Source organism: Spinacia oleracea, chromosome 1, assembly GCF_020520425.1.
Source record: "Spinacia oleracea cultivar Varoflay chromosome 1, BTI_SOV_V1, whole genome shotgun sequence".
Classification (NCBI taxonomy): Eukaryota; Viridiplantae; Streptophyta; class Magnoliopsida; order Caryophyllales; family Amaranthaceae; genus Spinacia; species Spinacia oleracea.
In genome coordinates, this window is record NC_079487.1 from 98510389 (window position 1) to 98582477 (window position 72089).

General features: G+C 35.8%; 4 protein-coding genes, 1 long non-coding RNA gene and 2 other non-coding genes across 11 annotated transcripts; 5 read left to right on the forward strand and 2 right to left on the reverse strand.

Annotated features, from left to right (window-relative positions):
- The first annotated feature begins 1665 nt into the window (after nt 1-1665).
- On the forward strand, nt 1666-4144 carry LOC130466056 (uncharacterized). Its single transcript, XR_008926075.1, has 4 exons — nt 1666-1809; nt 1926-1988; nt 2075-2193; nt 2833-4144. It is a non-coding gene; the product is annotated as an uncharacterized lncRNA (long non-coding RNA).
- A 3855-nt stretch (nt 4145-7999) lies between these two features.
- Nucleotides 8000-20892, forward strand: LOC110805008 (uncharacterized). Of its 2 annotated transcripts, none has more exons than XM_022010602.2 (16): nt 8000-8291; nt 8390-8650; nt 9025-9122; nt 13484-13646; nt 13734-13844; nt 14964-15893; nt 15987-16139; nt 16228-16327; nt 16421-16515; nt 17276-17467; nt 18941-18997; nt 19086-19157; nt 19309-19407; nt 19665-19796; nt 19893-20066; nt 20300-20892. In XM_022010602.2, the coding sequence occupies exons 1-16, from the start codon at nt 8160-8162 to the stop codon at nt 20462-20464; spliced, it is 2934 nt and encodes a 977-aa protein (XP_021866294.2). In that variant the 5' UTR covers nt 8000-8159; the 3' UTR covers nt 20465-20892. The 2 variants fall into 2 exon arrangements, with proteins under 2 accessions (XP_021866294.2, XP_056693277.1); XM_056837299.1 differs by having other exon boundaries at nt 8001-8291; nt 13495-13646.
- A 485-nt stretch (nt 20893-21377) lies between these two features.
- LOC110805006 (26S proteasome non-ATPase regulatory subunit 12 homolog A) lies at nt 21378-27060 on the reverse strand. The gene is made up of 12 exons (XM_056837305.1): nt 26907-27060; nt 26773-26833; nt 26471-26659; nt 24399-24506; nt 24210-24314; nt 24023-24079; nt 23715-23911; nt 23052-23151; nt 22858-22970; nt 22603-22756; nt 22444-22521; nt 21378-21800 (listed from the first exon to the last, which is right to left on the reverse strand). Exons 2-12 carry the CDS (start codon nt 26776-26778, stop codon nt 21582-21584), a joined length of 1326 nt encoding a protein of 441 aa, XP_056693283.1. The 5' UTR covers nt 26779-26833; nt 26907-27060; the 3' UTR covers nt 21378-21581.
- A 9779-nt stretch (nt 27061-36839) lies between these two features.
- Nucleotides 36840-36911, forward strand: TRNAH-GUG (transfer RNA histidin (anticodon GUG)). The gene has a single exon. It is a non-coding gene; the product is annotated as a tRNA-His (tRNA).
- Nucleotides 36912-37451: 540 nt separating this feature from the next.
- TRNAR-CCG (transfer RNA arginine (anticodon CCG)) lies at nt 37452-37524 on the forward strand. The gene has a single exon. It is a non-coding gene; the product is annotated as a tRNA-Arg (tRNA).
- Nucleotides 37525-39538: 2014 nt separating this feature from the next.
- Nucleotides 39539-39911, forward strand: LOC110805013 (dolichyl-diphosphooligosaccharide--protein glycosyltransferase subunit 4A). Its single transcript, XM_022010609.2, has one exon. The coding sequence runs from the start codon at nt 39539-39541 to the stop codon at nt 39650-39652; it is 114 nt and encodes a 37-aa protein (XP_021866301.1). The 3' UTR covers nt 39653-39911.
- A 5698-nt stretch (nt 39912-45609) lies between these two features.
- Nucleotides 45610-52968, reverse strand: LOC110805009 (sec14 cytosolic factor). Of its 4 annotated transcripts, XM_022010605.2 has the most exons (8): nt 52606-52873; nt 51357-51535; nt 50978-51120; nt 50056-50204; nt 49239-49322; nt 48455-48711; nt 47331-47551; nt 45610-46141 (listed from the first exon to the last, which is right to left on the reverse strand). In XM_022010605.2, exons 3-8 carry the CDS (start codon nt 50981-50983, stop codon nt 45773-45775), a joined length of 1086 nt encoding a protein of 361 aa, XP_021866297.1. In that variant the 5' UTR covers nt 50984-51120; nt 51357-51535; nt 52606-52873; the 3' UTR covers nt 45610-45772. The 4 variants fall into 4 exon arrangements, with proteins under 4 accessions (XP_021866297.1, XP_021866296.1, XP_021866295.1 ...); XM_022010604.2 differs by having other exon boundaries at nt 50978-51535; nt 52821-52968; XM_022010603.2 differs by having other exon boundaries at nt 50978-51535; nt 52606-52876.
- Between the last annotated feature and the right edge of the window lie 19121 nt (nt 52969-72089).

Below are 72089 nucleotides of genomic sequence, written 5' to 3' on the forward strand. Positions count from 1 at the left end.
ATGCAAGGAATGAGAAAGAGCATGACAAACACTTGACGATTAATTGGAGACGCTTAGGAAGAATCTAGTTTTATTAGATGAAGCATACAAATCTTGAAGTCATATGTGTATAAGTGACACCGACGGAAAAGTGAAGGACTAAATTGATTGAGAACTATGTTACGTAAGGGAATAAATCTAAGAGACGATTTGAGTGGTCCAGGATCGTTAGAAATCATTGTTGTCTGGAAAAGATGAAAAGAAATACATGAATTGATGCAAGAGCTAAGAGTTAAGCCCAAAAGTTATACACTCATGAAAAGTGTAATGAGGTTCGGTAACAAGGAAAAGTTGAACAGAAGGAGGTTCTGTAGATCATGCTAAGATTCAAGCTGTGAGTGGGTGACCTACTCCAAAGAACGTGTCCGATACTTGAAGTTTTCTAAGCCTAGATGACCATTATAAGAGGTTGTGAAAGACTTTTCGAAGAGAGAAAAACCAGTGACCAACTTGATGAAAAAGGAATCGAATTTCAAGTGAAGTGAGAAATGTGAGGAAGCTTTCTAGATTTAGCTGTTGTCGCGTCAATTGAAACCTTATAAGGCTAATTACCAAACCCATGACCTAGAGTTAACTGTTATGGTGTTATCTACGAATATTTGGAGACATTATCTTTATAGGGCAACATGTAAGATCCTTACCGAGAACAAAAGTCTGAAATTTTGGCAATACGGTCCAGTTGAAACTTGGGGACAACATTGAAAATGAATATTGCTTTCCACCCTGCAACCGATAGACAGATTGAGATTACTAACGAAATATATGTTGAAAACCTGTGTTATTGACTTTAAGGGTAATTAGGAACCTAGAGTCGATTGAAATTCTTGCAACAATAGTTACTATGCGAGCTTTAAGATGAAACTGTTGAGGCATTGTGTGGGAAGAAGTGTAGAAATCCCACTTGCTACGATTTTAGTGAAAATATAGCTTTGGGGGCATGATTCGTTGAAGTATAAATATCCAAAGTCATTCCCTGGGATGAGTTACGAGGGCGTAACTCGTTTTCTTTAAGAGGGGTAGAATGCGATAGAAATTCGCGCTTTTTACCTATTTTTATGGTATTTTTATGCATTTTATGCTTATTTTAACAAATTTTACAAGTTTAGGCAAAGCAAATAGACTCTCCGCATAAGAAAAGGTGTTCATGAGTAACACAAACAGCTTTGAGTTGACAAAAGAGTGCACATAGGTGGCACAAGTACTTCTCTAGTAAGAATAAAAAAAAAAAAAACTTTTGGGGAAAATGTGGGAAATTTCGTGTCAAGTTTCGGGACGAAACTTCTTTTAAGAGGGGTAGATTGTAATCCCCCGTAAATTTATAAATTTTATTAATATATTTTAACGTATATTATTTATATTTAAATAGAATTTATGAACTTTAGTAATAAATATATAATTAACGTATATTTATTTATTACATTTTAATATTTTCAACGATTTACGAAATCGAAAATGATTTTAGAATTTTAAGTTAAAACGCATTTGAATTACGAAATTCCGTTCGATTGAAATTAGGAAACAATCCTAAACAGTGTTGAATTCAAATTCTAAAACTAAATACTACTCCTAGCCCAATTGGGCAAAGCCCAAGCCAATAAACCCAACAAAACACCCCCTTCTCTTCTCTATTTTTCACGTGAAACCAAAGAAAGAAAAAGAAACCCTCCATCCTTCTTCCAATCTCACGCACGACAACACAGCTGTGCCCTCCTCTCCACCTTGCTCTTCGCGGCGCCGTCCCAGCCGCCACAGCCACCGGCGATAACGCCGGTAATACTTCGTTCCCCTTCTTTTGTTCGTTCTTGATTTTCGTTCCTCCTTCATATTGTTTTTGTTTTTTTTTCGGTTCTTGCAAATCCCCTTACTCGTGTGTTTGTGCGAACCAGCCACCGTGAGCTCGCCGCCGTCGATACTCCGCCGCCGCCAGCACATCCCTGACCACCGTCCCGGTAGTCACTCTTTCTCCCTCCTGTTTCTTTTATTTTCGTACTTGTCCTCTTCCCTTTTCGTGGCTGACCTCTGTTCACCCGCGCAGCCACCACCACCGCGTGCCGCCACCGCACGCAACTTCTTGCTCAGCCTTGCCGCGAACCACCGTCCGTCCGCCGGCCAACTCTTCTCTCTCCTCCTTAATTCTTGGTTATTTCTTAAACCGTAAGTAACTAATTATTTTAAATAAAAGTTGTTAATTTAAATTATGTTCTTGATATTAAATTTATAATTTTTATGGCTTGAACATGATTTTCAGTTTTGGGTTGCTAATTATAAACGAATTATTTTCAGTTTTGGTTAATTAAAAATTGAGTTAGGGTTTATTCATGATTTATTAGTTTGAATTAAGTTTTCTTGAATTAAGTTATGAGTTTTGTGATTTAAGTTATAAATTTCAGATTTTGCAAATTATATAATAAAGTTATTAATTTTCAGATTATCAAATTACTTTGAAATATTAATTTTGATTGTTTAAAGTATGAAATTCAAGGTTTTTATGATTATTAATCATGGTAGGTTGAGTATGGATTGTTGAATTTGTTGTTTTGAGATACTAGGAACGTAGATTGACCTTGGTGAAGCTTTCAAATGAATTTATATTGCTGAAAATTTAAAGTACGATGGTTGCAAAAAGTTTTCAACGAATTTCAATCACTAGTTCAATAACTATGATGCTAGGAAAGCAAATGTTTAAGTTTTGATATTGGGGAAAGTTCTAAATATGTTTAGGATGCATTTAGAATGCTTTATTATGGTTGCCAATGATTAGAAATTGATTGAGATTACTTGTTGGTTGTTTAGGCGGAGAATTCTCTTTAGGCGACTTTTGAAAGTGTTAAAGTGGCCTATCAGTTTGTTTACACAAGGTACGTACATACCTGTGTGCTTGGAATGTGTGTTAATTGTTGAAACCATGTTGAATTGTTGATAAACTTGGTTATGTTGATGTTGTTGATGAACTTAGTCAGGTTGAAATTGCATGTTTAATACTGTTGGATGAACATATTGAACTTATATTGCATTTTGAGGATTATAACATGTTAGTATGGATGATTGATGCAAACATGTTTGATTGGGAACACTAGATTACTTAGTATATAATTCAGATCAGTTGATTGTTGTTCCCTTTTAGCTTTTCACTACTTTATGAGGGCGGAGGACCTTGTTTAGTAAGTTGAAACCTTATACCCATATACAGGGGTTGATCAGTATTAAAGGAAAGATTGGAGTTAATTGGAATGAGTCTTGTTCGATGCCTTTGTTAGCACTTACTTAATTCCAAGATAAAAACAGTTGTAAATAAAAGTGAGTTGTATGCCTTATGTGATTGTTGAGTCATAACAGGGTGTCAATTTGTAAATCATGTAAAGTGAAACTGAGTAGCAATAGCTTTAGACTGTGCATGTCTAAAGTGACGGACAAACAGGAGTTGGGGTTCATGGTGGTAGCCCATGGCCTTTCATTCGGACCGGATTGATCACCGCGTCCTATTTTTAGTCAAACGTTCCTCGATATCGCAGGTCACTGAGGTTACGGAGTCGCGCCCGTACCTCGTCTTCCTTAGTGAAGACTTCTAGCTAGAAAACTCGGTCCATTGTCATTTTAAATTAAAATAATATTATTGTTATAAAGGTCTAGTCCAGTCAAGTATAGCTTTCAAGTCAGTATGTTTTGGTTTTCCTTGCTTATGTTTTATTTAGTATCATGTTAGGATTGTTCGGTTAATATAATCATGTTAGGATTATCATTTATTTAGTATGTAGTACTCAGCTTTGCTGATTACGTGCTTTTGCTTGTGCATGTTGATCATGGCTATGCCTTATTGATCCTGTGATGACCCAATCTTTGGTGAGCAATCTCTAAGGATCAATAACTATTGTCCATCTGCAGGTTTGAAGATGTTGCATCATTGGGATCGGGAATAGAGAGCTTGTATTTAGTTTTGATTTGCTAAGTTGACTTGGGTTTGTTTAATTGGACTTTAAACTTGTTAGTTGATCTTATTTTTGTTGATTGGTTTTTGGATTAACTATGTAATCGATTATTTATAAACCTAAGGTTATTTATTATGTTTTCTGCTGCAAAATTCTGAATAAGCCGTTACGTTTTCACACGGGCGATAATGCCTTGATAATTCTCTACGTTTTATATAAAAAGGTTAGTTTAGAAAAGAGAGAATTGTCGGGGTGTTACAACTTGCCCCCGTCCTCATAACATTTCTGGACCTGCCATTGTCTTCATAACACAATGCTTCCGTCTTCATAAAACTTGTTCAACAACCAAAAATATAGAAATCAACTCAGAGTATTTCTTAAAACCCCTTAAACGGCATTGTTCCAATACAATGTTGTTGGCATAAAAATTTTAGAGGATTTTCTCATTTGCTCTTCAGTGAAAACATTTCAACAATGATACAATTGTAAACAATATGGAATTTTAATCACAACAGTTTAAATTCTGGAAACTTATATTGATCAAATCATGTTGCGCCTAAGAAAGAAGCATTATTTATGGAGTCATATCTTTATTTAAGGCAATCCCATAATTCTCTGAGATGTTCCACCGCAAGCATTTAGTTTTCTAAATTGTCGTGTAGATGATGTCTTAAGAGAACTGTGACTTTGTTTTTTTCTTACTAAGTGGAAATAACGATTTCCACAGGAAATCTTATTTTTTTGTCAAAAACAATTATGCATTTGATTGTATGTTCCAATTCTCGGGCTTTTAATTTCATAAGGGCATCAACTGTTCGTTTTAGAAAATTATGCCCGGATAAGTCTAACACGTTGATTTTCGTTTTCGTCAAACCATCCATCTTAACTACAACCAAATAATTTTTAAGCTTAGTAAATGACCGTTATATATATCAACCATATACATAGTAATTAAATATTAGTAAAATATTATATTTTATTCACTGTTAATTTATCTATATTCTTCAAACGAGAAATTTTGAATATGATTATGATGTCGTTCATTTGTTTGTTTTTTTCGTGTGTAAATATCGTCATGCATTTTTTCTCTCTCTTTTCATCTTTATCTATCTTCTCCTAGATAATTATTTTCATATTTCAAACTCAATTCAATGATCCCACTTTAAATACATCTCTCTTTTGTTGCTACAAAATTTTCATATCTTCTCCTATATTACCTAGACAATATCACCATAATTTTAAATTAAGAAACCCGTACATCGTACAGGCCAAAAGTTAGTTATTATTATTTACGCATAAATAAGCAAATAAATCATGATAACAATAACGTTAATGAAAAATAAAACAGAAAAATAAGATAATAATGATATCATACTATAACAAACTAAAATATTAAAAGTGTACTTCTAATGCACCAAGATGACAAAATTGAAGTACAACGAAAATCACAAACATTTTGTTCTTACTCATCATGGATAAGCACATGGAGATCGACCCTGTGCGCCGGGGATGCGAAAGCTCACTTGTAAAAATTTATCATTGCCATTAAAAAGACTACCATAATTGTTTAGAAGTAAATATTGTTTTACTTTTCTTATATCTTTCTTAAAGGTGAAAGAAGGAGGAGAATTTGCTTGTCAACTGGGGATATGGTGATAAAAAAAATGAAGAAAAAATTTGTATGTAAAGCATTAATGTTTATAGTATATATAATCACTGGCAGAGTTAGGGGGGTGGGATTCCCCAACAAGAGAGTCATAAGCTCATATATATATATGGAAAAATTGATTAAGGCAGTCTCAACTATAGACGTTCATCTTTAAAAGGTCTCAACTACGGATTATTACTGACTGATCCCAACTAAGGGGGGTGTTGACTTTGCGTGGGCCTTTTTACTAGTGACCGGTTGTGTATGTCATGGCTTTTCCATTTATTTTTTTATTTTTTTACCCAAAATGTTTTATTTTTGTGTAAAAGTAAATAAATATTCACTTAACTTTTTTCTCTTTTCACCAAATTCCCTCCCCCACCTCCACCGCCGGCCACCACTTTCCTCTCCTCCCTCCTCGTCTCTCGCCTTCACTCTTCGCCGCAAACCCGACCACCACTTTCCTCTTCTCCCTCCCCGCCTCTTACCTTCACGCTTCGCCGCCGCCGCTAATTTAGTGGGCTTATTTGGTCGCCGCTGCGGTGCTTGCTAAGGGTGGGGTTTGCTTGCGTGAGGGGGTTAAGTTTTTGGGTTGTTACGATGGGGCAAGGGGAGGGCTGCGAATAGCTGGGGTTGGGGTCAGTGGTGAGGCGGTTCAGGTTGAGGTCGAAGGAGGAGCGGCTGGGGTCATGGTTGGCGGCTAGGTTGGGGTCGACGACTGGGGTTAGGGTTGGCGGCTAGGTTGGAGTCGACGGTTGGGGTTGGTAGGGTGGTGGAAGGTTGTTGCAGTTGGTGTTGCTGAGGGAGGAAGGAGGTCCAAAAAAAAAAAAATCAAACACCAAAATAACTGAGTGGGTATTTTAGGTGGTTGGGTTTTTATTTAGTGGGTGGGATTTTAGTTAAATGGGTGGGCTTTTTATTAAATGAGTGGATTTTTTTTAAAAGTGGCACGTGATTTTTGTAAGTTACCTGACACGCCATCGTCTTCAACTTAGTGAACCGGTCATTTTGGCCCACGCAAAGTCAACACCCCCCTTAGTTGGGACAGCCAGTAATAATTTGTAATTGGGACCTTTTAAAGATGAACGTCCATAGTTGGGATTGCTTTTAGCAATTTTTCCTATATATATTACAAAGTTGACAAAATTGATAGAAAGCATGAAGTGCTCTAGTGGTTAAAATGCTGCGGCAATGTCTTTATCCTTAATTGTGGGACATCTAGGGCTGCAACCGAGCCGAGCTAATATGAGTTTTACCTTGTTCGGTCTAAGCTTGATAATGATTTTCACTGTTCGAGCTTGTCTCGATCTTAGTCGAGCTCCGCAATTTGTTGTTCGAGTTTTGTTCGCTAAGCATTATGATGCCTCGAGCTTGAACCCGAGTCCGAGCTCCAGCTAAACGATCTTTATTCGAGCTTAATAAACGAGCTTTGAGAAATCTGTCAAATCGATTTAAATTATACAATCAAGGAGAAACTTCACAAAATATATGTATGAATGGAATATTCTATACGGGGTATTACAACAACATCTTGAAGTATGAATTTCGGGGGTTTTCATTTACGGAGTACAAATGAAAGAAAAAAGACAATGTGGTATGCCGCGAATTGTCTTGCCGAAAAACACTTCGATCCGTCGATAAATCAAACATCCCATCTATTGATATGAAGAAGTAGATGCGAGTAACGATTTTGAGAAGGGACAATATGAAGGAATTGCTGTTAACTTAACGAAAGAGAAATATTGTCGGAGAAGACCCGATTTCCCAAAAACCAAAGCTTCAAAACCACTTTTTTTGTTTCCTTGTTTATGTTATAAATTTGTAAAATCCACCTAAAAGTTGTTTTTACAAAGGTGAAGCAAAACAAGTTTTGTTTATTTTTTTGGAAAAGAAAAACAGAGAAACCAAAAACTGCAATGATGCCGAACAACGAAAGCATCATAAATTACAAATATTTAGACGTTCAGATATATCAATTCATATAGTTAGATCAAATTGGTGCTCATCTAGTTTTAGCTTATCTATATGCTTTTTAACTTTTCTCATCTCTATCCTACAAGAGACTCTTGAAGTTATAAATGCAAGTGACTTTTTGGGGTTTCTCTACAGAATAGTCTAAAATGCTCATAATAATAACACATAATATGGACAAATTCGACATAGTTGACATCTTAAATTACTATCGACAAATCAAACACAACAAAAATATGAAAAGTTTCTTAATCACTCTATGATTTACATCCAAAAACCAATCATCTATCTATTTAATTACTTTTTGATGTATTTTTTTTTTGTTTTTGCACGCATCTCGTATATAAAAGACCATAAATCATGAATGAAATACCGGGCATGTAATAAAATTATGCATGCATCTATTTAATTCAATTTTTTTTGCAAATTGTGCATTGCACATTTGCACGGGATAATCGAGTATTTTTTTTTTCAAAAAAAGTAAAGCCTTTAGCGGGAGAACTGCCACTGCGCGAGGCGGCCACGGCCTCACTTCTGCCACACTCCTTTCTCTCTCTCCTGACTCACTTCATGCAATGCTCATCTTCAGTGAAGCAAAGATGGAAACCGGGCCCACCAGTTTGATTAGCAGGATCCATAATTCGTTACCCGATGGAATATATTTCGCAACATCAATTACTTCCCACAAAACCAGCGAATTCGAATTGGTAATTCTCATTTTCAATTTTAGCATAAAACCTAGGTTTATTAATTTTGATTTGTGCGCATTTGAATTTTTTTTGATTTTTGATTTTTGATTTCACAGGTTCAAGGTATATTGCATATATTGCAGGGTAATTCTAGTACCTTGTTTGTTTGGGATGAAATTCAATGTCGATTTTATGCCAAAATTGGGATGTATGTAGCTCACCTCTCCCAAACGAGTTTACATGATATTCTCAATCAGTTTTTGTATGCTGCTACTTGTTTAAGGCTGGTGGAGCTTGTTATTGAACGGATTGAGAAAGAGGGGAAATGGTTTCCTACATTGAGGGCGTTTGGGAGCTCGGTTTCAGCTTGGCTCAAGGTCGATTTCTTGTTTTGTTTAGTGGCATTGTATTTTCTTTGTTGAAATAATATTGTTAAAGATTAAAATAAGGCCATGATTTTAATCACCTGTGTTGCATAATGCATAATAAACTAATTGACCGTGTCACTAATTGGTCCCATACAACCTTGTTATGAATTGTTGGTCATGATACGAATTGGTAGTTTTGGTTGGTAATCATGTGCGTGAATATCCAATTATGTCGGAAATGTATTTTAAAAACTGTTATCACCATTTTTTGGGGACGAACCAAAATACTCAGTAGAAACTTTGAGAGATGAAAACAGTAGAGAGTTCTATTTTGGTGCTTACTATAGTGGCTAAGGCGCTAAGCTAGCTTGTGTTTGGAATAGAGGTTGCGAGACATTGCGTTGGAGGAGGAAGTAAAGATAAATGACCCTGATCCAAGGACTGTTCCAACGCTTTTGGGGATGGCAAACTCTTTGTCCAGGTTGGCATTCTATCTCCCCCCCCCCACCCCCTTCTATGTAAAATGCCATTTCAGTTATGCGGTAAAATTCATCCTGCTCCCACCTTTGTGCATTCCCCTTGGTTGTGCTTGGTATTGTATATCTACTAACTAGACAAAAAGCTATTCCGTACTGAACAAGAAACTTCTGTAGCTCTTGTTTGTGGATTTAGTGCCTCCAAAGACGAGTCTTAGCTGTAAATGGGAGTGGAGATGATGTTTCGTTGTGCGAGGGTGGTTTTGTAGCCGTACTTAAATTCTCAGTGGTCTCTTCCAACAAGAAAAATGCAAATCTTCCTGGGAAGTAGCCAAATTTCCATTGTTTGGTTGACAAAAATGCAAAAAACATAATTTTTTAGGAGGTATACATCCTACAATATGGAAAAAGTCCCTTAAATAGCCCATTGAAGTGAGTGAAACCTCCGACTAGGAGTCACAGTTTGACAGTTTTCATGAAATTGCCTTGCGTAGCTTGTAAAATTTGTTGCCTCTACCAAATGATCACTTCTTTTTTCTACGGTGGTTGGATTTCTTGAGCGGTGAAGGCCAATTTTCTAGCGATCAATAACCGTGCCAATGAACAACTGGTATGATGAGAAACTGAAATGAAAATTAACCTGTGCTAAAGTAGATACTGACATTCTTAGTTTTAGAAGTTCAGTGGAACACTTAACTTGACTTGATCGGCCTTTGTTTTTGGTGGTGTTGCACTTGTTATTCATGGAAATTGTTTCTATCTGCAATGCAAACTTAAAAGCATGTTAAAATTATCATGTCATGGCTATGTATCCAGACAGATTGGAGGCTTAAGCTTCAATTTTGTATCTCAATCTTAGGTGTTAGTAGGCATCCCTTGTTGAAGATTTGGGATAAGGTTGTCCTTTCGTTGGGCTCTATCCCTGTTTTGAAGTGTTCCATCTCTTCTCAGTAGAGTGATGGGAAGCCAAATATATGCTACTCCTGTTTAATTTGTGTACATAAATTACTCAATCAAACTTTAGGAAACATAGTTCGTAAAACTTCAGCATTTATTTTGGTGGGTATTCATATTGTGGTTTTAGCTGCAGCTCAAGCATGAAGAAATGCATTTAATCTAATTTGTAGTTGGTAACTCCCCTCATTCAGCTTGGTTGTAGACAGGTTTTGACACTGAACTTCATGGAATGCATATGTAGAGTGGCAAGGATATCATATTCAATAGATCTGATTATATTCAAAAGTATGTGGCAAGGTTTTTAGGTATTTTGTAAATGGTAATATGTCTGCAGGCCTAATGAAAGATCAAATTGTTGCTAGTTGTGTTATAGTTTGTTGATATGGGTTTTTAAAAAGTTTTTTTCACTGTGGTAGTTTCCTTTCTTACATTCAACTTAAAGAGCCATTGGAAAGAGTTTTGATAAGGGATAGGTTTTGAAAGTTGTCTTTCTTGTGGAATGTGGATGGGTACAAGTCTCTTAGGCTAATGAGGACCTTTTGCTAATTTTTGGTAATTAAAAGTTTTGTTTCTATGGTAATTTCATTTATCATGTTCAACTTAGAGGCCGTTGGAAAGACTTTTGATAAAGGATAGGTTTGGATAGTGGTCCTTTTTGTGGAATGTGAATGGGAACAAGTCTCTTAATCTAATGAGACTAATGAGGATCTTTTGCTAATATTTGTTATATTCGTTTGATGTGGATGAAGCCTATGTTATCCAAGAGGTAGTCAAATGATTCAAATCTTGGATGGTAAGTTAATGGATAATAAAGCGGTGGTAAGGCTTGTAGGGGAAGGGAGTAAGGAACACAAATGCGCTTTTTTAGCATGATCTTAGAAAGCCTGGAATTGGTTGAATGAGATTTCTTATTCAAGTTTTATTGAGAAAAGGGTTTGTTATTGGTGGGACAAAGGGTTAGTATGCATTTCTCTTATTTTTCACTGTTGGCTCTCGTAAAACAGAGCTACTTAGGGTTGCACATCTATGAAAGGTTCAACAGAAGGTGACCTTTTGTCTTTGTTGTCGTCCTATGTAGATCTTTAACAAAAGTGTTGTCTATAGAGTTGCAAATGTGGGGAGGGTTTGTTATTCTATACTTCCACCATCCCATAATAGTTGTCACGTTTCTTTTTGGCCCAACCAGCCACCAGGGCCCACCACCACTCACCGCCGTCTACTCATGTATTTGTATTGAGATCAACAAGAGACCTAGCAGCAAACATAACAATTGTTAAGAAAAATGATTGAAATGATTTCCCTATACATTAAAAAGATTATACGCCGTATTTATATTGCTAGATGATTTTTAAAGTGCTGCGACTGTTATTATTGTTGCTTCGCTGCTCAATTTTCTTTTTCCTCTGTCCATGGTAGCAGCACCTGTTTATTCCATTAACGCGCCGCCTCTGCTGGTGTTCCACTCGTCAGAATACGCAGCCATGAGACTTGGAAATGAGTACCTTCGCGGACAGCTGAACATCACTATTGGAGGGTGGAAGAGGAGGAAGGAGAAGATAGGAAGGAGTAAGATGCGATAGTGGCTTGTGATTTTGTAGGCGATTTTTCAGATTAGAAAGGTGTTGGCGGCCTGACGGTTAGGTGGTGGAGGAATTGGGTCAGCTGTGAGGAAGGGAGGAAGTTATAGGGAGAGAGAAGAGGTCAGCTATGGGGTAGGGAGAAGAGAGAGGAGAGGATGAAATTGACATTTTGATAAATAAAACATACCCAAAATAGAATTGGTCAACTAAAATGAAACTTCCAAAAAAGGAAAACGTGTCCACTAATTTGTAATGGAGGAAGTGTGCCATAATACAATATTTTGTTTACTTCATACTTCCTCCGTATTTTTTACTTGCACCATTTGGGTTGGGCACAAAGATTAAGAAAATTTGTAATATCAAAATTGCCCATATGATACCAAACAGAAGAGAATGAAAAGGTTATGTAACAATGGTAATGTGAAGTGTGACTAAGGGTAAGTGGGTATTTAGTGCGTGAAGTGTGAACACACCAAAAAGCATGTGAAAATATACCATAAAAGGAAATGGTGCAACTAATATGCAACTTCCATAAAATGAAAATGGTGCAAGTAAATAGAAATGGAGGAAATATATCAAATCCTTGTAATCTTTCCGGTCATCGTGTGATGAATCCTTCTTATGTTTCAAACTTGTCTCTTGGGGGGAAGATTACTTGTACGGATCATATTTCTTTGTTGTTTATGAAGATTGTGGTTAATTTGCTTATGTGGAAAGATGTGAAATTCTTGGCTTACTTTAGAATGTTTTTTCCCTTATTTAAGTTTAAATAAAATTTAGTGGCCCTCAATTTAACCTTTATTTGAACATATTGGAATATGTTGGACCTTGTTTAAATCCGTAGTTGAATTTTTTGAGCCCTCGCTAAACCCGTATTTGAACACTTCGGAATTGATTGGCCCTTATTTAAACCCGTGCTTGAATTTGTTGGAATTGATTGGCCCTTATCTAAACATTTCACAACTGTTTTTGAAACTTATTTTCGTAAGGTAAAAAGAACAAAGTTAGACTACGGCGAGGGGAAACTTTCACGTCCGGCTTTGAAGGGGGGAGATCCTATAGGATAGGATCCTATCCCAATTTTTCATTTGCTAGGCCTATAGCGAAAAAACCTATTTTTTTACGATTACGCGGTTTATTCGAATATGAAATCCAATCCTGGAAATACAGCATCCCCCTGTTTTTTACTACCCAAGGTTTTGATACATTTCGAAATAGAGAAATATCTACTGGAGCAGGTGCTATTCGAGAACAATTAGCCGATTTAGATTTGCGTACTATTATAGATTATTCATTCGCAGAATGGAAAGAGTTAGGGGAAGAAGGGTCTACAGGAAATGAATGGGAAGACCGAAAAGTTGGAAGAAGAAAGGATTTTTTAGTTAGACGCATGGAATTACTTAAGCATTTTATTCGAACAAATATAGAACCAGAATGGATGGTTTTGTGTCTATTACCTGGGTATGTTTTCCCTCATTTTGATATAAAGATACCAAAGTAGTATATTATGTATATTTTGATCATAGCTTGGTGGAGAAATATTGTAGTTTACTTCTAGAGTTTGTTGTTTTTTTTTTCTCTTGCAAACATTGTTTTTTGTATAATGATGGGCTTTATGCCTTTATTGACTTGCACACCCTTTCAGCCGTTAGTTTATGGTGTTCATGTATTTGGGAGTAGATTTTCATGCTTCATTGTTATAAGAATCAAAGGATCATGGATGTCCTGTAGAGATCTTTCTTTTCCTTGTATAAGTTGATGCGCTTGTGGACTTCTCTAGATTTGGGCTTTTGCATGAAAAATATCTGATTATGCTTAATTTGTTTTAGCCTTTGTTCAGGGGCCGAATTTTTGTTACAAGTAGTTCGTGAAGCAGTGCCGAATTTCTGGCTTGATTCTCTGCATTCTGCTCCTGCTGCTGAAGTGGCTGTCCATATCCTTGATCATCTTTACAAGAAGCTAAATGAAACTTGTCTTGTCCAGGGTGGTGAGGTTGTTAAAAAGTAATTAGCCCTTTTGTTTTAATGCTGGTATTTTAATATTTTTGTTAATTCAGTGAAAAACGATGCAATTTTTCAGGAGGAGTCCTACAGGATGCTCCTTTATTTATTTCTTGGAAGTCTATTGCCATATATTGAGATCCTTGATAACTGGATATTTGAAGGAATTCTTGGCGATCCGTATAATGAGGTAATTCCATGAGAGGGCAGGGTCCATAATTATTAATCTAATGTTTCTTAGGATCTTTATCTCATTAGGTCTATGATAATTCTCTGAGAATTGCTTCTAGGATGTAGTTTGGGATGTATGGGAGGATGTATCCAGGGGTCATAGAAAGGAAGAATACATTGGTGGATGTCAACCTTGTAATCTTGTCTGAGTTTAAGGTGAAAATATTTGAGTTTCAGTGGCGAACGTGTATTCTGGGATGATGAGATTCATGGAATCATAACAAGGGCCATTCTGTTATGTAAAGGTTGTTCTATAATAGATTTTCAACTTGAAATTCCACAAAATGTTTTTAAGTCACATGTATATTTAAGTCATGTTATATCTTATTATGGACCGTTATTTTTCTGTATCACCTGTTATAATCCGTCATCAAAATCATAAAGCATATTGATACAATTGAATTCACTATATAAGGATAGTAAGATAAGATTTCACTCAGACATTTGGTCAAAAATAAAAATAAAATTACACTCATATTTTTAGTCTCTATACCTCTTATTAGTAAACAACATAACAATATCAGGTTATGTGAAGTATATATTCTCAATTTCCTTCAAACAAAGTATGTATTATCACACATAATCTAAAAGTATGTTATAATTATTTAACTTTAAAAAGTCGGTGATAAATACTTAGAACCTCTTTTTGTTGTAAAGTTCCCGAAAAAGTGTGAATTTTTTTTACACAACATTTAGTTCAGGAGCGAAAACAGATTCATGCTGAGAATTTGTTTGGTAATTCTGTACTTTGCTACGTTTTCTTGTTATTGTTGTTCAGCAAACTTAGATGTTTATTGTCAAAACATAATTAGGTGCTTATAATAGTGTGTCACCGTCAGAACATTAAGAAAGTTCCTGTTTGCCCTTTCAATTGGTAGACATCTTCACGTCTCCACATACGGGAGCTATATTTCCCAATCTTGTAGGGTTTATAAACCTGCATTTCACATTCTAGAAACACAGTTGCAGCTTAGTGAGGATGAAATGTTTGCCTTCCATTTTCTCCTCTTTATTTGTTCATTTTTTTTTCTTCTTTCTGTTGATATTCATTCCTTTGTTTTTTTATTGTTCTTTACAGTTGTTCTTCTATGAAAATAAATCTGTATCAATTAATGACACTGAATTTTGGGAGAAGAGCTACCTCTGGAGATTCCTGACACATCAAAAGGTTGATGCTGAGATCTCAAGCATGGCTCTTAAGAATAAAGCATGCCCATTGTTTATTAAGGACATAGCTAAGGAAATTGTTTCAGCTGGAAAGTCTCTGCAGCTGATCAGGCATGTTCCAATGACTTCAAATATGACATCAGCTTCAGAAGGAAGACATAAGGACCTGCGTGGTTTTAGAAGTTTTTGTGTTGTTAATGATCAAAGTGAATTATGTAGAGGGTCCAATACCGCAGGGTTGACATTGGTAGAGGTATTTTTTGTGTCTGTCGCAGGTATTATAGGCCATGGTGATCATGTGTATAATTACTTTATGCAAAAAGATTTTACCTCTATGATTCCTCGTTTATTGCAATGTGAAGTGGAAAGGCACAAACTTGGAAGAGAAAGAGAGAGTGGTGCTATAAAAAGCCCAAGAAAGACTTGGGTTGAGTTTTTGGATAGTACATTACAAGAAAGAGAAAAATCTCATCAAGTTGAAACCTTGTTGTCCCATGGTAAAGGAGATGCTGAGACCAGTCTGGTGAATGAACTCCAACTTCTGAAATCTTTCTGTCCCGAAAATCCAGTTATTACTGTTTGTCAAAAGTTATTGAACAAGAATAGAGATTCGTTGAGATCTTTGACTTTGTCAAAGAATGCCAATCTTCCTCCATTGAATGATGAGGATTTGCGGACGGCTATTTTCAATATTGAAAATGAAAAAGGAGCTTTATCAACCAAGCAAACCAATTTCAGTTTTGGTTTTCAGTTTAGTGAATCTCAATATCTTCGTTCAACAGGAGAATCAAAAGTTTTAGAAGCCATGTTTCCTTTTCCAACAGTTCTCCCTTCTTATCAGGTGGGTTATTCAAATACTTGTTTAATGAATCATATTTGCTACAATCTAGGATCATCTCTCCACGGTTGATTTTTTTTGTTTTGTTGATGTTAGGAGGACCTTCAGATGTCAGAACTGTTGCCTCTTCAGAAAAATAGCACTTTGTCCTCCAGAATTCTTCGCTGGATTCAAAGTGCCGAACCTAAGGGAACCCTCCTTCCTACGGTTATACTGCAAGAATGTCTGAAAGTCTACATTAATAAACAGGTTTTTGCTTCAAATTTAGTTATGAAATGAAATCATCTGCAGTAAGTGTGCATATTCATAATCAAATATCTTATTTTTCTTACTTAAGGTGGATATCATTGGAAGTTGCATGCTGTCAAAGTTACTCCAGGAATGGAGATTGATGGATGAGCTTGAAGTGCTGCGTGCTATTTACTTGTTAGGTTCAGGTACTTTTCTGCCATTTCAAGTCATTTACTTAAGTCTTGTGGCCATGCTGATTAGGATTTGATTTCTTGGATGATTGTGACTTCTTATCTCAGGGGATCTTCTCCAACACTTCTTGTTAATGATTTTCAAAAAGATGGATAAAGGAGAATCATGGGATGATGATTTTGAATTGAATATGGTACTGCAGGTGAGGGTTCCGAATATCCTAGTGACAACTGTCCCCAAATTTTTTGATTGTGAAATTATACATTTTATTCTAATCTAGGACAGCTGGCTATTACTTTTTAGAGAACCACAAAGACAGGAAAGAAGGATATGTATTGAAATCACTATTGGGTTATCCAATTTGAAACATGGTTCTCTCTAGGCGAATTGCATACAGAGGGAAAACCCTTGTTCCTCGTAGATCAAGCTGCTCCAATCCTTTTCAAATTTACCACGTGTTGAATATAAGTAATGGAATTTTTGGGAGAAGTTGAAATGGTGTATGATTTATTAGAATTATTTTGTCTGATTGAGCAACTATCATGAAACTTGAAGTTCCTGTTAGTTCCTAAGAAACTATGGAAGCCACTTGACTTGGGGATGGGGGTGTTCAGTAAGTTGCATTTCCGTCATTCGTCTATTACAAGTACATTTTTTTCCTTTGTATTGATTTTTTAAGTTGGGGCAGATGATTTTGTCTTTGACATTTTTTTATGTAGGAGCTTTTCACTAACCATTTAAAAGAGTCAGTTCCATGGAAATATTGATGGAACTGTTATTAATGGGACTTTTCTAAAGCTCTTTATTCCGTGAAAATCACCACACAATGCCATGATTTATTTCCATATTTATGGAAAATTGGTCTTGTTTCTTGGCGATTGAGATTAAAGTGTTTACCTTTGCTTACTAAATTTGTTTGCTTTCTATGCTTTCTCTTATCATCTTTTTGATGTCTGTTTTAGGAATCAATCAGGAATTCTGCAGATGCCATGCTATTGACTGCGCCAGACTCATTGGTTGTCTCAATCATTAAACCTCATGGTCTTGATGGTAGTGATCAGCAGAATGCAACTGGTATTCCATCTATTCCTCGCAAAGGCCATGAGCATATCTTGGGTGTTAATGGTCTTGATGTACTCAACTTCACCTATAAGGTCCGTCTCCTGAATTTTTTGTTGCTTTGAGAACGGACTGTCCATTTCAACTAAGTTTGAACTTATAAGTCTTTTATGGAAATATATCAAGTATATAATGAACTAAATTAAAATTTAAGATTCTTACTGTAGTTAAACACTGAGCCAGTTAGTTGCCTTTTAGGTCAAGGGTGAGTAACTACTTCATTGTAATTAGGGCTACCGCTAAATTGTAAATTCAAACAAGATTCACTAAATTATAAAACAACGTCCTCCTTGATCAATGGGTCTGATTGCCAGCTTCTTAAGTTTAAGTGTAACTATCCTTTGCAACTCCAATTTTTCGTCCAAGCCAAACCTTAATTGATTTGTTGATGGAAATGCGTATTATAAGGTTAGGCTACGTAGAGGGTTTAGGGAGAAGGTGAAGAGAGAATTAAAGGATCTACAGTATGAAAAAGTGGAAAACTGCCCTCTTTAATGGGACGTAAAGTTTCTTGGTGTTTGGAGAACTCAAACTCTTCTTCTACCACTTATCTCTACAAAAACTTCTGCGCAGTATAAGTTGAAGAGAGTAGTGGTCTGTCCTAGTTTAAAACCACCAGCCTTTACTCGGAACATTGTTGCCAGACACCCTACAACTATTAGATGTTTATAGAGCTCCAAAAACATGTCCTTGATAAAAGTCAAGTGGTCTTATTGTCTCCTCAAAATTCCCTCCTATCCATTCTCAATTGATTTGCTATTGGTAATATGTATTATATGGTTTAGTTACAGAGAAGGGTTCCTTCAAAAAAAAAAAGAAGTTACAGAGAAGGTAGACAGAAAATAGGAGGGTATACTTAGAATGAATAATAGAATAGGCAATACGTTTCCCTTATTTATGAGACATAACGTTTGTTAGTGTTTGGAAAACTCACCTCTACCACTATCCGTTACAAAAAAAAATCTGCCTATGGAAAATTGGAGAGGGTAGTGGTCTAACCTAATTTCACCACTAGCTTTACTCAAAACATTGTTGTCCGACACTCTACAACTAATAGATAATTCCTAGAGCTTCACATAATTGTGTGTTTAAGTGGTAACAGCTACGAGTTCTTAGAGTGGGAAATGTTTGTTTGCCTGGAGGTTAGAAATAAATATTTTGATGGTTTTTATTCCCAAATATAGGGTACTTCAAAGATTGGGTTTTGATTGTTCAACAAGGAGCCTTAAAAGTTTTTTAATCATCAAAATTACCTGCCTTACCTTACCTTACCTTACCTTTTCCATGAATGTTTCCTTAGTGCCTGTAATTAGATTCCTTATGAGGCTCAGACTGAGGTGGGGTGTGGCAATGTGGACTGGGAGTGAATATATGTTTCCCTACACCTCCGACTGTAATGAGCTTGTTTACTTTTATACGACATGATTACCTGTGGTGTTTGATAACTTTGCAGGATGTTCACTTTATTTACAATGAATTTATGAAGTGTGCGTATTTCAATGTCATAGGTTTCTTGGCCACTTGAACTTATTGCTAATACCGAGGCAGTTAGAAAGTATAACCAGGTAAAAATCTGTGCAGAAAGTTACATTCGTATTAATTAATGTAAATTGACATCATTACTTGCTAATTTCCGAAACATATTTTACGTAGGTGATGCATTTCTTATTGAAAGTTAAGCGTGCGAAGTTTGTACTTGACAAAGTTCGGAGATGGATATGGAAGGTTAAACTTTTTTTTCATCTTATTTTACCCAGTGTTGTGATTTGGCATGTAAACATGTGCCATGCAAAATATTAAAACGGACTATTTTTATTTTAGTATTTACCTTCATGCTTATTAGCAACACTGCGTCCTTCTCATTACAATCTTACAGAAAAAAGGTGCGGTAACAGTCAACTTCAAGCACCATTGGTTAGTGGAACAGAAACTTCTGCATTTTGTGGATGCTTTTCACCAGTACGTGATGGATAGAGTAAGATATTCTCCTTGTTAAAGCTTGCATTAAGTAGATTTTGATTTTAATTTTATGTTCAGACCGAACTACATTCTTTGCTGGCCTAATCATACAACATCCCACCTTATACCTAACTGTGCCAAGTGCCTCAACTTTTTATGCAGAGGAAAAGACTAGCTGTTCTTGTCTAATGGTAGTGAATAATGTAATCAACTAGTCAGGGTTTCCATAAGTTTTCACAGAATGTCTTATCTCATATGCATTTGCTAATCCAGGTCTATCATAGTGCATGGCGTGAGATGTGCCAAGGTATTGCAGCAGCATGTTCTTTAGATGAAGTAATTGAAGTACATGAAGCCTACTTGCTATCTATCCAAAGGCAATGCTTTGTTGTTCCTGATAAGCTGGTATTTGTTTTCTCATTTGTTTGGGTGTTTACCAATATTTAGTGTCCACCTGCTGCCTCTTAATTCGTAATATGATGCATATTGGGTTAATTACAGGGGGCACTGATAGCCAGCAGGATAAACACTATCCTTGGATTGGCTCTGGACTTCTACTCAATACAGCAGACACTTAATAGTGGCGGGGCAGTTTCTGCCATTAAGGCCAGATGTGAAATGGAAGTGGATCGCATTGAGAAGCAGTTTGATGATTGCATTGCCTTTCTTCTCAGAGTACTTCTTCTCTCCATATCTTGCTTGTTTTAGAGATTTATCTCAAATTGCTCCTCATTATTAGGCAAAAGCCGCAAATATGAAAATATGGAAATAAGGGACTTGTCTTTGTCTTTTGTAATGAGAAAATGCTGTGAATTTCTCTGACTAGCTTTACCACATATGGCAACAATAACAGGCTTGTAGGTAACAAGGACTTTATATTATATTTGAACCAATTTGTGGTATTACAGGTATTGTCCTTCAAGATCAACGTGGGACACTTTCCACATTTGGCAGATTTGGTGACCCGAATAAATTACAACCACTACTACATGTCCGATAATGGAAACATGATCACAGCTCCTGGATCTGAATCAGTGAAGTCAGGAAAGGCCTTTCCCAGCAGACCTGGGTGATTGGTATTCTACCTTACTTTTCCCTTTGTATCAGAAGATTCAGAACAACAGAAACTATCTGTGTGACTTTATGCTAGTCACGGGTAAATGTTGTGTAACGTGCTAACCTTTCTCTTCCACAAGTTTCGATGTCCAAAGATTGCCTGAAATTTAGGTGCTGATGCTGATATTATTTACCATACTAGCTAAAGCGGGCAGCTTGGTGGTGTTCAAAGTTGTTCCGTGTAGCTACAGCTTGTATATAATCCCTAGTTGGGTGTAATTATATGGTTTTGTGTGCCAAAACACACAAGTAAATGCATGTAATTTATTCTTTAGGGGTCTGCGTTTGAAGGAGGTGTTCTTGCAATTAGTTTTATGTACTCATTTTTGTAATAGTTTTTTACTTGTATATAATGCTAGTGATTATTAGTCCTTGTCAAGCAGAATGGCAAACTCCAAACTAAAAGCAAAGTGCTCTTTATGCATTGAAAAAAGAAAGACAATTCTTCTCTGATAGAGATATCCATAAGTTAAACTAAAAAACAGGAGATTAAAAAGTTGCACAAATTTGGAGTTTCAACATTGCGCCAATTAGGCATTGTTCTTCTCAGCGCTTTTCGGTCCGTTCCCTACAGAAAAAACTTGCTTTAATCCCACTTAACACTCCTTGCAATGCTCAAATGTCAACAACAAAGTTCAAAATCTAAAATCCCTGATCCTAAATCATGACTGAGGACAGAAACAAGCCTACGTGTTAACCGCATTTCAAGCAGCTCGATGGGTATTAGAGACGACCACCATGATTAAGGCATTATAAGTTCAACCGATTTATGACAGCCAATCTGATTGATATGTTGTTGCATATCGCCATACCATTCTTTCGCGCAATGTAAAAACTGTCAAAAACAACTTGTAACTTGAAGATATCAAATAAAGATATCAAACAAGAGCTGCTCAAACTCTGAATGTTTCTAAACAATGAATTATTAAATAAGAAAAATTAAGCTAATACCAGGTTTCTTGGGAGCACATTTCAAGTATGCAAAATGACTATTTCCAAAAAAGAATAAAGAAGGATCATTCTCCACAGCCCTAGTGAGTAGTGAGTAGTGAGTAGTGAGTAGTGACTAAAGATTCAAACTTTTAGGGCAGCTTTGTGAATCATCGTCTCCTTGTGTATTTGATGGCAACTCTTCTCAACAAGGCCAAGCAGTTTCTCCAAGTTGATTGACCATGAATTCAGAATGTCGTTGCTGTCCTTGACTACCTGGAAACATACAATCCCCATTGGTCTGTCTATCTTTGCTACTATAGCCTTGGAGACAACCATATCAGATAGATGCTTCTCCGTTTCCTGAAACCACAATACGTAAGAAGTCAGACCAGAATAGGAAAGTATGGAGTTAGAGTAAGCTTAAATAGTAAAGTATGGAATATATTTATAGCAGAAAAGGGTCAAATAGGTGATAGATCATCAACGTCAATGCGTTAAAAAGGGATTGAGAATTATAGAAAATTAAAGTGGACAAGTGCCCAAATGTAAAAACCTTGAGGTAACACTATGGTCATTTTGCACTGAAAAGAACAGGGAGGGAATGTACATTTCCAAAATCCAAGAATCATTTTGAGAAAGATGCAAACCTTGAGGTTAACATATATAGATAGTTTCTCAATTTTATTTAACCTATTCATCTATTTTACAAAATAGCTGCTATAACACCATACTTGCTGTCAAGGAGCAAGCTTGGCCAATTGAGTGGACATCTTCTAGCTCAACCAACCTAAATCAGTGTACATCTAACACAAGGAAATAAATGCTCATGCATATTCAACATACTAGATATAATTGCCATCAGAATTAATGAGAATTGCTAGCTGGAATGATGATTTAGGCAAGGATTTCCAGAAGATACATCCAATAAGTTGCCTACTGTGTTTGGAAACTGTTCAACATAGAAAAGATAGTGCAAGTACTCTAGTTCGTGAAGGCAGCAAACCTGAATACTGAGGCATAATAAGTCCGACAGTCTCTTCAAGGTGATCTTTGAGTTGTACTTTGAAATAACAAGTATGTTCTGCCAAGAGAGCAAACAAATAAATTAAAAAACTAGTATCATTATTTTCTGAAGGATTGAAGAAAATATAGATAAGCTTACATGTTCAATAACTCTTTGTTTAAGATCTTCAGCAGCTTTCTCGCCTAACGAACCTCCAAGCAAATTCTTCTCATTATCAAATTCACCCTCAAATTCATTCCAAAGATCTGTCCAAAGGATAACCTTTATTGTCACCAGCTGTTTCAATAGTGACCTGTGGCAGCGCATCAAAAGAACCCATAACACAATATCACACACATAATCAGAAACATAACTCCAAATCGAAGAGAACTTCATATTCAGTAAATGACATACTTAAACTTTGGGATTTCATAAAGGTTCTTATCCTCCAGAGTAGAGTTCATAAGGCTTGACTGCATCGGATCATGTGGGGCAAGCGCCAAGTACCAGCAAATTTTCCTCAAAATCTGCACAAGAAAAAACACATATTAGTATCCTTTTAAGGTTCACATGAAAGTGCAACATATTAATAGTGAGGCATTGTTTACCGGTGTCCACTGCTCAGGGTCTTCCTTGACAGATGAGATCTCATAGATAGCCTTATAGCATCGACATATTTCAAGGTAGTCATTGTGGTGCTTGTAGTATCTGAACAAAAGAAAACTCACTAAGGCCCCAAAATACAACCTTCCAAATACTATGTCAAACAACAATAAGAATAACAACCCATTTAAAGGAAGGTGGTAGAAGTGATTTTGAATTGCAGAAAGGATGACAGTTGACGTATTGCGTAAATTTGACAGTAGAAGAAGACCAAGAGAAACAACAGAAAAAAAATAAGGAACCAGACATGAATCGTGTCGTTTAGTTAAGATGCAAATGTGGTTGACGCTAGGGGTGATGAGGTGAAAGAATGTGAAGAGGGAGTAAAGATTATCTATGGCATAGCAACAAGTTTGCAGAAAAAGGAGAAAATTGACCCCTTAGATGATTAGCCTAAAAACATCATGTTTATTTTGGTTCCTAACTTCCAAGCATGCCATTATTCTATTCCTCTCTAGTTTCTAACTTTTCTACACAAGTGTAAGAGAATTCCCAACAATCAATGAAAGAAATCAGGGGATGCACGGAAAACTTTTTCAAGGGCAAGAAGTAAAGTATTACCTCCATATATTCTATGAAGAAGCCAATAATAGATATTCCAAACTCACCGAATCATCAACTCGTAATAGATACGCTTCAACTCTGTCAACGACGGAATATCAGCAGGGGCCTCTTCTACAATATTATCACCTTCCTTAGGTTTCTCCTTTTCTTTTGAAGGATCAATATCAAAAACCCTGGGACTGATTTTTCTGGAAAGGATTTGAGCCCGAATATAGTCTTTACGATCTAAACAAAGACGAACCTGAAAAATGGAATGATTTTTCAAATATCAATTCAACTAGAAGTATAAGCAACAATTACTGCCAGGGGAAAAGGATAAAAGAACCAACTAAGCTGGAAGAACAGAACATACTTGCTCAAGAATAAATGCTATCTTTTCAGTTTTTGCCATAGCACCAAAGGTTTCAACCTACAGTATCACAAATATATGTAATAATAACCAATTATTCAGACTCTTTCTGAAATTAAAGTGGGATAATCCCGAAACATATTTGATGAAGTACAAGGAATCAAACATGTAAGCAACAACACTAGCTTACCGCTATCTCTTGCATCAGCTCAGCAGCTTCATCGATAAGCCCTTGTTGCTCTTTAATCTTAGCAAGTATCTTGATCAACCGTGACCTTTCTACTTCAACATATATCTGTAACAATAAAAAAAGATGACAATGAGACATGAAAGAGCAGAACCTAACTATAAATAAGCTAATTCAGTAATATCTGGTTACCTTCCCAGCAGATACACGATTTAGTGTTTTAATGAGGTCTACACGAGTATGAAGATCAGGTGTTTGATCAATGTAACCCATGGCTTGCTGCACCATCGAGGTCACAGCCTGTGTAGAAAGGGACCTTGTTGTTAGATGCTTAATGAAGGAATGATGACACTGAGACTATAAGGGAGATAACTAACAAAAGGACACTGCAATAAACAACTATGCCATTCAATTCTTCTCTGGTGAATTGAACAACTAAATATTATCCAAATGAATTACTCAAATTTCCTTACAATGCCCACAAAAATCAACAGAATAAACCCAATAGTAAGAATTGAAGTCATTACACAAACAAAGTGCATATCTACTGGAGAATTAAGTTAGGCTCAAAATGCAAACATACTGTGGTCCAAAATGTGACAAGGGATATATATGCCAGCGCAGGACTTGAAAACATTACAACACATAAGGCTCCGTTTGGTAGGGTGTAAAACGTTTTTATGGAAAACGATTTTTCCCTTTTCAATCATTTTAAGTTGTTTGGTTGGGTAAGGGATGGAAAAAAAAAATTCATGACTCCCTCAAAGATGGAAAACCCTTTTCCATTTGAAAGGGAGGGAAACCATTTTTCCTTTTTTCCTCCTTACCTCCCTCTCCTTTCTTCCCCTCAATCTTCACCATCTTCTCTCACTTTCCTTTAAGGTACCAAACAAATGAAAACTAGTTTGAAATTGTATTTTCTCTTAAAATATATTTTTCATGGAAAATCATTTTACAATGAAAATATTTTACGCCCTACCAAACAGGAGCCTAAAAGCAAAAGACAATCTTAGCTGCAACTACAATGAAGACATAAACTAAAAAGGCAACAAACTTTGCAAAAGAATTAAATACTCTAGGCTTCTACTTCCCCTACATGAACCACAATCGCTATTAGCCATACTTGCTCATCTATACTTTTATTAAATCTCCAAGGCAAATCATATCACGCCGCCATGTGTCACATTCTCTAAACATGACAAGGCGCCACATCTACAATGACATGGAGGAAATGCTTTTGCTATATTGATACACAAAATGTTTTTGTTAGGGTTAATTTGAACATGGAACCAACAAGAAATATAGTAGGAAGCTTACCATCTTAGGCTCTTAGCTATACTATTATTTATGCCTTTTAACTCTATTTAAATTTATTTACGTGGAATAGGATTAGTGTAAGTGTATTTATACTATTTTCACATGGTTTATGTTATTAATTTTCTATTTCAACACATGGTGATCGCAAGAAAATTTAATTTGTTACCATTATTGAAAATGGTTTTGAATAATGACTGCATTTTTAATTTGTCCATTTTCTACAAATAATAGAACACATATTTTCGTTAATTAGTCATGAATTGTGTTAGCATATGTGGATCATAGTATCATACCATATACACAAAAAATTTATTAGATATTAGACATGACTTACAAATTTTAACAACTCAAAAAGGGAAGAACACTATTACTTAAAATTGATACGTACTACATACAATACATCACATCCAAATAAAATAAACGATCTCCAGAAAGTTATTAAAAAAAGGTCAAACTCGCATTCGCAACACATGTAAACAATGCGTAAATATTTCGTATATTATCTAACATTGTAACCAGGGCATCGCGCGGGATACACACTAGTTTGAACTTAAAATCGCTGAACCCTAAATATTCAGATTAAGGACGCATGCGCATCCATATGCAAAATTACAAAATTGTGGCACTATAATAATCAGTACTTACATAACCTTCAACGAGGCATCATCCTTTTAGTGATAAAATCATGATATCATCGACTAGAGTAGTAGAGTACAATCTAAGCTAGGCTAACAACTACAAAAAAGATCAAGATTATGAACTCAGCAACCAATAAGATAACCATGGTATGGTGTTATTTTTCAACATAAACACGTTATTTCTGCTTTACATTCTAATAGAAAGCCCTTGCTTCTTTAGGTTTGAATAAAATACATCATACATATGGTTTCGAAACCCTTGGTACTTCATACATGAACTATCTAACAGCAAAAAATATGGATGTATACCTGCTCAAAGCGCTTGGAGAGAGCGACGATCTGGTCATTCAAGGTTTCCCAGGCTTTAGATTGGAAGCATAAATCGAGAATATCACAAGAAGCCTTTCTAGCTCCATCGACATCTCCAAAAAGTCTCATTTGCTTTCCCACATTCAACAATGCATCAATTTGAGCTTCCAGATTACCGCCTTTTTGGTCCTGCATAACAAATTGAACTTAACGTCTAGCAGAAATGGAAATGCACTGAAACCCTAACTAAACCCTAAACAAATTCTGGAATTGGGAATCGATTATGAACAAAAAGAACTTACCGCCATCGCTAATTGTAAAGAGAGAAAACTGTCGTCGGAGATTAAGGGATTTCTTGAGAATCTGAAGAAGAAAACAACTGATAAAAATAACAAGAATTGAAAGAGAAACAAGAAATTTAAGAAACGGAACTTACGTCGTCGTAAACTATGGAGGACGTCCGGAGTTTGTAGAGGGGAATTGCCGAATGAGGATTGAGGATTGAGGATTGAGGATGCCTTGCGAAACAGGTTACTTACCTTCTTTCCGTTTTCTTTCACCTTATAAATACTCCGTACTGTTAAAGTCTAATACGGAGCATATATGCGCATATATACTAAAAGTCAATGGATAACAACTTTTTTTATCAGCTACTGTACTTTATTAGAACTAGGTTAGGTCCCGTGCAATGCACGAATGAGACTAAATATTTTTTCCCTGTTCTGAATAATTTGTTTAAATAAAAATTTTAATAAAATAAAATCAATATTTATCAACAATTTTCGGGAAAATCAGAAGAAATTATTATTTATTTGGATTGTAAAGTGATTAGTGCGATTTTAGGAGTTTAGCGTTCCGACAAAATACTTAAGTTGGGAAAATATAAGAAAAAAACTTATCAGACAATTATTAGTTATCATTTTCTTTTGGAATTGAATAATATCCGTAACTATACTCGTACCCTCCATCTATCCAAATTTTTAGAAATGGTATTGATTTGATAACCATATCAATTATAGTACCCTATTTTCTAGATTGGGTATATAACCGACTTTACAAACTTTTCTATAAGACGGTCTTACAGGAAAGACCGCCTTGATGGCCTCCAACATGCCACGTAATTGCTGACATCAGCCCGTATATATTTTTTAATAAATATATATATACATTTTTCATTTCATTTTCACATTTTCAACCTCAAAATCTGATTCTCTCTCCTCCCTCAGAATTCTGGAATGGCTCTCTCTCCTCCCTCAAATTCTCTACCAAATCTTCGCCGTCGCCGCCGCAGTCGGTCTTCGTCGCCGCCGTGTCATCCTCGATGTTATCGTCGCAAGAATAGAAGAGAGGAATGGAGATGGAGGAGCATCGTGGGGATGGGAGAAGCAGGGAGCTGAGGCGGCGATTTACCTCGCATCAGCGGCGGCCTGCAGCTGTGGTCTCGGCTTCGGCCTCGGCGTCATCGGCGGTGGCTGCAACGCAATGAGAAGCGGGGAGTAGAGCGTCGAATGAATGAGAAGAAGGAGAAGTTGATAACGGTGGTAACGAAGGCCTTCTCTCGCCACCAAGGCCGTCCGCCTCAGCCACCGGATTCCGCCTTCAAAACAGGTTAGGTTTTCTACAATCTGTAGATTTTCATTTTATTTATATGAATTATTATGTTCTTATGCTAGAGTTTTTGGATTTTGATTTTTGATGTAATTAGGTCTTGCGATTTTGTTTTTGATTCGATTAGGTTTTTGTTTCGTTTCGATTGAATTGATTAGGTTTTTGTTGTCAATCCTTTGGGTTTTTGGTGTCGATAAGATTGGATTGTTTAGGTTTACTTTTTTTTCAGCTTATGTGGATGTAATTGATTTGTTCTTGTTTCCGACAGGAGGAGGCTTTGCGGTGGTGGCGGTCTGGATGATGGTTGTGATGTGTTGGTGCTGTGGTGTGATGCCGATTATTGTGATAGAATCGCGTCACACTGTGGATTCGTAGCTGGAAGCACTGGTGTTTTAGGTTTAGTTAAGAATTGTAATGTTTTAGTTACACTTTTTTTATATTTAGTTAAGAATAATTATGTTTTAGTTTTAGTTATAATTCTGAAATAATGATCTTCTCGGTGGAATTGTTGGACAGATTTTCTATGTTTTAGTTATGAATTTTTAAGTTTTAGTCACGATTTTTTTGGTTTTAGTGAAGGTTTTTTGAGTTTTAGTTACGTATTTTTGAGTTTTCATTCAGGGCTTTAGTTATGATTTTTCGAGTTTTAGTTATGATTTTACCAGTTTAAGTTACGATTTTCTTGGTTTTAGTTAACATTTTTTGAGTTTTAGTTATGTATTTTTGAGTTTCAGATAACGAATTTCAGATTTTTAGTTAAGGTACAAATTTTTAAGCATTGAAAATAATTAGTTGAGCAATTGAATCAATTAGTTAAAAATGAAACTAATAAGTTAAGCTTCAGAACCAATTAGTTAAGCAATGTAATAAATTAGTTAAGTAATGTAACATATTAGTTAAACCATGCAACCAATTAGTGAAGCACTAGAATCAATTAGTTATGCACTGGATTTAATTAAGTTATCACTGGAACTAATTAGTTAAGTTTAAAATTCAATTAGTTAAGTTTAAAATTCAATTAGTTAAGCAACGAAATCAATTAGTTATGCAACGAAACCAATTAGTTATGCAACGAAACCAATTAGTTAAGTACTGAACCAATTAGTTAAGCACTGAAACCAATTAGTTAAGCAATAAAATCAATTAGTTAAGCATTGCAACTAATTAGTTAAGATTTTATGAGTTTTAGTTAATAATAAGTATGTTTAAAATCAATAACTATTTGGCTCATAAGTGTAACTATTTGTCTTTATACCTTAACTATTTTGTTATTCAATTAAATATGATTTTTATTACTTTTAGTTATGTTTTACACTAGTTTAGTTAGTACCAAAAAAAATTTGAAAATTTTAATTTCCAAAAAAAATTTGGGAAAAAAAAAATATTTAAGCCTGAAATCCAATTAGTTAAGCTTAAAGTCCAATTAGTTAAGCTTGAAGTCCAATTAGTTAAGCTTGAAGTCCAATTAGTTAAGCCTGAAAAAAAAATCAAAAAAAAAAATTTCGAAAAAAAAAAGTTTCAAAAAAAAAAAGTTTCAAAAAAAAAGTTACATGCTGACGTCAGCACACGCGCCAACATGGCTGCCAGCAAGAGTGCCAACAAGGCGGTCTTTCCTGTGAGGCGGTCTCACACAAAAGTTTCTCAACCGACTTTCAGGTTTATAAGTAATTTTTTGCTATTTTTCTTTTACGAAGTTTCTGTAATAGCTTGCTACGTATATTATAGAAGCAGTAATATCAAAAAAACTGTGAATTTTTTCCATTCCTAATATATATGTTCTTCAAATCAGTAATAATATATACTTTCTCCGATTTTTAATACTCGCAACGTTTGTGATTTTTACACTATTCACCTATTATACTTTGACCATTGTTGGTGATTTATACATAAGATAAAACATAGTCATGTGGGATCTTGTTAGATTCGTCTTAATGTGTATTTTCAAAATTTGAACTTTTCACAATTTTTGCTTAAAGGGAATTAAAGATATTAATGATCAAAGTTGTGCATTGGCATGCGTGAAAGTGACAAACATTGCGAGTAAAAATGATCGGAGGAATTATATTATTTATCCTTGTCGTAATACATGAAATCATAATTTTTTTTTTCATATATACATCTATTATATTAAATAGAAGGAAAAAATAAAAAATAAAAATAAAAAAATCAGAAATATTTTAAAAGATTTTTTAATTAATTTTTTTTAAAAGAAAAAAATACTAAGGACTCACTAGGAGAGCGATTTCCTTCATTATTGTTTAAAGAACGTCAAATTCCCAAAATGCTTCACTTTTTAACTTAATTCCCACCATACCGTCCACGTCAGCATTAAAATCGGTCTTTTTTTTTTTAACCAAGCGGCACTAAACCGCTATCTCAGGTAGCGGTTGACTTAAGTAAACCGCTATCTGAGATAGCGGTTTATAATCACTATTTATAAATGGTAAAAAAAATATGCGCATAAGGTAGGGGTCAAACCTAGGACCTTTTGCTTAGGCAACAGACGCTCTATCCATTGAGCTACAGAGGCTGATGTTGATAAGTTAAATTTGGTAATGTTAATAATTAATATTAAGAATATGGTAAAAAAGAAATAAGTGCGCTAGGTAGGGATCGAACCCATGACCTTCTGCTTAGAAACACACTCTATCCACCACTAAGCTACAGACACAATTGATGTCACAAGAGGTTACTTCTAAGTTATATTTCTATTTAAACTATAATTAATGTTAAAAATAGCGGTTTTGTTTTAAAGCAAACCGCCATCTGAGATAGCGGTTTTGTTTTAAAGCAAACCGCTATCTCAGATAGCGGTTTATAACATTGAACCGCCATCTGAGATGGCGGTTTTCTTTAAAACGAAACCGCTATCTCATATGGCGGTTTAATGCTGAACCGGAAAAAAAAATTACTTCTCTTTCTCCCTTGCTTACGTGGACGGTATGGTGGGAAACAACTTAAAAAGTAACGTATTTAGGGAATTATTGGATCTTTATGCGCGCAATATTGAAGGAAATCTCTCTCACTAGGACGTGACACGTGTCATTTTCATGCGCATATATACTAAAAGTCAATTGATAACAACTTTTTGATCAACTACTTTATTAGAATATGACATTTTGTCTTAGGCGTCTAGCGACATTTCAATTAGCTAGCATCAATACAAAAATATTTCATAATTACTCCTTATTATGTTATTACTCCCTCCGTCTCTTTTTGTTTTTTACGTTTTCCTTTTTGGGTCAAAATGTTCTTTACATTTCCTTTTATATCATCCATAAATGATGTAATATTCTATCAAACTTTGTGTCCAATTATTATTTTAACCAATTAAATCCAAGTCATTTAATCTCTCACACTTTTCCATTAGGACATTAACTTTTTCTAATTTTCCCAATATCAGAATTTTGATAGGAGTGGAAACATTATAAATAAACGTAATTTTCCTCGTTTACAAAAAAAAGTTTGAACAATCTCAATACACATTAATTAGTCGTTAAAACGCGTGCAAAATACCAACCGTAAAAAACAAAAAGAGACGGAGGGAGTAATACTATAATGTACTCCACAAAGGAAGTGTTTTTAAAAATCTAATGCACTACTCCGTATTTTATTTGTTTCCTAATTTATAGAAATCTCGTGCATCAGCACGTACGGGCCTATACTAGTACATATATACTTCCTCCGTTCTTTTTTAAATGACACAATTATTTAGGCACGTTTGCCAATGCACGATTTCAAACATTAATATCTCTAATTGTGGATCGGAAAAAATTATAAAAAGTTGATATTTAAATAATATTTACTGATACGAATCTAATAAGACCCACACGACTATGTTTTTTCTTATACATAAACCACAAAATGAAGTTAAAGGTGTTTGTGTGAATAGTGTCTAAAACCCCATTGTGTCATATAAATAAGAACAGAGGAAGTATATACTAAGTATGCATATAAAATCGAGTGTCACGTAAATAATTAATTATGTACCACATAGATATTTAATTAATTAATCTTATATATAAAGGGGAGTTTTTTAAAGAGATTTCGGAGCGTCACATAAGAAAGTCTAGCCATAAAAATGGAATATCAATTATTTTTTCAAAAAAATAGTAAATAGATAAATATGGTCAAAAGATAAAATTCATTTCATAATATTTTAAGATAAAAAAAAAAAAACCAATAGATAGTGTTTTGAGAGAAATATAGTACTGATTTACCACGTAAGATTGCTTAAAAGTAGTGGTGTATCAACCTACACCTCCAACGCTCCAACATAACTCCAACATAATTTTACAAAAGGCTATTTAACGGGATTGTACTTTGTATCAAATTAATAAGATGATATATAAACCAATAGTTGATTAACAACATCATCTCTTTTGTTTGTTTATATAATTTAATTAAGTTTGTTGGTTGATATAGTCCCTTGAGACTTCCATCTAATCCTTCATTTCTTTTAAATGTTACTAACTATAATATGTTCACTAGTTATACTCGGTCGATTATATATTGTATTGATTTTTGTAGGTTTTATTCGTAGGAATGATCTACGTACTCCAATACTCCATAGTTAGGTGTGTTCTTTAATTTTCTTTTTAACATATTACCAAAACATATAGTTTTAATTGTTTATTTTTTTTCACTTTTGTGTGCATATATATCAATAAGGTTTAACCAATTACAAAAGGTTCAAATTAGGTAGGAGTACAAGTTACAATAGCGAGTATTCTAAAGGTTCAAATTATAATAAAAATAGATACAATTACCATATGGAGTGGATATAATCGTCAAAGAAGAAAAATAGAATGAACACAGAAAAAAATACAATTACTCTCTTTTAAAAAATAAAATAAGATAGAATTACAAGATTGAGTTTTCTCAACTGCAAAATACCATAGGGAGTCGATAGAATAATCAAAGAATAAAAATAGATAAATACCATTTGGAGTGGATATATAATAGTCAAAGAATAAAAATAGATAGAACCCGGAAAAAGATACAATTATTCCCTTTTTGAAAAATAAGATAGAATTAGAATAGTGAGTTTTCTCAAATGCAAAATACCATAGGGAGTGAATAGAATAATCAAAGAAGAAAAATAGATAGAACAACATACGCATAGTAGTGATCATTCTATACAATTACATAGATATGCATATTCGTAATAGAATAAACTTAAACCCCCAAAACAAAACCCAAAGACACTAAGCATTGGGTCACGTTGGTGTGGGTTTGTTGACTTTGGGTAGCATTAGGTTTCTCACGTGGGCCATATATAGGGCTGTCAAAAATTGACCCGATCCGAGAAACCGACCGACATCCGAACCGAATATATCCGAGAACTAGAGGCTCTTGAAACCGAACCGAACCGATCCGACATTGATCCGAAATCCGATTTGACCCGTAAATCAAAGACCCGAACCCGATCCGCTAACAATCCGAGGAGACCCTTGACCCGATTAGTATCCGATTAGTTTTAACCGAACCGAACCCGCATCCGACCCGGTAGCAATCCGAAATCCGATTTTACCCGATAACTACTCGACTCGACCCGACCCGATAAAACCCGATATCCGATTTAACCCGGATTGGTGTTGACCCGGTCTGAATGAACCCGTAACCGACTTTCAACCAAAATTTGGACCGAGGGAGTAGAATTCTAAAAAATTAGTATTTGACATCTAATATTAGAATTATAAAGTGATATGAATTTGATAGTGAACTCGAGAGCTACTCGATCCATACAACATAAGAATCTTGCCAACCTGATCTTAGCCCGAACCACAAACCGCAAACTCAATCTGTAATAGCCCCGATCGGAGGTGCGACCAGTCCGAACTTGACCCGAACCCGAGACTCACGATCAAACTTAACCCTAACCCGAGACTATATCCGATCTAGACATGACCCATTCTCGCTGTAAATCAGTTAAAATAGTAAATGAATCCGACATACACCCGAATTCGAGACTTATCCGATCCGGACACCACCCGTACCCCCAGTAAGCCGGTAAAAATAACAACTGTATCCGACATACACCCGAACCAAATTAAACCGATGCAAAACCGTTTTAAACCCGAACCGGTTCAAACCGAACCCGAGATTTAACCGAACCGAAATTACCCGAACCGAAACCGACTCGAAACCGAAACATCATATTAACCGACTTCATCCGAAACCGAAGTTTTCCGAACCGATCCGAATTGACCCGGATAGAAACATTAACCCGACATTATCTGATTTCGACAAGACCCGAACCGTTTATAATCGATCCAAAACCGATCCGATGACCCGATTTGACACCCCTAGCCATATAGGCCAAGTCCATAAGTAGTTAAGGACCATAACTTTCCAATTTCTATCTTAGGGCGTAAAGGAATTGAAAAGTGATTACAAGTCTAATTAGTCTAGGAATAGGATTTATATAATTAGCTTGAATTTGCAACCACGAAAGAAATTTGTAATAGAATTTTATTTACATTAGAATTCTACTTGCATTAAACAGAATACATGAATAACTAATTCGAGTTTTACCATTATTGAACTAACCATTTCATAACTCCGTTTTCCTATGAATGCCTTAGAGCAACATAAATGGAATCTTATCTTAAGACTTTTCTCACATGTCATGTCAGCTTTCCACCAATATTTAATTAATTAATTTTTTTTAAATACTTCTTCAAACTCGTCCATATTTAGATCTTCAATTCTCCCCTCAAACTCATTTAAAACATCTCAAATAATACAATATCATAACTTTTTAATTATTTAACTCATACATCTATACTAATCTATTAAAAGGCGTTGTGGAAAATGTATATGCAGCTACTATAGTTATATATTGAGCAATCCTATAGTTATATATACAAGTATTTTGGTCAAATATTGAGCTCAAGAAAAACCTACAACTTTAATTATTCAATGTAACAACCGGGGCATCGCCCGGGCCACACACTAGTTGAGTATTAAGTTGAGTCTTAGTTTTTCAAGACCCAATTCAAAACTTTGTTAAAACTAACTCACTTCAATGCTACAAACTGACATGTTTGATATTAAGACTACGTGAGTCATATGCCATGTCAGCAAAATTCAAGTCTTAAGACTTGGCACTGATGTTGCTCTTATACATAAACATTTTAAATATTAAGAACACAATTATACTCCAACTTGAAAAGGAACCTATTTTAATTTTCAACTAGTGTGTAGCCCTGGTGTTGCTCCGGGTTTTACTTTTAGTGGGGTTTACTTTTTGTAAAAATGTGCCCATTTTTAAAGATTGTATTTTACATTCATATGGGAAAATATAACATAAATTGTAGCTAGTTAAGATGGTAGGAAGTGAAACTTTAATCCATGAGGTTTGATGTTCGATCCTTGCTACATGATTTTCTTGGTTGTCAATAACATGCCATGATGCATATTAGTGATGACGTGGCGTAATAAGGAGGAGGCATACGTGACACATATACGTTTTCATAAACGCCTTTTAATATATTAGTATAGATAATACATAAAATATTTATAAAAAAATACTATTTGTATACGATGATATGATAAGACAAATATGTACGAAAATTGACAAAGTTGCACGGGCTTCAATACTAGTTACTAATATATACAACTAGATTTAAACCCCGTGCGATGCACGGGTTAAATTCTTTTTTTTATGAGATTTTTTTTTCAACTTAAAGCGATAGTTAGAGCAATTATTGTTTTTATAATCAATGAGTATGATAGTTTTAAAGGATCTTTACTTATCTATTAAAAAAATTCTAAATTTATCTCTTATTATTTTTTACCTGGTCTTTATGTATCTATTTTTATTTTTCTCTTATTATCTTTTACTAAGTTTTATTTATCTTTTAAAAAATTTCAAAACTTATCTCTTACTATCCTTTACCGGTTCTTTATTTATCTATTTTTATTTTTTAATAAATCTAAAATAATATTATTATTTGATGACATGGAAATCCCACGTGGCGCTCCGAATGCTCTCCAAAAATTTCTCCTTTATATATATATATATATATATATATATATATATATATATATATATATATATATATATTAGATTCCATCCAAAATCAAATACTCTAATAATTATAAAGTAATTATAAAATAAAATTCAATCCAAAATCAATCAATAATTTGAACTAATAAATTATACTCCGTAGTAAATAATAAATAATAATAATAATAATAATAATAATAATAATAATAATAATAAAACTTTTGTTATTAATGTTGAAACTTATTGGAACTGATAAGAACTTATCTGAATTTATTGGACCTTAAACTTATTTATTTTAAGAGAATAGAACGACCCCTAAGAGAATCTTCAATGGTAAGCTAATTTGACAATTAGCTTGTTATGCCACATAAAATTTCAAGCTATTTCATTGTCTAGCTAACTTGTGCTCCAATAGCTAGCAACTAGCTTGTTATTTAAATTGGTCTCATTTTTCCCACTTGTCAATTAATTAATTGGCAACATTTGAGAGCTAGTTGTCAAGCAAATTAGTTTGTTTCAGCTAATTTGCTTGGCCAAGCTAATTTATTGTTTTCACTCCAATGGTCTAGCTATTAGCTTGAAACTTTTATAAATTTCAAGATAGTCTCTAGCTACAACCATTGGAGATGCTATACATATTTATCAATTAAGAGAAATGTGAAGTATTGACAGATGGACCACAGGAATAGAGATGGTGAGGGTAGGATAGAAGGTATAGATGTAAGTTGCTGATACTAAACAACAAAAGTGGCTGTAGTTTAGTGGTAAGAATTCCACGTTGTGGCCGTGGAGACCCGGGCTCGAATCCCAGCAGCCACATTTTTTGAACTCCGTAAAATATTTTTTTGAAGGGAATCCGAATCATAATCCTTTTATAAAACTACTCCGTCTTTTGTTTCTTCGTTTACACACCCGAAAACTACCAAAGACCGCAGATTTTCTTGTTCACTCTCTTTTTTTCTCTCTCCTCCGCAAACCTCTGATCCGGGTTCGTAGATTCAGCTTCAGCTTATTCAAAAGGTATGACATTTATGATCGATCAATCAATCAATCTTCCCTTTAATTTGCATTTATCTAAACTAAAAGTTTTGTATTTTGTGTTTTAAAGATCTATTTTCTTAATCTTTTTTTTTTTGAATTCATATTTCGAAGTATTTATTTATTTAATGTTAATTGTAGTTGAGTTTTGGCGTATAATGTTGATGGGATTTGTAGTTTTTAGGTAAAATTGTCGCTTTCAATTGCAGTTTTTTCAATTTTTTCTGGGATTGTCGTGATGTACAGGAAATGACATCGTGAGTGATGGGAGAGAAAGTATAAGAGAATTGAATTGGAGTAGAATGACACAAACAAATAAAGGGTCACATAGCGGAGTGGATATCGCATTAGACTCCGAATCTAAAGGTCGTGGGTTCGAATCCCACTGTGATCACCACCTTTTTTTTTGTTGCTATTGATTTTATTTTAGAAATGGAATTCTTGATTTTGATTGACTGTGGGCAGTGGCGGACCTTGAACGGTTTTATGAGGGGGGCCGGTAGAAAAAAAATTAAGCAATATGCTATTTAATTATACAATTATGCTCAAATTTTAGGGGGGCCGTAACTAAAATAAACTACAAAATTTTTCGGCCGGGGGGCCAGGCCCACCCCAGCCATACCTAAGATCCGCCGTTGACTGTGGGTTTGGGGGTTTTGTGTGGGCGATGAAGGACACCAGTAAAATGGTTTACTTATTCAGTAGGATTTTTAGATGGGAAAGCATATTGAGTTAATATGATGTAGTAGAAGTCAATCTCCAATGTTTAAAAGATAATGTGGGCTGCATTTCGAATGTTAAGCTGGCCCGCCCTGCTGTCCTGTGATTCTTTAAAGGTTTCAACTTTGTTTCTTTGAATTTGAAGTTGTAGTGCTAGGTTTTTTTCTTGGACATTTTTGAGATGAAAACATAGCTATTGAGATTGTTGTTTGGCAATACAAGAGTGAATTCACCTCTTTGCTTCGAGGCTACTCCATATTCTTAATGTGAATTGAGTAATTGACTGAGGTTATTTTGGGTTTGTGGAGGTGAAGGACACCAGTAGAATGGTCTTCATTCAATAGGCTTTTTAGATGGCAAAATTTCAAGGATGATTCTGTAAAGGTTTCGATTTTCTTTGTTTGAATTTGAAGTTGTAGTATTTTTTTTTCCAATACAAAGTGAGAACCATTATATTACACGGCTACAAGAGCTCAAAATAAAGAGTCCACCAAATATATTATATATACAGAAATTGGTTGAGAGACTAAGTCTACAACCCTATTAACGTCCGCCAAAAACTTGTCAAAAGAGCTACAACTACCCTTGCTTATCACATTAGCTAACAAACTAGCAAAAGATCCATTGATGCCCAAGGGAAGAAGGTAGCTGAAAATATGCTGATGACGAAGGATGTGTTTTTGGCACCTCTGCATCTCCTGAAGTTGTAGTGTTAGGTTATTATTGGGCATTTTTAGATGAAAACGTAGCTATGAGATTGTTGTTTGGCAATACAAGAGTGTACTAGCCTCTTTTCTTTGAGGCTACTCCACATGCTTAATGTGTAACTAGACTAAGATGTTGCCAAGTGTATGCATGGTGTTGTCGTGTAGCTATCTAGACTAGCTTATGCTAAGGGTTTAACCGTTTAACAATGAAATTTCTTAGTAAACGTTTCGAGGTGACTATTTGATTTAAAAAACAATTACATGGGTTTTCTTTTTTGACAGTGATCTTTGTGAAAGTTTGTATTGTCAATGTTCGGGACAAAATAGTGTACTGGTATAAGTTCTTATTGCCTCGCAGTGCCACACTTGCCACTTTGCCAGAAGCAGTGACTATTTTTTAGACCACCCCCGGTGTGTAAGTGTGTTAGCTTGTGATTTAGACCCAGTTCATCAAGAAGTAGCAATTTGTCTTGAAGAGCTTTTTGGAAATGTTTGGGATAACATTCATGTGGTTTACGCTTGGTCTAAGTTTTGTATAACTTTGTACCAGAATATATACTTGATATATCTTGTATCTTTATGTCATATTTTTGAAGTCCATGTACACAAAGAGCTTATCATGGGTGGTCTCATTGGATCTTTGACCAATAACTATTTTTGAAGTCCAGAACATCTATTTATTTCCTTTGGTTATGATGACCTAGTATGAGATGTTATTGGTATACGATTGGATTTCCGAGTCTCCTTTTCCTAGTCAATCATCTGTAATTGGACCAAATAGTTGATGATCAAATTGATGTAGAATATTGAATGGTCACCTTCAATTTTTTTTTTTTTACTTTCTTCTGGTAACTTCTTAGGCAAGAGGAGAAGAGGGGAGATGGGGTGAAATTTCTGTATATTTTCTTTCTTTTTCACCTTTTCAAGTGCATGCTTAGTATTGCTACTATCACTGAATTCCTTTTTATGGTCCAATTGCAGATGATTGACGATCAGATGCTGGGATTTTTCGCCAATTCTATTGGAATCAGCTTGTTCATGCTTATCATTGCTTACCATTATGTAATGGCTGACCCCAGATACGAAGGCAACTGAAGAAATATAGGGTTTATGGAGGCGCCACTCAACCAAACTTATAATATAATGTGTTGTAGATGATGTTTTATCGACAGTTAGTGGTCATATAGAATGCATATACTGTCATGTAACCTTTGGCAGATGACTATCTTCATAGATGAAATCATAAAAACATGGTGACTCCTTCCCTGTTATCTCTATTTGATGTACTCCGTACAACTAATGTCTGTGGCTGAAAGACTCGGACTCAAATAATGCCCTCTTTTTTTTGACGTAAGTTTTAATCAAGTTCATACGATAACTAAAATGAGCGTTACTAGCTCTTACAAACCAGAACATAAAGTAATGTTTTGTAAAAGGTTGTAACTTGCATGCTTTGGGGACCTTGATTGTTGGTGAAGACTGAAGACCATCAAAGGGCATTTCATACACTTTGTTGCCATCTCACTACGAGTCTATGATTTGAGGGAGTGTAAAATTTGTAGTGGTAACTTCGTAAAGAAACTATTTCATACTTGTGGAGTTGTGGGATTGAACTGTCAATGGAAGTGCTTGAAGAAAGGCAAAAGAATCTTGATCAAAATGCAGACAACCTAATAAGCAATCCCAATGTTTGTATATAATTGTACTCTGTATAAACTAATGAGGTCTTAACGTTAGTAGCAAAGTCTGATGAGTGATAATCTATGCATGGTATTGGTAGGTCACAAGTTTGGTTTCCTCATCCAATTTGTAATTTGTAATTTGTAATTTGTAATTTGTAATTTCTTTGTGACCCATTTGGACAATATAATAATAATCATAAGGTGTTCTTAAAATTTGCAATTGTATTATTTTCATAGTTTCTAAATGCAGAAAATCAATTTCTTTGTGCAAATTTTGAAAACTCACAACTACCCTTATAAATCCTTATTAAATATTTTTTTTTAAAAAATATATCAAACTCATCATTGTCTTCCTATGTTTTTGCACCAGTGCCGCTGAAAGTGAGATCAAAACCATTAATATAACAAACCAAAACAAACCATTTCCATGGCAGGCTTGGTCTTGAGAATTTGGCCATTATTTTGGGTATTCTATGCGTACCCTTACATTCCTTTGACTCCTTGTTGAAGATGGTGTTATTGGATTTTGCAGTTATGGGAAGTTCCGTACTCTGAAGCTGATAGTACGGAGTATTTTTTTTAATTTAATATTTTTGGGTATTTTAGTCATTTCTAGTTTTGTATTAAGAAATTAAATTCTGTATTTAGCAACACCCATTGTTTTAGCAAGCAATTAAAACCATCCGCATGTGTCCATAATCTAATTGCGAAAATTAATATCGATACTCCCTCCGTCCCGGAATACTTGACCTGTTTTCCTTATCGGGTCGTCCCTTAATACTTGACATGTTTCTAAAAATGGAAATATTCTAACAATATTATATTATTTCTCACTCCACCCCTATTAACCCACCTACCCCCTACTCCATACAAAAAATAATTAAAAATTCAACCCCTACTCTCCCCCAACCCCACCCCTTTCCACATTTCCCACTAACTACATTAAAATAATACCCCACTATCAACTACTATCTATTAAATTAAATAAGTCAATTCAAGTCCCTTAAACTCTGTGCCGGTCAAACCGGGTCGAGTATTCCGGGACGGAGGGAGTATTTCTTTCTAAAAGTTTATAAAAATAATAATAAAATAAAATAAACGAAAAACAGCCGCATAAATAGAGAAATTGATTTTCTTTTACACTATTTTTTCTAGGAATTATTTCAATGAAGTATCTATACCTAGTATTTAAAAAAGAAAACCATAGACCATTAGAGGACACGTGTCACCATCTTTCATAGATCATTAGATACATGTGTCACTTCATCTTTCGTCCATAATTTCCTTTTTCAAATTTTTCATTTTGTTATACGAAGTATTTTCGGATTTTTCACCAAATGCCCTCGAGGTTTACTTTAATGCACCAAGTACCCCTAAACTTTCCAAAATGCACCAAATACCCCTGACATTTAAAACAATATCATCAAATACCCTTATTGACCATTTTCCGTCTATTCCGTTAACTTTTCCGTTAACATTTCTTTTCCTCATTTTTCTTTATTCTTTCCCCTTCCCATGGAAATCTTTATCCTCTTCCTCAACTTGAATCCAAATCATCAATTATCCACCAATTTCTTTAAATGTCGCAGCCATCCACTACTATTGTTTGTTGCTAGCCAGAAATCTCCACCCACTATCCTCTTTCTTCCGATCTGCATTTTCGGTCTCCTCTCTTCTTTTCTCTTCCACCCATCCTTGTAGTGAAGCCCAAACCCAAAATTCGTCGGGATTTTTTGAGCAAATCCAAAGCAATTTCGCACAAAAAAAACTGAATTGTATATCGAATTATATACTTAATGAGCTTTAATTTTCATCTGGGTATCTCGAATTTTCTCTTGAAATTTCAACAATGGTGATGCAGATTTCTGGGATTCAAAAGGAAAGAAACCAGATTAAAACTTGTGATATGATGCAAGTTGTGGTGCTTGGAAAACCCGAGGTAGCCGACTGTGAGCACCCAAAAAAATCACCGAACATTGTAGCTTAAACCTAGCAAAAAATCAATTTGATTCAATTGGGATTTTCGTCAATTTCACTTTTTTTTGTTGATCTGAAAAATTGATAAATTTTGACTTGGATATGAGAAAACTAGGTACGATTGAAGTAATGATCGGTGGTTGAGGGATGGTGTTCAAATGTCGGAAGCGGCGGAGCCGTGGTGGTTGGATTTGGTGGTTTGGGGAAATTGGTTTCAACTAATAGAAATTAGCATTGGTCTAAGGGATGCAGTTGGCCGACGTATGTAGCAAGCAAAAAGGGGGAGGGGTTGGTCTGGATGTGGAGGTTCGAGTTTTGACAATGGTGGATAAGAAGAGGATGATGATGATGGCGTTTAGCAGAGGACAAAAGTGAAGAGGAAGCCCAACAGATGTTTTGGGTTTTTTTTTTTTTTTTTTTAAAGATAATAGTTAATTAATTATTTTAGGGGTTTAATTCATTTAATTAAGGTTTAATATTAGGATTAATAGAGAAATGGGTTGAGTAAGGGCAAAAAAGTAAACACACGCTAACGGAGACTTAACGTCTGTCAGCCTCAAGGGTATTTGATGATATTGTTTTAAACGTCAGGGGTATTTGGTGCATTCTGGAAAGTTTAGGGGTACTTGGTGCATTAAAGTAAACCTCGAGGGCATTTGGTGAAAAATCCGAAGTATTTTACATCTTCAACCCCCTTCATCTTCCTCATTCAACATCAATTCACCATTTAGTTTATGTATCGGATTTTTCATGAAATACCCCTCAATTTTCACGAAATTCACCAAATGCCCTTCGACTTTCAAAAATTCACCAAATGCCCCTCACAAACGACTTAATACCCAGAGTACCCTTACACTTAACGGACGTTAAGTCTCCGTTAGCATGACTTTACTATTTTACCCTTATTCCATCACACATTTCAATTTGCACTCCCTCTCTTCTACTTTTAACTCCCTAGACCCCCAAACTCTCTCACGAAGAAGAAGGGAGGAGGAGAAGAAGGGCGCCACCACCGCCGAGAAAGATCCGGCTGAGAAGAAGCCAAAGGCCGGCAAGAAGAAGAAGTGGGGAGAAGAAGGTCGCCGCCGCCGCCGAGAAAGGTCCGGCTGAGAAGAAGCCAAAGGCCGGCAAGAAGAAGAAGAAGAAGAAGAAGAAGGGAGGAGAAGAAGGTCGTCGCCGAGAAAGCCTGCCGAGAAGAAGCCCGCGGAGAAGAAGAAGGTCGCCGTTGGAGACAAGAGCGTCGATACTTGCAAGATCTACATCTTCAAGGTTCTCAAGCATAGATTGAAAATTTTCAATTGGGTATTTTCCCAACATAGATTGAAATTTTAAATTGGGTATTTTTGAAAACCAATATTGTTGGTTTAATCTGTTCAATATTGTTGTCTTGTGAGGTAAATTAGTTAAAAAATCGCGTGTTTCATTGAATTTAACTCTGTTTTTGTTAATGGGTTTGCTATAATTTTGTTGAATTATGACTGGAAGGTGGCGATGTTTAGGCACAATGGACAGTCATTAGTTGTTAAGTCTGGAGTACACTGCTGCAACATATACACAGCTTTGGATGGGCCAACCTTGTAAAGAGATTGGGGGCAGATGCAGGAAAGAGGAGGCCGAGCATTATGTGATTAAATAACTTTAATTAAATGTATGATGATAGTGTTAAAAGAAAATTCCTTTGCCCTTAATGTGTACAGTTAGACGCTTTTAGGCTTCACCCTCGCCCCCTTCATTTTCTTAGTGGTCTTTCCTCCTTTTGCTTAGCTTATTATACTTCTACTTTCTTTTTGTGTTCCGGTCATATATAATGCGAGCATCACTGCCACCTTTGTATATCTGGTGCTCTGCCATGTCAATGTTGTGTTCTCGTAGCACTATAGTCTCTTATCTCTACTTTAAGTCATTTGGTTAGAGTTTGCGCTACGCAGTAGTTATCATTTAGCAGTTAGCGGTGATGTAATCCTTTCGAAATACAGAGTAATTAGTCCTGTCTTATTTTTCTAGCCAAATTCATTATTTTCTCTTTGTTATCATATGAAGTATGCATGTGTGTAGTTACGAGATTGCTTAATGTACTCCTTGTGTATAGTTGATAATCACATACGAATTACAATGTAATCTGTATTATGATTGGATTTATTGATGTTTTTCCGCCTTCATGTAAGTCTTTGTTTCATATCACTCCTTATTGAGTCTACACTTCAAACAGATTGTAAAAAGATTACATTGTGAAAATTCACTACGTACCTTTATAGCAAAAAAATTCGTATCACTTGCAGTTCAGACTGATAAATTGATCATCATAATCCGCAATAACTCTGCAAAATGTTCATGGTTCCCAGTTATGTTTAGCCTATTTGCAATGACAAATTTACACAATAATGTTTCAAGTGTATATAGGAAGATTAAGGGCCCAAGGTTTCGTGCTAACACAAATAAATCTTATTTCAAATTAGCAACTGTCGAAATGTTTTAGAATTAAGACTAGCAAATTTTTTGTTTGGTACTTTGTGATGAAACTACAACAAAACAATTTGGTAACTACAGTAAACACTCAAAATAGGGTTATTTATACTAACACAATAAGCAACGACTATTTTTCAATCCCAAAAACTAGCCGTTGGGCTTCAAAAAGGTAATTTTTAGATTTGGACATTTGGTGAATTATGTTTTAATTTAGGGGCATTTGGTGAAATAATTTACAACATAGGGGCATTTGGTGAATTAGAAAGTAGGCTAACGGAGGACTAACGACGCGTCATTAGTAAGGGTAGTCTGGGTATTATGTTAAAGGTGAGGGGCATTTGGTGAATTTCTGAAAGTCGAGGGGCATTTGGTGAATTTCGTGAAAATTGAGGGGTATTTCATGAAAAACCCGTTTATGTATTCATTCAACCTATTCCCCTCCATCTCCCTCTTTAACACTCAATATTAATTCACCATCTAATTTATATATATTTCAATTTTAAATTTAACTCAAATATAAATCATATATTCCCACTAATTAAAATCACAAACCTTCAATAAATTTAACAGTTTAAACGACGGCTTAATAACCACTAATATAATTGTCCGTTCAAAGAACAAGTTCAAAAGCTAGTTGGATTTAACATGAGGTAGTATTCTACCTGCAATTAGTGCAATATACCCACATTTTTAGGAAAATGATCTCCTTTTGGGACTATTATGAAATAATTAAAACTCGGCACACATCCCATTCACTCTTCCAAGTTCCAACAATTATTAGGGCAACTGAGAATATTCATCAGTGCAGAAGGCATATACTGATATACTATCCCTTTGAAATTAGCTTGTGCTTCACATATTCACAAGATTACTAAACCAAAAGAACCATTCATTTCACATGAAGCCAAAAAAGCCAAAACATAAACGTGGTGTGGAACCTGCATGACTTTATTTCGGAAGCAACCATACTATCTGGAACAATTTGATCTCCAACTTGTTCCACTGTCTACAATTTCTATACAATACATGAAAGTATAACTTGAATTGTGTTCATCACGAAAGCGTCAAAAACAGGTGATGGTTTTACAGGCTACCAGCCACTTGTGTACAACTGTATGCCTTCCAGATTATGAAACCGAATAGTCAAAAGAATGTATAGCAGCACAAGGAGAAGACCGATAGCAATGCTTTTCAGTACCTTGTCACACTTGATAAATTCAAAGTCATCAGAGCAGTAAGCAGAAACAGAAGCAGAAGCAGAATGGGGTGAAACATTCTCAGCTTCATATACTATACTAGGTCCAACCACAGTCTTCTCTTTACCAACAGATTTTGAGCATTTTGGGCACGAGCAATCACCGCCAAGGAAAGAAGGAAGCGTCTGAAGATGCTCTGACAAAAACTTTTGGTAGTCGTCCCCAAATATTCGAAGTTTCCGCCTCGTAGCTGGTCTCAACACCTGGTAAGAAAACAAAACACTAAAGTTACTCAACTGCAGATAGTTACTACTCAAAGGTAAGAAACTAGGCCGGAATTCAAAGTAGTTGCCACTTGTTAATCTCTCATTTATAGTTGCCATGATTATCAACTTTAATGCAAACTTATCATTACCCCAAACTGCTGAAAAGATTCTTATATAGGATAAGGGGAACATGCATTCTTAATCTTTCAACTATAGAAGCAAATTCCAATAAAACCCTTGATCAGAATAGTGCTTCTATGACCTAAAGTCTTTCACAATCAATGACGGTTTTTACAACAGTAGACAAGAAAATGCCCGCTTATCTATAAACAGAAAGGGGAATGTATTCCCCATTTCTCAGCTGATGACAAAACTCATTCCAAATGCCAATTCGCAAATTCAAATTATATGGCATATAGGCTAGTAACCTTTTTAAATCCCGATCTTTGTACTTTCTCCATATTGTCAGTAGAATAAGACTGACTAAAGCTGTATAACTCATACAGCTTAATTTGCTAATCAAATATAACCAAGATGAGTCCTCCTGTTTCTTTGAAGGTCTCACTAGACTATAGGCCTTTTCCATCCCCACCCTCCAACCCTGAGGTAGAGCAGTGGAATTGGGAAGAAGACGCAGTAGCAGCAAAACAATCACACCTTTTGGTACCATTTGATTTTCACCTTATTATCTTATCTTATCTTATTGGCCATAAACTTATCTTATCTTATTACCCCTTATCTTATAATATATTATCTTATCTTATACTTCGTATTATCTTATCTTATTGGCCCTTATTGTAAGTTATAAAATGGTGCCTTTTGAGCTTATTGACCCTTTATCTTATCTTATCTTATTAGACCCGGACTAAGTGAAAATAAGGTCAACAAAATAGAGCTAAATTGTCCTTCGAGAAGAATATACAAATACTAAATCCCTGGAAATCCTAAATATTGTCGGCAAAAGTATGCGCATACTTGCAAAATTAATTGGTTCAATTGATGGTCGGCATAAAGTTTCAAACCAATCCCTTGCCACTGATTGTAAGAAATTTCTCAGAACAGTTCAAGCATCCCCCTAATTCAGATTTTAATAATGTGACAAGTGTCTAATAATAACAATAGAAATCATATTTGCAGAAAACATGCAGAAAAAGACAACAGCTTGAGCAAAATCTGAACAGCTCACCTGAAAAAGAGTTTGTGCAATAACACGAGCAATGGGAGGCAACCGCACAACAAATAAAGCAGCAAGCCTATTCGGGTAATGGTCTTGCAAAAGCACAGCACAGGATCTCATCATGTGTACTGGGAAACCAAACGGACTCAACCCTTGACAGTCCATTAGCACTGTGATTAAAGGATCTTCAGCACGAACCAGGTGGAGAATCCCATATTCTATCTGAGAAACTAATCAAGAAAAAATATGTTAGCAATCAAATTCAATCTGCCCAAAAAAACTGACCAAGTAAAGTAAATTGGGATTTGTCAATCAGCACACTAAATACTGCCTATGTTCCACGATGTCGGCATAACTTCATTACATATCGTACGATTTTAGTGTCAAAATAGTTGTCAGCCTTCATTCCATATTTTTTCTGTCTTATTGTGCACTAGGAAATCAAATTTGGCCAGTTCAAAATGTTTCGGAGTAAAACATTTGGGATGTCGTAAAAAGAATCCCCAACAACACATTAATGGCAAGAGGAAGTGTTATTAATTTTTGTTTGAGTTAAAATAGGTCAACTAGCTACAAGTGATGGTATTGAAAGAAAGATACAGCATGATAAAGTCAAAAGGATATTTTAAGTTGCAACCAGTATTATTTACACAAAATATGGATATCAAATACAGGTATGCATTTGAGTTTCCAATACAATAATTCCAAAACGTAAGGACGCAAGAGCACTGTCAAAAACTTGGACGCGCAAGAGAAAAATGCCATTTAAAAGAAACATATATTTCAAGATTGACTTCATAACATCAAAGGTATAGGAGAAGAAAAACTAGGGAGTGAAGAAAATGTACAATGCTCGAATCAAGGTGGAAAAGAAAGTAAATGAAGCAAGGAGCTCCCATTTCTCATGTTTTTTATTTATTTTTGTCAACAAACAAGCACATAGTGGAATAAATCAGACAAAAAAGGCAAACTCAACTTGTCAGTTGTCAGTGGTATACAAACATAAGAAAATTTTCTTCGGGGTCAAAACTAATTCTCAACTATGAAAAAAACCTTGAAACTTGATAAGCATCATGAAACAAAAATATTTTGTGCTACACAATAATAAGCATCATTATGTTTTGAGTGCATACCAACTACTTCAGGCAAGCGATATCTTTCCCCAGACATTATATAAGAGCATGCAGATTGAACTCGAATAATTAAGCAAGGGTGCCTCTTAACATCACATCCATGCCAAAACACCATCTCCGACCACTCTTCAAGCTCTTGCACTGACATAAACCTAAAATTTCGCCTCCAGTTGATTGTTCTTTTGACTGAAGAGAAGAAGCTTGAGAAATCACCATTTGCAACATGATATAATCTACGAAGATCATCCTCAGTAATCCTGCAGAACGGTCTTATCAACTTTTCTGTACAATAATTTTTTGTAAATAAAATCATGCCATGAGTAGTATCTCTCCCTGAGAGTAACACAATGAAAATGATGCATACAGACTAAGATATAACTTCAGAATCATTAGCAAAGGTTATTAGTGTCCTATTAAGTTCCTAATTTATGAGATTGCCTAGTTTTCTTCCAAAATGAAAGAAAGTAGTAAAGACAACGACAAATCATTAAGTTTTTACTCGCAGAAACTCACAAGTTTTTATACCAACTAACTATAGACGAAAACATTCATAAAAACTCAAATTTCTACAGACTAAAATACTCACAATATTTTGGATTAAAAACAAAGGATGCTTATAAATAAAATATCAACCAACAAGGAAATCTTACTCATATATTCTACCCAAAAGAGACAAATATACATCTGCTCACAGTGTAATGCAAGGCCTTAAGAATTAAATTGTAAGAAATAAGACCAGCAACAAAACCATAAAACTATAATAAATAAAATGAAACATAATCACCTCTCTGGCAAAACAATTCCCTCCTTTTCTAGCTCCGCAAAAAGTTGCAACATCCACTTCTCTGGGGCTTGAGTTTCAATTACTCTGCAGACAGATCATAAAAAAAAATTGAGGAAGACAGTTTTTCTATTAACATGAAAAACGAATAACACCAGTGTATAGGGTAAGTCATTCTTAGAGGTGAGATCTTCAGAAGTGAAAATGCAGTCTTACTCATAATAGTCAACAAAGCTTACAATTCAGTGAAACAGTGTATGCACAATTTGTGCATACTCAAGTGGCACTTAAATTTGGCATACTAGGTAGATAGGTTAGTTAAAAAGTTTTATCTCAATTCCATGAACAAGATTATTTTTAATGCTATTCACCATGGCTAGACGTTGAATCTCAATTTCAGAAATGAAAATTTCAAATGACAATGGAAGCGAAGCTTTTGATTGCTTCTTGCTACCACTAACAGAGACCTAGAGATATCTTCTGTGGTACCACATTACACTCCCTGTGTCACAATATCACCCCCGCACTTGGGATTAGCATGAAAATTATGAATAGTAGTTCAACTTATTAAAATGTTGATGGGTGGAGAGAGAACTGGGAAAGTTTACAATGGAAAGTGTGAAGGTAATTTTAGGACGACTCAAAAAACTGAAAGAGAAGAGATTAAAAATAAAAAATAAAGGGATAGAGGAAGTAATATTTAAAGAGCTAAAAGAATGCAAGTATGACCAAAGTTCCCGTCAAAAAAAAAAAAAAAAAGTATGATCAGAAAGTAAATATAGATCAGAAACGATGTCAGAAAATTTGCAATATTGATCACCTTGACTCTGATGCTCTGTTAGTCAAGGAATCAGATTGTGGCTGAGAAGCATCTGAAAATTCTGAACTTCCTGGATTTTCTTCACCATCGTCTGATCGATTAGCGAGAGATGTCGCAACTGAGAGAAGTAAAAGCGGTCTAGACAAAGCCTATCACAAAACAACATGATTTAGCAAAAATCATCAAACAAAGACTATTAAAATCACACCTCCATACAAGCAGCACTAACAGCTGCCAACTCTGTGAAAACAAGAAACAAGCAGCACGCCCGAGAGAAAAAAGCTTTAACCTTAAAAGAGTATAACACGCAACATTCATTCTGCTCATCATGAATTACTCTTTTTCTACAAAGTCCAATAGATATTATTTCTCGGGGATGCAGCTGTAAACGCGCCTAAGAAATTTTTTTAACATCCAGTTCATCGTTCAAAGGTTTAAAAATTAACAAATGTGAGCCTAAAAGGTCTTCTTTAAATAAGATCATTCCTCTGTCTTGTTTTCCCAATATCATTTTAAGTTCCTGTAATTTCTTGAGGACAATGTTTAATATCTATTTCTCATCCTGCAAAAAAGATGGCAACTCTGTTAAATTATGCTAAACCCTAAAGCAGTTACTTAAGAAAACCTCCATTGTGTATCCTTTTGCGGCACCTGATATCTTATTAAACTAGCTAAAGATGCAAACACAAATATCTTCCTCTAAACCTTGAACTCTTTCCTTTATTTCAAGTTATGAACACCAAAGTTCTCATAGCTATTCGCAAGGGAGGTCAATTTGATGCTACCAAAAGGAGTTTCTAAAAATGATAGAAATCTATGACTAAACTACAGATGATGTTGTACAACAATAATAATGACAAGCCATAAAGTACAGCACTTAAATGAGCAAGACACATGTGGGACTTAAGAGTAGAGGACCAACCTGCATGGACTTAACCAAACCCCTAAAAATTCCCCACTTCTGAATCCACTTAAGGGGGGGTAAACAAATAAATTGCAAAGCCTGGAGACTGCGCCACAAGAATGGACAATGAACCTGTGAAAACCTCCTCACTGCCTCTAGAACTGCAATTTTCAAGAGGAATAGTCCAGCTTCAGAGATAGTAGCCACACCCAATAATTTTTTGTCCACGTTAACGATGCGTTTCAAAGCTTTCATTGAACAGTGTTTTGGAATAGACGCAACCAAACATTTAAAGGGTTGAATTTTGCCACAAACCACAGTACGGTTGAGGCCCTTTCTATTATCAGGAACACTAAAAGAATCCGCCATCGACTTGGCTAAGAAAATGCTCACTCACTTTCAAGTAAGAACGCTCAAGAGGTCAATTCAAGATATGAAAAATAAGGATAGCAGCCCATCAGAGCCCATAATGAGATAAGTTAATTCAAGCAGCATGCCCCAATTGAAGAACACAAATCCTGATTGGCATATCAAACCAGAATCCCCGATAGAGATGAGAAATTCTTTGGAAAAAAACTGCAACACACACATGCAAAAAAAGAAGGAAAAAGAACACTTGTGAGAAGAGAACATCAACAACAACAAGAACTCTTCCTATTCATACAAAATAATCAATATAAAGTTTCCAAAATCCCTAAAATTACGAAACCATCTAGACCTTCAGTTGTAATTACCAACTTCCCACAAGAAGATTGCTTAGAAGGATTTTCGGATAATAATCAATGAGCTCGGGTGTAGTGTCTAGGTGTTGTTGGATTTTACAGGCAAGTTCAGAAGTTTTCACTAATTGATTGTATCCCGAGCTAAGGTGTTAATTTATTAGATGCTATCATAATGAATTAAATAATAGCGGTAAACAAAATCTAAAATCTAATGAACGAATGCGTAAATGCTTAAGCTGTTAAAGAAAATACTTTCTTCGTCCCTAAAAGATTGCCCCATCTGATTTCTCGCGACCTCCAACACACGTATAAATCATCAATATCTCCATTTCCGTTGGGTACAAATTATCAAAAAAATTGAAATATAACAATATATTGTACCAAATCTAACAAGATCTCACGTGAGTATATTTATTTATTACTCTGTATATGGTATTGTAGTGAGAATTCAAGATCAGTGTGTTTACCAAAAAAACAAATGGGGCAATCTTAGAGGGACGGAGGGAGTATAATAATTTCAATTGTCGAGGGATGGGGGAGTATAATAATTTCACTGATCGTGATGCAAATGACAATGAATTCATAATTTCATATCAAATCAACGAAATTAATCTATTAATCATAATACAGTTCTAAAGTAGCATACTCATATCAGAACAAACCAACCAAAATTCATGAACAATGTCCATCCAGAATCCAAGCTTTCATCTTTTTGAATATTCAGCTTCCTTTAACAAATTCTCCCACGTTTATACAATAATTACATACAAAAACGGAGGAGAAAGAAGAGTGAATGCAAAACCACAATGGGGGAAAGGAAATCAGAAACCCTAATTAGAAAATTGTGGAAAATTGAAAGCAAAGAAAGGAATAAACAAGCTGATTAAATTATTAGAAAATGTTGAATTCAGAATAACTACTAACCGATTTTAAACGACGGGTTCGAACAATTCCGTAATTTGGCAAATTTGTGAATTGGGAATTTCCTCAAAATTTATAAGGAGGTAGGTTTTTGAGATTGGAAATAAAAATGGCAAGAATGTCGCAGGAATATGTAATTCCAGTTTTTTGCGTCTACAGAAAAGGAGAGAAAGGCGCAGAGAATTGTAAATGCTACAAAGGATTTGTGTATGTGTTACCTTCGAATTCGACCCGCCAATTCTGGAATGATTACACCATTGTTAGAACTGGACACAATCTTTACACGCGCCTTTGTTTTGAAAACCGGGTCACTGGGCCACGAGAACGGTACCGGAGTGAGCATGGGTTGGGTACCTAAACCGATATTATTATCCGACCGTATAAATGTATAACCAATTATGGAGTACTCTATATAAAAGTGTTACTCCCTTCAATTCGTTCTTAAATACTTGTAACGGTTTAACTTTTGCATTATTCATACATTAATTTTGACGAAATTTTCTTACTATATAAAAATCAAATGTTACTTTGTATGTGTAATATGTTGTTGGAATTAATCTATATACATTTTTCTTAATATTATTTTTTTAAAAGTTTTTACTTATATGTAATTTATATAATTACGATTAAGCTATTGCTTTGCCTAGTGTGTCAGTCAAACTGATGCAAATATTCATGAACAAATGGAGTAAAATTGATATTCATTAACCAAATCGATAAATTCGAATACTCGTACTTCAGGTACCCAAATTTTCGGATCTGATGTCACTTTCCAATTTGATATACTTCAATTGGAAAAATTAGACACTATTAATGGATTATTTCAGTACTTTGTATCATTCAACAGATACCAATGTTAGCACGTGATTTCGACTACATTACTAATAAAATTACAATTTACTCAAATTAGCAATATTTGAGATTTTGAGGTTTTGGGAAAAAATATTTAAGTTGAGAAAAAAAATATAAAATGACCATTTGACCGTTATTAGGTACCTGCTATTTGTAAAATGATATCCATAACCGATACCCAAATTTTGGATCGGATACTCGAACACATAACCATATATCGGTTGGGGTGCCCACTTTTCTGATCGGATTTTGATTTTTATATTTTTCTAAAGTTTTGCTCAACCTAGACATCACCCGCAAATTCGACTTGACCTGAGTTATTGGATACATACTTGAAACTTACATAAATCTGGATGCTTTGAAAATTGAGATTGGTCTCAACGTATATTAAACGAACCCCAAATCAAATGAGGTTGAAATGTTTTTTTTTTTGTCTTTTTTTTTTGACAAGGGTGAAAAAGGAGAGAAGCTCCAATATCAGCTGCTAATACTAACACAATGGAAATCCTTTAAGTTAAAAACAATTAAAGAAGCTATATTTCTACCATCGGCCCCAGGTATCTCCTTCACAGTTAGGACGCGTATAGTATTCTTGCCCTTAGGCTTGATGGTCAGGTGCCTCCAGTTCCTCCTCTATGCTTCAATGATACCTTTCAGAATCTCTTTTAAATCTTCTTGTTCCTTGCTACTGCAGTGCTCTCTATAGGACCCCCACATTCCTCTAGGCCTTCAAAGTTCCAGTTTAGAACCCCAGTGTTCCCACTCTTATACTCACCATACGTGTTGATGACTGTTCTCTCATGGTCGTTTTGGTTTCCAATCAGATGTTGAATAATTGTGTTGTTGTTGTGTTGTCTTCTCTCAAAACCAGGTGGTTCATCAATGTCTTTAAATCTTTCAAAATCAGGTGGTACTATAGGGTCTCCCTCTAAATTTCTAGTCTGGCCTGCATTTTCCTTTTCGATGGCTGTAATTTCAGACTTGTAGTCCCTCTCAATGTTCTCCAATATTTCCCTGGTATTGCATTTGTTGTTGTTGAAGGTGATGTCATTTCTTGAGCACCTGATTGACCATAGCGTTGCAGTGAAGTAAACAGCTTTGTTGATGTTTAAATCTATTTGTTTCCTAAACATACGGAGCCATTCCAAATCCAGTCCGCAATTGGGATGTTGGCTTGATTTTCTGTTCTTAATCCCAATCTTCCTGCTGCCCATATGTGTCTGCTTATGTTGCAGTCTCTAAACAGATGTTCCAGACTTTCCACTTCCACTTTGCAAAACTTGCACACAGAGTCAATGATAATTCTCCTTCGTATAAATTCTTTTGGGAGGGACTTGTTAAGGATCTTCCAAAGGAAAATTTTCCACTTATTGTTAATCTTTTCTTTCCAAAGTCTCTTCCAGCTTGAGTGCATGCTCATGTGGGAAAGCCCGTTTTTGCTCTCCTTTCGGTACTCGTAGCCACTCCTCACAGTGTAATTACCATTTCTTTCCTTGCTCCAGACTACCTCATCCTTAGTACCCATAATTATCGGGCAGATACTAAGGATTTTGGGGTCCTTGATTCCCAACCCTCTCTCTATTTTGCTTCTAGTGATCACTTCCCGGCTCCTCTAATGAAATCATGTCTCTTTATTTTCTCCTAGCCACCAGAATCTCGAAATAATGGAACGAAGCTTGTCGAGGATGTGAAATGGACACTTGAAAACGGACAGAACGTAAGTTCCCATAGAACTCAGTACTGAATTGATCAATGTTAATCTTCCAGCGGGTGACAAGAAGATTGAGTTCCAAGCATTTAGTCTTTCTTGGGCCTTGTCCATAATAGATTAGAATATTGTTTTCTTGTCCTGGTTGAAATCTTAAGGAAGACCCAAGTAAGTTCCAAAACTCTCTTTTTGTACAAAGTTGGTTGTCTCACAAAGAATAGTGGCTAAGTCCTGGGGTTTTAATGACTTAGCCCGAGGCTTTACAGTAGACATCCAGGGTATTTTTGAAGTTTCTGTAATTTTGGATTGTTCCTTGAAGAAAAAAGGTGGAATCGTCTGCAAAGAGGAGGTGAGAAATAGGAGGGGCAATTCTAGATACTTCAATTCCATGGATCCTACCATTGGCCTCCTCATTGCAGAAGAGACTCGACAGACCTTCCATGCATAGGATGAACATGTACGGGGATAGGGGGTCTCCCTGTCGAAGGCCGCATTTTGGCCTAAAATACTCTTGTGGTTGACCGTTGAGAAGAATAGAATAAGAAACCGAGGGTACACAGTTCATGATGGTTTTGATGAGAATTCCGGGAAACCTCATTTTGGTCAACATCTTTTCCAGGAAATCCCATTTGATCCTATCGTAGGATTTACTCATATCCGCTTTTATACCAACTTTAGCTCTTCCCTTTTTTGTGAGTCTGATGTTCTCTATCATTTCATGGGCCAAAAGAATATTGTCCGAGATGATCCGGCCCGGGATGAAGGCATTTTGGTACGGTCCGACTAAGTCATTAATAACATGCCTTAATCGATTAGTGATGCACTTAGCGACGATTTTATAAATTACGTTGCAGAGACTGATGGGCCTAAACTTGGTCACTGAGTCCGGTGTCTCACTTTTAGGAATTAAAGCAATATTCGGTATATTAAATTCCCTCAATATTTTACCTAATTCCAGAGCCGATTTGACCGCCTTAGTTATATCTTGTTGAATCCAGTCCTGGTTTTTTTTGGTAGAACCCTACCGCACGCCATCCGGGCCTGGAGATTTCCATGGGCTCATATCAAAGAGCGCTTTCTTGATTTCTTCGCCAGAGTAGGGTTTAGTGATCCATTCAATTTGTTTATTCGACAATTCTTTATCAATGTGTCTGATTCCTTTCTCAATTTCTTCCTCTCTTCCGTTGTGGTCGGGGGTTCTCATTGACCAAGAGGATATCCTTAAAATACTCATTAAACAATTTAGCCACATCTTTTTCATCCGTTATCCAATTCCCGTCTATATCCTTGATCCCTTCAATAGTATTTCTTGTTTTTCTTCCTTTGACAAAATTGAAGAAATATCTCGAGCAAGCATCTCCAACACAGTTCCCATTTTATTTTTGCATGTTGTTTCCAGTACTTAGTCATATTCCCCGAATATTCCTCCATTCGTGATTTAATAGAAACAAACTCCTCTTCACTTCTGTGTTTTCGAGTAGTATTGGGCTTCGATAAGATCTTTTTCAAATTTATCCCATTTACCTTGCCACTCTTTTCTTTTATCAAGGCTCCAGTTTTTCATGGTTTCTCTGCAAAATTTTATTTTCTTCGTGCACTTGTAAATTGGAGAGCCCTTCACTTCTTTGTTCCAGCTTGCCTTTTCTTCTTGCACACATTGATCATACTCCATACTCCAGGCTTCCATTTTGTAGTTTCTCTTCTTTTTGTTCCCATGGGTATTTGTCGTAAGTATGATTGGGGCATGGTCCGAAATTGTAATAGGCCCATGAATTATATGAGCTTGCGGGAAGATATTTAACCATGGTGTATTAGCATAAGCCTTATCCAGACGTTCCATGATTTTGTCGTCCCCTTTCCTCCTGTTAGTCCATGTAAATCTAGGGCCAGAAAAAACAATGTCATGAAGGTTATGATTCTCCTTCCATTCTATAAACCTTTTTAGACCCCTTATTTTTGTGTTTTTTGCTCCTATTTTGTCCTGAAATGAGTCAACTTTGTTGAAATCTCCTATGAGAAGGGTTGGGTAGATATTACCAGGAGCAATCCAGGGGTTCAACTGATACCATACCTTTTCTCTATTAGAATGGCTAGGCTCCCCGTAAACCAGAATCAAACTCCATTTTCCATTGATAACGTCATTGGCATCGACTAAAATAAAGTTCGAACAACTAAAAGAAATAGAAAACATGCCCTTTTTTTCCAACCAAAATGTAGGCCTCCACTCGCACCAATTGCATCCATCCCTCCAGTACAAAAATCCTAGTGATCTAAACTTGTTAAAGACAAACTTAACTTTTCTTTTTGTCTCCATTAGAAATACAAAATCAGGGGAGTGGATCCCAACTAGGTTTCTTATCTTAGGAACTATAGGGGCAGTTGGGTTGCTTAATCCCCTACAATTCCATATTAAGCCCTCCATGGTGTTGGAGGTGGTTGATATGGGTCAAGCACCGCAAGCCCCTCAGATTTGAAAACCAGAGTCATACCCATGTCGAATTCGATTGAGTTGATGTGATTGTTACTTCCCCCCTGACTAGACGTTCCAGCACCATTTTCTATCTTACCTTGCATCACTGACTTGCCTTTCTTCCTTTTCCTTGCCATAGCCGAGTCTGCATCATCCTCCTCTTCCCAACTCACGTACCACTTGAATCGGCGAACAACCGAACCCGTGAAAGAGAAATGGTGTAGATTTCAGAACAGTCGCCTTGGTGGATGAAAGCAGATCTGTTCGCTTTTTTATCTTTTGTTTTCTTGACTCTCCTCGGTTAAGGAGTAGGGTAAAAATGAAAGCATAACCTAACAACTAGTAGATAATGAAGAACCGTAAGACTTACTGGGATGCTTGCGCTCTAGGACTCCAACCCTTCGAGAGCAGGATGCCGACCGCTAAGGTGTAAGAGCCAGAGTTTCTAATTCAATCTGCTCCTCTTTTTCCGGTGTAGAAAAGAGATCCCTTCCCCCCGCTTCACTCATTTTAATGCCCGAAGTCTGCGCAAAGTCCAGCTCTTTCCTTGCTATTTCCTTTTTCGCCAGGTTTCATTCGATTTCTTGTGATCGAAAAATCTAAATCAATCGGATTTTTTTCGGTATCCTTTAGAGGGGTTATTGCTTCTGTAAACATAGTAGCTAAATAATCCCAACGCATCTCCGACAAAGCAAAAGCAACGGTTCAAAATCCCCTAGCGGTACGAAAAGAGAGGTCGTGATGAATAACTAAATAAAATAGAAAAAAAATAGCGGTTCAAATTCCAATTTGGTTGATCGTATTACCAATCGAAATATGGTCGGAATAAAAAATTAATTAATTAATATAATAACAACAAAAAAATATAACAAACGGGCCCAAAACAAAAAATGAGCCTTGCGACGAGACGCGGTAAAGCATAGCTACTTTCAGGAAATGGAAAATTTCACGTACGGTTCTGGAACGGAGATTCTTTGTTCGAAGTCCTACAATCTGCGCTTCTTTGCTTGGCCATCTTTAACAACCGGAGCAACAAATTGTTCACAGAATTGAATAGAGGCTTGGTTCACATTAGTAATTGCCTTTCTTTTCAGAGGGCAAAGGTTGGGTTTATGTCTCTGTTGTTCTTTCTCTTCTTGAGCCTACTAGTCTTCATTGTTCTTCCTCTCTTATCTTTTTCACCCCAATTAGTGAACATAATTGCTCCATCCGACATTGCCTGACTTTGGTGAGCTTGTGATTCTTCGAACACTTCTTCCATCTTCAAATCGCAGGTCATTTTGCTTATAACTTCTCTCTGTCTCTAAGGGGATTGCTCCCTAGCCCCCATTACCATTTCCTCTGCCAGTGGATTGATTCCTCCATTGTTATTTTCTTGGCCTCCAAAATTCATATCTTCATTAGGGTTTTTCGGAATTTCCCCCATGCGATAGGCTTCATCATTTATTCTATCTTCCCCATTTTTTTCCTCAATGATATCCGTAGCCATAGGGTCATATTGTGGGCTATCTAGTTCTCTTAGTTCCACCACTCTAGGGCTTCCTTGTAGACCTTGTTCCATTAGGAACATTTGATTTTAACCCAAGTTGCTAAGCCTATTGGCCCTATTAATATCTGAAAATTCTACTCTTGAATGAATATCATGTTGGAATATGTGGTCAAGTTTTACCCTTTCTAACTCTGCAGAGTGGTAGGGAATAGGCCCCTGGATCGCCCCCATTGGGTGACTTTATTCCTTCATGTTTCCTGCAACCCCCCATCTGTTATCTCCTACAGGAATTTGGTTTTTGTTATTTCTTACTGGATTTATCTCCTCTTCTTCTTGAAGGAAATATGTCCTTCAACCAAGGTGCATTTAGTCTAATACCAAGGTTCAGATTAATTGTGAACAATTAACTCAGTGAGATCAAGTGATCGGAACAGCTAGCTGGAGCAATGCTTCCGATCAGTGAGTTCTAATGAATATTAAGCTCACAGCTTACTCTTGACTGAACCTACAAGGTCACACCAATGACACGTAACAGATCACCGGATTAAATGAATAGGAAATTCATTTAATAGCTTTTAGGGAAACTAGTTCGGAAAACATAAATATACGATAAAACGTTGGATCGTGAATCGTATATCGTATTGCGTATATTCGTAAAGGTAGGCGAAACGAATAATCGTATCGTACGACATTGGATCGTCAAGTACGACACGATAAATAAATTGTCGTAAGATAATTTAAGACGCAACACGAAAGGTAGCCCACGAGCCGAGCGCACAAGGCACTCGAGGCCCATGGGCGCAAATGCTAGCGGCAAAGCAGCGCTGCAGCACAGCACAGGCCCGTGGATATGTGTGGCTGTGTGTGCGCATAAGGCCAAGCAAAGGCAACATCAACAATGCAGCGACACATCGTGGCCCAAGGCCCAACGACTGTGTGCGTGCATGTGGGCTGACCGTGCAGGCTGGCCGGACAAGTCTTTGGTCGGTTAGCTTGCACACTTGCCAAGGTTATTTTAATAACCTTATACCTTTTGTTTTCCACTTAACTAATGAATCATTCAAACCCTTAGGATGAGAGAGAAACCCTAATTCTCTCTTAGCCTCCATGGATGTGTTCTTCCCAAAAGCACAAACTCTTGAATGATTGTCTGGACCTAATAAGGATGGCTTGGATCTTACCTTATGTTCAGCAAGTAACACTAAGCGACAAAGGAATGTGAATGCACACTTGTCTGAATGACAAGTGGGAGACTGAAGGAAATATATCCTTCAACCAAGGTGCATTTAGTCTAATACCAAGGTTCAGATTAATTGCGAACAATTAATTCAGTGACATCAAGTGATCGGAACAGCTAGCTGGAGCAATGCTTCCTATCAGTGAGTTCTAATGAATATTAAGCTCACAACTTACTCTTGACTGGACCTACAAGGTCACACCAATGACACGTAACAGATCACCGGATTAAATGAATAGGAAATTCATTTAATAGCTTTTCGGGAAATTAGTTCGGAAAACATAAATATACGATAAAACGTTGGATCGTGAATCGTATATCGTATTGCGTATATTCGTAAAGCTAGGTGAAACGAATAATCGTATCGTACGACATTGGATCGTCAAGTACGACACGATAAATAAATTGTCGTAAGATAATTTAAGACGCAACACGAAAGGTAGCCCATCAGCCGAGCGCACAAGGCACTTGAGGCCTATGGGCACAAATGCTAGCGGCAAAGCAGCGCTGCAGCACAACACAGGCCTGTGGCTGTGTGTGGCTGTGTGTGCGCATAAGGCCAAGCAAAGGCAACAGCAACAATGCAGCGACACAGCGTGGCCCAAGGCCCAACGACTGTGTGCGTGCATGTGGGCTGACCGTGCAGGCTGGCTGGACAAGTCTTTGGTCGGTTAGCTTGCACACTTGCCAAGGTTATTTTAATGACCTTATACCTTTTGTTTTCCACTTAACTAATGAATCATTCAAACCCTAAGGATGAGAGAGAAACCCTAATTCTCTTTTAGCCTCCATGGATGTGTTCTTCCCAAAAGCACAAACTCTTGAATGATTGTCTAAGCTACGATTATCAAGACGGATCTGATCGTGTCGGTGAACCAAGTAGAGGAACGATAAGTGGAGGTCTAAGTTCGTGTTCGTTGACAATTTGTGGAAAACACGCTTCAAACGTAAGTCTGCTTAATCTGTGCTTTATACATGCTTCCTGGCTTTGGGGATTGTTTCCGCACATGTTATTATGTTTAACTGTATTCCCCTACAGTGCTATCATGAGCCTTATGTATTCAAAGCATGTTTTAGCATGATTTATTTGTTTTTGCATCTGTCGAAATTTTGGAATTTTTTGTTGAATTTTCGGAATTTTTACGAATTATTGGATGAATTGCGTAATAATCTGTTCCGAAATCAAAAAGATTAGTTTTTTCGAGTTTTAAAACCCTAATCTGACTGAAAAGGATTTTCTAAGATCAACTCATGCGAACGGAATTGCAAAAACAGGCCTCGAAGTGTCCTTTTTGGGGCGTTTTTGTTAATTTTTCATTAAAAATTAAAAGTGTCGGACAGTAATTCAATTAAAAGGTCAATCTAAACTACTCGGAATTACTTGAAATTTTGACACAATGTTTCTGGATATATTCTTGATCTATGGTACAATTATCAGATTTTTCTGATAAGTATAAACCCTAATTTTGCCTTTCCCCAATTCGTAAAATTTGAAACCCTAATTGAATTTTAATTAATTTTGGTTTAATAGTTCGGTTAATTGGTAAAGGGGATATAATTTTATGGGTCAGTGGCTAATTTTAAAAATTATTGGATTAAAATATTGAATGGTTTCGTTAATTTTAATCGCACTTAAACCTAATTATTAAAAATTTGAAATTTAAATGTTAATGAACGATTTAAAGCTTCGGATTTTATTAATTAAAAGTTCAAAATTTAATGTTGATTCGTTCGTTCATAAAAATTTGAATAATGTTAGCCTTTGATTTAATAATTTTACGAAATCGGATTGTCGTTGAAGTTTATTAAATCGTTAAAATCGTTGTTTTTCGAAAATAAAAATCGTAACTTTTTGAAAAATAATATTAATGCAAGTTCGTGAAATTGAATTTAATTTTAATCAAGTTGGTCCATAGTACGAACCAAAGGCACGAACACAATGTATGGTGGACGTATGGCTTGCAAGGCCATGCGGGCTGCTATACGAGAGCCGAGCCGCAGCGACACGGGCAGCAGCAAGCGTGCTGCATGCCTCGTGCGCGCTGGGCGAGGAAAGGGCGAGCGAATGCTTGCGGGGGGTTGCGACGAAGCAAGGCACAAGGCCATGCGACTTCCAGCGCAGCGATGCTTGACGACGCAACGCAGGGGCAGCGATAGCTGCGGGCACGCGCCCGCGCGAAGGCTGCGGGGTGTGCGAGCTTGCTCATGCGCCTCGTATGCCACACGCAAGGGCTATGGGGCGCGCAAGCCTAGCCCAACTACGTAATTGAACTTTTTCGTTGAAAATTGTTTATTTCGTTGGGCTTCGCATATCTGCATTAATTTGGGCTAACGGGATATTTAATTTAATATTTTATTTGCTTGGGCCGGGCCGCGAGTTTTAATTTAATATTTCATATTTAATTATCCGGAATAATTATTGGTTTGAGTGGGAGCCACTAAATGAAATTAAAATGAAATAATTATTTTTAATTATTTTGTTAGGTCGCATTATTTTAATTAAATTCAATTTTAATTAGAATAAAGTCTAAGGATTAATAATTTGGAAATTGATTAATCTTTTACGACTCGTTTTTGTGAACGTGAATTTTAATTAATTCACGTAAATACTTGCATATTTACATGGGCCATTCGTTTTAGCATACGAATGGGTGAATGCATAGAATGTATATTTTATGTAATGGAGGTACTCCAAGTGACTAGTATGGCCATTTAGAATAGTTAAATACGGTCTGCGTATTGTTCTATCTTTGAATGTAAAGTTTTAAATATGGTCTGCGTACCATGGAAATATAGATGTAATTTATTATTTTCAAGTATTTCTAAGTTTAGAACTTTAAGTTAGCATTTGAACGAAGATTCAAGACGATGCCAAGCTAACAAGGAGGTGATGAAGATTGGATGCTTCAAGACAAGATGTTTTGGGCCATACTAGATCACCATTTATTTATGCAATTTGATATATATATATATATATATATATATATATATATATATATAGGTTTAGGCTCATGTGAGAAGTACATATTAGGTGAGAAGCGTGAGAAGTAATTTTGACCTTTGGATCAACTAAATCTAACGGATGATAATATATCCGCGTTGCCATGCCAGTGCTTGTAAATTTAGGAACATTAATTCCTTGCACATAGATAATAAACCTCACTCCACGTGGCCATGTAATTAAATGTCAATTAATCCAATAGCATCACTTTTCACTCTCCTCTCTTTTTCTCTTTCCCCCTCTGTTTCATGTGAACTTTGTGCTGCTACTGCTTTAATGGCAATATGATGGAGCAAAGAATAGCGCCTAAAATAACTAAAAATAATTTCTCAGAGAGGATGAAGCTGCTAAACAACAAATTATGGGTGGTTCATTAATTTCTTAAAATTATAAATTTAAACAAAAAGTTTAGAGTTGAGGTATGATCTTCCATTGTTGTTAGTTATTTCTTTCTCTCTCCTCCTCCAATATACCTAGAAAGTAGAGATACATTAAGTTTTTTTTAGAGATACATTCAGTTGTCATTAGAGATACATTAAGAAGTCATTATAGATACATCAATAGTATATAGTAGATACTTGCTCTAAATAGAAGCCATGGATGAGTGCTTGAGCAGAGAGAAAATGGAGAAAATAATAGTTAAGCCAATGAATGAATTCTATATAGTGGTGTTGTTGGTTTTTACAGTAGCTTCTTGGAGCAATTAAGTGTGATATGTTACCGCCATGGAAGGTAACCTTCAATACAATATTGGTGTATCTATAGGAAATATATGATGTATCTGCATTACTATTCCAAAGTACTTCGTATGTGGTAATGGAGAATGGGTGAAGGGAGGTTGAGAGAAAGGAGGAAATAAAACAATGATGACTTAGCATCAGCAGGTAAGCACTAGAGGTGAAAAACCCGGTTAATTCTATACTTAATCTTGTTCGTACATGCCTTTATCCAACAATCCATAATGCTTCTCACCTTCTCACCATAAGAGCACTTCTCACCGGATCCTAACCATTCATACCTTCTCACCATATATATATATATATAATATATATATATATATATATATATATATATATATATATATATATATATATATATATATATATATATATATATATATATATAATATATATTATGCGTGAATGTATGAATGTATGTTAAATCTAAGGATCTAAGGTAGTAGGTTTACGCTAAAGCGAGGTGCTATTTTAGTTGACTTAGGTGGTAAGGCGTCCTAAAGGAGCACGTTGATTGTGGTTTCAACTCAAACAACAATGGCATTATGTTGTGGCAATGGGATAAATTATGGTATTAATTTATTAACCAAGAGTAATTTGGAGATTACTAGCAATAGGTTTTGCTTACCTAAAATCTTAAACTACTTAAGACATGCTAAAGCTGCTTAAGGATTTAGGACTTTTGGGGTCTTGGAATCGTTTCATTCATTTTGGACCATGTTTTTTGCTTTTGCATGAATGAAATGTTTTAATAGCTTTGATGATTGCGTGAATGCTTTTATTTCAAGTTATTAAAGTATGATAAATGTTTTCTTTGCTAGTTCATTTTGTAGAATAGTAAATCTTCAACCTTATTGCGTTCGGACAATAGAACTGCGATATTTCCTCGATCGATTGATAACTATTTTGAGAGCGATTCTAAAAGAAAAGGAGAGTGAGAGCGTATCTTGAATGCTATTTTCTTATAGTGATATTCATGATTTTTTTCAAACTAGAATTTGAATGGTAGACCAATTGGACCTCATATATTCAGAATACTTGGTAGTTTTGAAATAATGAAGTATTGAGTTAAAGACTCATGTATAACAAATGGTTAACAACCAATTTTCTTTTGATTCGATGATGAATTAGACTCATTGGATGTTGTCATTCAAAGTAAACAAAATAAAGGGACTTTGTAAGCGTAACAAAGTAAGAAGATCAAGCAAAGAGTAAAATCTTTAGGACTATAAGAAAACGTGCTAGAAAGGATAAGAAAGGGGAACAAAAGAAATGAATTCAATATTCAATTTCTGCCTAAAAGTTTGTGTTAAAGAGAAATGACTTAGCAAATAAACTCCTATGGTATTAGATTACCGCTTGAGGTTCTAAACTCTTGTTAAGAACTCAAATTCCGGGAGCTAAGTCTGGTTATTGACCTACAAGTGGGAAATGAAGCAAAGTTGTGCTACATTAATTGTAGGGTCATCATGTTTGTTTTAAAGTCCTTCTAAAGGCTGAAACTTAATGGTATTATGTTCCATTAATCATCATAATCAATTTCTGTTTGGACAACGGAAAGACTCACATTCAAAGTAAACAAAAACATTCGTTGAGTGTTTATTTGAATGAAATGGTCATTTAAGGGTTGAGTCATATGATTGATTAATAAACAAACAAATCTCTTCACACTCAAACTTCAGAAGGTTTAAATCAAACATTTTGATTTGTGTTCCACATATCTTTGGCCATGTCATACGACCATATCAACAAGTCAACATTCTAAGATTCCATGGCATGGATTTCTGAAAGTTGGTTAATTTAAGACAAGTGGGTCTTGCTTGTTGAACATGACATAGAAATGGACTATTGTTAGAAGTTTCTATACAATGAAGTTCATGGGCCAAAGATGGATTTTATGACCTACCTATTTCACAAGAATTTGAGAAAATATGACTATATTTACTCGAAGTGAAATATGTGAAATACTTCAATGTAATTCACAAAAGGGTATAAAATCAACTTGGCAAGAATTTTGGAACATCTAGGCTTGGGTCAAGGTGATGTTTGCATGAGCCAAGAAAGATTATCTAGATTGTTTATAAGGCAATATGACAATTGAAGCTCCATAAAAATATGGTATGTCTAAATGGAGAAATCGGAATCTATTTCGATTAACGATAATCACGACTATTTTCCTATATAGTTTCTAATTACACTCTCAAGTGACTTTCACACTAAACAAAGTTGTCAAAGCTAAGGATAAGATGTCATAAGGATTGAACTTCGGTTCAGTACATCTTTTCAGTACATATATATCTAGGGTTGTCGAACCCAGTGGGAGTTAGTGTTTACATCAAACAAACTCAAGGATAGATATATGTTTCTTTATGAGAGACTCATAGAAACAAAAGGTATTGATTCTACCACAAATCTGAGAACATATTGTTGTTGCTCTAGATAATGTCTTTTAGGAAACCATCATATTTCCAAAAAGGCAAGTGGGAGAAAAATGACCTCGAATGGACTTCGAGTCAAGCAACAAACAAATGTAGGATACTTAGGAGTCTTTGGAAAGGCTCCGTACTTAGAAGCCTTTGGAAGAGCTTCAGGAAGACTTTAGAAGTGCTTCAAGAGAATCCTAATACTCAAAGGACTTGAGTAATGTCTTTATAGACACTAAACGTTTGATGTTCAATACTTAGGTAAATCGTATAAGGAATAGAATTCAACCAAGATAGATACATAGATATCTTGAGGAATGAAAACTATGAAGACTTTGGAAAGTGCTTCAAGAACATACGACTTACAGGTTAGCTACGACGAATTAAAATTCCCAAGTATGGTTTGAGGCCATCAGAAACATAAGTATGGTTCGAGGCCATACAAAATGGTTTGAGGCCATTTTATCCGAAATATCTTCATCTTAGAGAATCAAATCTATGGTTTGGTTGATTTGCATAAAGGGTTCACTCCCATTAGTTGCAAACATGTTTTCTAAACATAGAACGTTGATTTGCATAAAGGGTTCACTCCCATTAGTTGCAAACATGTTTTCTAAACATACAACGTTGATTTGCATAAAGGGTTTACTCCCATTGGTTGCAAACATGTTTTCTAAACATACAACGTTGATTTGCATAAAGGGTTTACTCCCATTGGTTGCAAACATGTTTTCAAAACATACAAAGATGATATTGTATACACATACAAAAGAGAAGCTAGATTTGTGGTTAAAGATTGTAAACAACTTTACGGCGTTGATAATGTTGAAATCTTTTACACCAAGTCGGAATGCTTGAACTATTTTGGATAAATCTAGCAATCATTGCATATGGCAATATGGCAATTGGAAAACGAAACACCTTACTCAATGGGACTTGTAGAAAGGAATTGTGTACATCACACAATGTAAAAGTTTTGGATGCTAGATAAAAGAGCAAGCTTAAGAAATCTATTCGTAGATTAAAGCATGCAAGTGGGAATTGGACCATATTTGTCTAAAAGGCTATTGAGCCATCATAGCTTTATGAAAATATGGATCATCTTATAGATGAGGAGTTTAGTGGGAGCTAGGTCAAGTTTATTGGTTCTATATATGAGATACATATCTCTCTATTGAAAATGACATTCAAATGGTTAGATTTGAAAGTATTTGTCAATATTAGAACCATGGCGAAACTTAGAACATACTGGGTTAAAGATCTATTGGATAGGATCTAACGCGTTGTTTGGATTCTGTAAAAGTAATTACTAAATCAAACACAATGGAGAGACTCGAAAGAGACTCTCAACCCATATGAGTAAGTCTAAGTTATGAATGCTTTAACTAAGTATAAAGCTAGGCTGTTATCACTAGAGTTAAGCATGAAGAACCTTGAAGAGGTGCCTTCACCTTATATCACATGGCAATGCCAAGATTTTAGCAAGATTCAGTGTCTCTTGAAACCGAATGAAGCTAAAAGTTACATGGATGGATTTTAAAATGCGAATGGTTTTTGCATTACAATCAATCATGTATAATGTGATATATAGATCGCTAAGATAACTCGTGAACATTGGATCGTGACGAGTTTATACCAATCTCTATTGACCTGGATCAAAGATCATTGGAACAGTATCAAGAACATCCAATACATTTGGATATGTAGGATGAGCACTTGATAAGGGGAAGTGAAGATAACTAAAGTTTTGATGCTACATGCATTTGCCTAAGCAAAAGTTGAATCTTGTTGTTAGGCAAACCACAAACAAACACGGGCAATTAGGCGTCGTGATTAAAAGGTGGTTACATAGGTTCTAAACCATATGTGATGCATGGGGAACTGAATCAATGATTAGTTTCCAAGTTCTCAGTTGAAAGATGTATCTCCCACATCTATGTGAACTGGTTGGAGCATTCCAAAAGGAAGCATCATTTGAAATTCTACATAATTGAAATGAATTCATTGTTGCCTAAGAAGCAATAAAAGGGAATTGTTTTAGTGGGAGTTCTTCAATGAACTCAGGTTGATCACAAGTATGTGACAGGCTAAATCGTACTCCTATCAAAGATAAACCTAACGTTCACCAACTAAAAATATAGCAAGGGAAGCAGGGATCGTATCCACAGGAAAACAGGCGTTCTTTCTACTATTAAATTATTAATCTAGACTACTGGTAACAAGAGTTTGGATTGGGTTGTGTATTAAACTAAAGCAAATAATCAAATCGGAAAATAACAATATTAAAAGAATCTAGGGCAGCAGTTCACCATAAATGCAGACCGGGATTGGACAACGAACAATGACAATCAATTAACAATCATAACTAGGAAAACATGCATCTCTCGAATCTTATGAATTCCTTAGGATAGAACAACTAGCGGGCTCTCGCTACGTACTAGAAATAATTCCTATCTAATAGCCACAAACCAAAAACATCAGATTTATACCTCTCGGCGCATAATCCAAGGTTAATCAAACTCAAATCAAAATAGTCCGGCCGAACAGAATTGACGAGCAATAATAATAAGCTATAGAAATTATAATCAATCAATCAATTAATCAAGTCCACATATAATCCCAATCATGCATTCATGGATCCCCTAAACCCTAGAAATTAAACTACTCACTCATGATAATAAATAACAAAGCAATTAACATAATAGAAAACATGATCAAGCAATAAGATAAATTAAAGCAAGAAACAATACCGACTTGAAGAACAATGGAATAATAAAGCTTGAATCTTTGATTAAAATTAAAACTAAGTGTTTGGAGAAAATAGAGAGAACTAAAATAGACTAAGTAATTAGAAAACTAGAATAAAAGATGTCACTAAAAATATAAGGGGCTAGTATTTATAGTTTGCCCAAAATAGAGCCCAAAATCGGAAATAAAATCTCGCGAAATACGCTGGAGGTTGGCGTGGCCCGATCGGGCGACGCTTCGCCCGATCGGGCGATGTGCTCGATAGTCGGCCCGATCGGGCGAAATTCCGCCCGATCGGGCGGTTGCAAAATGCCCAGAACAGCGCCCAGAATGACCGCCCGATCCGGATCGGGCGAAGCCCGTCCGATCGGGCGCGTGTTGAAACTGCACGATCCTCTATCTTCAAAACGTCATATCTCCTTCGTTATTTGTCGGAATTAGGCGAGTGACCACTTGTTGGAAAGATATTGAAGTCTTTAATCCAACCCAATTGGAATTACATCATTTGGAGTGGTAGAACTTGAGTTATGCTTAAAATAGTGGACTATAGTCATTTTTGTACTTCCTTCGTTATTCGCTTTGCTTTAAAACTCTTCAAACTTAATGTTTGTGCTCTTGAAAGTACATAATCTCTTTTATTGATTCAAATGAGTAGGAAATGCACAAAAATATACTAATTCCTACAATGATGAACCTGAAACTACAAACACACTACAAGGAGCACATTAGTACTAAAAATCGCTCCGAAGAGCTCATTTGAGATCAAAAAGTACTAAGGGACGGGGGTAAAAACTCTACATAAAACACACATATCAGTATGCTACCTGGATTATTTTCTATTTTAGATATGATTATCATCCTAAACAGCAAGGAAAGACTAGATCATTCCATAAACATATTCAAAGATCTTTTCATCTTACGTCGAAAGGCTTTCGATAGGAAGGATGCTAAGAATAGAAAAGTATGATAAACTAAACCTCTGCATTTAATGAGACACAACATTCATATGCAGAAATGGAATCAAGTTTGAGTTCCATGAATGTTTTAAGTATTGGGTGAAAGGCCTATAGCTGTAAAACATTGAATGTTTGATTTTGGGTTAGAGGCCCACAAATTGGTAAGCATTTGGTTTAAACATTTATCATTTATGAAATTATATTTCATAGTTCATTTAATCTTGGTTTAGTATTAAATGATAAGTCCATGTGATTCAAATCATTCAAATGGGATGTCAAGATGGATTCTTCGACAAAGAAACACCCATAAGTGAACTTGAATATTGAAGTCACAAAGGATCCCTAATCCAGGTCATTGAAAGGTGGACGACCAATGACTAATGAAGATTAGATTGCAAGTTGATTTATAGTTCTGTTTCTTGAACTAGGTGGACTGGATGTCAGAAATCATTTTCATAGATACTTATTGGATCTTGTATCGGATTGACCATGAGAACACTTTAAGAGATTAAAGTCATGTCATAGGTAGTTCTCATTAATGGTGATTAGAACCGTTCCTCAGAACATGAACGATTATGTCTGCTCATTTGAGAATTAGTTTGCTTTGATACTAGCTAAACGTCTCACCGTAAAAGGAGGCTATAAAAGTAGTTATTGGGCGTACTATGAATCAAAGTGAGTGTTCATAGATTGCAAGAATGGATTGTCCTCCTATCTTTGATAGGATATGTAGTTGTTGTGTAACAAGGCCTCTCGGAGAGTTAGATACTGTGAAATGCATGGCCGTGCTCAGAATGGTTAAGGCTTAACCTTCTGCAAAAGTTTAACAGTTGAACTCTGTAATCCGAGAAACACTTCTGGACCTAATAAGGATGGCTTGGATCTTACCTTATGTTCAGCAAGTAACACTAAGAGACAAAGGAATGTGAATGCACACTTGTCTGAATGACAAGTGGGAGACTGAAGGAAATATGTCCTTCAACCAAGGTGCATTTAGTCTAATACCAAGGTTCAGATTAATTGCGAACAATTAATTCAGTGAGATCAAGTGATCGGAACAGCTAGCTGGAGCAATGCTTCCGATCAGTGAGTTCTAATGAATATTAAGCTCACAGCTTACTCTTGACTGAACCTACAAGGTCACACCAATGACACGTAACAGATCACCGGATTAAATGAATAGGAAATTCATTTAATAGCTTTTCGGGAAATTAGTTCGGAAAACATAAATATACGATAAAACGTTGGATCGTGAATCGTATATCGTATTGCGTATATTTGTAAAGCTACGCGAAACGAATAATCGTATCGTACGACATTGGATCGTCAAGTACGACACGATAAATAAATTGTCGTAAGATAATTTAAGACGCAACACGAAAGGTAGCCCACGAGCCGAGCGCACAAGGCACTCGAGGCCCATGGGCGCAAATGCTAGCGGCAAACCAGCGCTGCAGCACAGCACAGGCCCGTGGTTGTGTGTGGCTGTGTGTGCGCATAAGGCCAAGCAAAGGCAACAACAACAATGCAGCGACACAGTGTGGCCCAAGGCCCAACGACTGTGTGCGTGCATGTGGGCTGACCGTGCAGGCTGGCTGGACAAGTCTTTGGTCGGTTAGCTTGCACACTTGCCAAGGTTATTTTAATGACCTTATACCTTTTGTTTTCCACTTAACTAATGAATCATTCAAACCCTAAGGATGAGAGAGAAACCCTAATTCTCTTTTAGCCTCCATGGATGTGTTCTTCCCAAAAGCACAAACTCTTGAATGATTGTCTAAGCTACGATTATCAAGACGGATCTGATCGTGTCGGTGAACCAAGTAGAGGAACGATAAGTGGAGGTCTAAGTTCGTGTTCGTTGAC

Coding starts and splice junctions, on each gene's coding strand:
- LOC110805008 (XM_022010602.2), top strand. CDS start 8,160: ATGCTCATCTTCAGTGAAGCAAAGATGGAAACCGGGCCCACCAGTTTG. Junction 15,894..15,986: donor CAGTTCTCCCTTCTTATCAG/GTGGGTTATTCA, acceptor TGTTGATGTTAG/GAGGACCTTCAGATGTCAGA. Junction 18,998..19,085: donor CAGTTAGAAAGTATAACCAG/GTAAAAATCTGT, acceptor TATTTTACGTAG/GTGATGCATTTCTTATTGAA.
- LOC110805006 (XM_056837305.1), bottom strand. Junction 23,912..24,022: donor TAGCATTTATTCTTGAGCAA/GTATGTTCTGTT, acceptor TCCATTTTTCAG/GTTCGTCTTTGTTTAGATCG. Junction 23,152..23,714: donor TATTACGAGTTGATGATTCG/GTGAGTTTGGAA, acceptor TCTTTTGTTCAG/ATACTACAAGCACCACAATG.
- LOC110805013 (XM_022010609.2), top strand. CDS start 39,539: ATGATTGACGATCAGATGCTGGGATTTTTCGCCAATTCTATTGGAATC.
- LOC110805009 (XM_022010604.2), bottom strand. CDS start 51,328: ATGGCGGATTCTTTTAGTGTTCCTGATAATAGAAAGGGCCTCAACCGT. Junction 50,205..50,977: donor GTTTGGTTAAGTCCATGCAG/GTTGGTCCTCTA, acceptor GTTTTGTGATAG/GCTTTGTCTAGACCGCTTTT. Junction 46,142..47,330: donor TTGCACAAACTCTTTTTCAG/GTGAGCTGTTCA, acceptor TTTTCTTACCAG/GTGTTGAGACCAGCTACGAG.